We start from the raw sequence: 62,274 nt of genomic DNA, 5'->3' as shown, positions 1-62,274 counted from the left end.
AAGAAATGACATTTCATAGAATCATAGAATGGTTAGGGCTGGAAGGGACCTTCAAAGGTCATCTAGTCCAACCCCCCTGCAACAAACAGGGATATCTCCAACTAGATCAGGTTGCTCAGGGCCTCGTCCAACCTGGCCTTGAATGTCTCCAGGGATGGAGCATCCACCACCTCTCTGGGCAACCTGTTCCAGTGTTCTACCACTTGACATGTCCTCTGTCAATTGCTGTCCTCCTTTACATAGCAGACCTGACTGGTTTTTGTTATTCTTACTCCTAATGTGTTTATATAGCCTGGTCTTACCTTTTGTGTCTCCTGGTAGCCTATCAAGTCAACTTTCCAACTGGAAAATTAGTTGCTGCTAGATAATCCTTGTTAAGCATCTCTGTTTGTAAGGGAAAAGAGGTGATCTGGAGTATTCCCATTCACTTATAAAAAGCTGGGCTTTCCCTTGTGGAAATGAAGGTCTGGAGTGTATAGGAAAAAGAATTGTTCAGCATTTCTAAAAATTTGGCTTGATTTAGGTTTAGAGTCTCCTGTTTTTCTGTCAGAGAAATTGAATTAATTTTAAGGAGCTATGTTCATGTAGCACAACAGGGGAGTGGACAACTACACCCAGCTCAGTGCGGCACAAGAAATGAGGTTCCTATGTTCCCAAATCAATTGGCAGAGGAAGAAAAAAAGCACAAATGTGAAATAAGAGTGAGAAGGGAATAAATCAGTAATATGAAAACAGCTAAGAGGCAGGCTGGATGGCATTTCTAGCTGGAATATCTGCAGTTCAACCTAAGTAACTATGTCAGAGGTTATTTTTCTTGAAATACCTATGTAACTTAGGATGCAGTGTGAGCTTTAGCTCAGAGGAATCCCAGTCTTCCTGAACAACAGGGTTGGCGTTTTTAAGCACTTTTGACTTTTAATAATGAGATTTTAACCTCTCAATTGTGCACTTTAAAAAATGCTTTTCAGGCTTTCTTTTTTCTGAAAATTTTGCATTTGTATTCATCTTCCATTATATTAAAAGGAGATAAAAATATTATCAGTGAATGGCAGAATTCCCTGGGAAAAACCAAAAAGAGCCCCATGTCAGTGATGCACAAGGGAATATTGCCAAGAAAAAGAGGCAGTCTTTTTTTAGAGTGGAGTTTTTACAGGCATATTGCTTTTAGGCTTTGGTGTTTGGAGTTTTTTTGTGTGTGTGTTTTTATCTACTGCAGACAAGAGGTCTCAGACAGCCCCTGTGAAGGAAGACTATTGTAAACTGTAGAAGGCTGTCTTCCTTCCTCTGGAGATTCCACTGGCAAGGCGATTTTGATGAAGTTTCCTCCACTCAACTTCAGAGCTTCTGTCACGAGAAGGCTGAGCACTTACCGGTAGGAAGCTCATAAAAGAATTTGAAAAAGTGAATCTCCAGGAAAAGGTGTAGGATTTTCTGCCTCCTGGCTCCACAGAGGATATAAACTATTCTGGAGTTGTCTGTAATTCTTCTATGTGTACAATGATAACAGCTGATCAATGTTTCAGGGGGAAAAAAAAAAAATCAAAACTCTTTACCCTTAGTTTGTATTAGGATAACGTTTACAGACCGCTGTGAAATTAGGCCCTGCTGCATGTCGTACTCTACAGGTGCATTAAAAGTGCCAGCCTCTGTTAGGAGGGTTTACAATCTGAAGAACTCAGAGAAAGGTTGGCAGACAGAAAATGTTTTCACTCCCAATTTAGAGACGACTAGCTGAGACTAAAGAAATAGCAGTCCTGATCTGACACTACCTGGAAGTCTCTGGAAGTCCGGTTGTTCTGAGCAAGGCTGGCACAGGTCTGGGCTTGCAGAATGCATCTGTGGAGTAGTCAAGAGTTAACTTCAACTTTCCACAGTTTCTCAATGATTTATTTGTGTTTCTAGCTTTGCCAGTTCACACCTGCCAGAAAGTGTTCTTCTCCCTATGAATATTCAGTATGTTGTTTTTAATCCTCACTCTATTCAGTAACTGACTTTGACATGCTTCCTAGGACTTTGTTGCAATTTCTAGTAAAATCTCGTATTTTGATAGTAACTGAGACTGGTTTAGAACATACTCTTTACTCTATCCTCTTTTCTGTGTTGGACTCCTTTAATGGCAGAGATTTATGAAGGTACAGCTACTTGACAAATACTTTTTTGTGAAATTGGGAATTAATACCAGCTGAGATCTTAGCTTAGGATCCAGAAGCCACCGATTTTTATTCTGTAGAATAGGCTGAGGCTCCAAAATAAGCTCCAATGTGTACTGTATAAACTATAACTATGTTTTACAGATATGAAATGGGTGCTACACTGTGTCCTCCTATCACTGACAACCCTTGTTGAGTCCTTTGAATGTCGAGCCTTGTTAAACCTCACCCATAATGGTGAATACACCTAGAATAACAGTTTGGCAACTGGACTGTCAGGACATAGTAAGTGCCTTAGTGGACATGGAACAAGTCTGTGGGATGGAGTGACATGACTGATCAGAGCGCAAGGAATAATACCACTTTGTGTCAACCAGGGTTGGAAGTGCTGGGGAAGGTGGACTCTGTGACAAGCTTCTTGTGTTGTGTCTTTGCACAGGGTTGAGAACCGAGCTAGCGTGTCTATTACTTGTGTTGCTCGTTCCCTACTTATAGTAGGGAACTTGTACCCAACAGTACTCGTGAGACCTCCTGTAACAGAGGCGAGAAGGATACTGAAGTGAGACTGTCCAAAACTACTTCTGTACGTAGCATGGCAAGTCACTCACCTTATCACTGAAGTGGTGGTTGTGTGAAGGTATGCTTGAGAATCAAGGAATAGAGTGCATCCAGGAGGACTACTGTGCAAGGAGTCGGCAATCCACCTGCTTACTGCCTTCTCCTGTACGCAGATGCACTCTGAGTAGCCTGGAGCTGCTTACCAACCCAAAAGTGTCCATGATTACTCAGGCATGTGTCTCCATACCATGGACACCAAGTGACTGCTCTATGCAGTGGTATAATTAATCAGTGCATACACAATGAATGTGCATGAATGCAGTACGAGACTAGTGTATTGTCTTGTCCACCTGAAATATTGTATGCACCTGTTCAGGAACTGTACCTCTATTGAGGTAAGGATATTGGAGCATATTGTCCAAGGGCCTGTTCAAAGCCAAGTCTGCCTTCCAAGCTTGACTGCTACAAGTGACTGATGAATCTGTATTGTAAGCAAGACTCTAGAAGAGTATTAGCGATCCTGGGGCTGGCAAACCTCACCACAGATGAGAACTCAGCACAGCATGCTGTGATCCACAAGGAAGGGCTTATCCAATGTTGCAGTTTCCATCTTTTACTCAAACTTAGTTAACCGGCTTTGAGTGTTGATGCCTTTCTTAATGAGATCCCAAAAGAAGTGGTATCTCTTTGATGCAAACCATTGTGGTAGGTGGTAAGTTGGAATCTGCTTATTCATGCAACGAACTCAAACTAACCATCTTGCGCCTTCCTGATATCCTGGAATTGTGTGTTTCTGTCAGTAAAACTATGTAATGCTGCACTTGGCAGTTTGTCAGCACAGTGTGTCTTTGCGGGAGAGTTGATTTGGCAAGGGCATGCATCAGGCTTAATGTGTGGGAGGGCCAGATCCTGGGATTTTCCAAGAAGTTTTTTTCCACGTGGAATTTCCTGTCTTGTGGAGGACAGGCCAGTTGAGAGAATAAAAGGCCGTAGTAAAGGCAAGGGATTACACAGTCCAGACACTTGGAGCTGAAGTTAATCTTCAAGTCCTTATTCTGCAACTTAACAACGGAAAGCAGTCACTGAGAAATATCGCAGAGGACTTTTGCCACCTGGCCACCACAACTACAGCCTGTGAGTATAAATGGAGTGTGTTATTCTGTTTTGTTCCTCAGCTAAAAGAAAACTGGACAGATGGAATTCCGTGTTGGTGTTCTTTAAAAGCTGTTTATATTTAAAAGCTGTCTTGATAAAGAACTCTTTTAAAATGAATGATTTCCTAAAAATGGAAATCTTCGTCTTTCGAATAATTGGTAAAAAAGTACGTAGAAAAGACTGCATAGACAGTATTTTATATTGAATTGTAAAAATTCAGCACTTGTTCTTTACAAATGTGTTCCTTTGATCTTTCATAGCCATCTGCTTAAAAGATAGAGAAGAGAAGACTCAGAAATATGATTTGCTTGTGGTTCCTATCTCTTCTTGCTTATGGTAAGTGTGTATGCCTCTGTGGAAAACTAGTTGGATGGTAAGATCAGTGTGACTGTTGTGTTTGAGTTCAGAATTAAACAGAATTTTTGAACCTGACCTAATTAGCTTGAGGCTAGGTTCACATAAGAAAACCTCTAACTGCAATGGCATGTTTCCCTGCTTGCCTGTCAAATACATAATTGGCTCCTAGAGTTTGCTATGAAGTCTGCAGAGCTTTGTGGGATCGGATGTAGTTTCACAGGCTGAAGTCCCTGTACTTGACGCTGACATGCCTGTTTTGAAGCTTATCATTTAATTGTTCATAAAATAATTGCCACTGCTTTTTATGCAGTTTCAGATATTGACAAGTTTGTAAAATTTAGAGCTTTATATATCTTAGAGAGGAGGGGAAAAAGTCAGACACCAACTTTTTGACATCTTTTCATTCTAGGACTTACAATACTGCAGGGGGTGAGTTGTTGGACATACCATTATTCAGACACAAACATGACCTACAGTGAAGCAGAGCTGTGGTGCAGAGAGAGGTATACTAACATGGTTGCCATTCAGAATAAGGAGGAAATCAACTATCTCAATGACTTCTTACCCTTCAATCCGGGTTACTACTGGATTGGAATCAGAAAAATTAATGAGGTATGGACCTGGGTTGGAACTAACAAAGAGCTGACAGAAGAGGCAGAAAACTGGGCTTCAGGTGAGCCAAATGGCAAAGGGAACAACGAAGACTGTGTTGAAATCTACATCAAAAGAGGGAAGGATGACGGCAAGTGGAATGATGAACAGTGTGAGAAAAAGAAGGTCGCCCTGTGCTACACAGGTATGGTGTGATAAAGGTCATTCTAGTGTGCCTGTGCGGAGCTGAGATGGTGGGTGGGATGAGTTGTTTAACCCAGTCTTGTGTATTAACTACCTGATCCTGTAAGCACTTGTACACTTATCCTTGCTTGCAGGGCTGAGGTGGTTCTTTTCCTAAGAGCTGGATTGATCTCACTTACCTTTTAGCTCCCAGAATATTGTACACCTTTTATGAGCAAATCACCAGACCTTCTCTATAATCAGTGAAGAGAAACAGGCTCTTCCAAGTGGTGACTTTTATTTCACTCTCAAGTGGATGTCTCAGCTCGATAAGAATTGCCCTTTTGAAGGCATCTGCCTGCTGACTATAGACCACTGGATTAGATTAGACACTTTGTGTAGAGGTGGCTAAAGCTAGGTAAAAAAAAAAAAAAATCCAAGTCAAGTATCAGCCAAATTAGAGCTGTGGTGAGTTAATGAAGAATATACCTGTTAAGGATTTCTACCTACCCCATAGTATATTGTTCCCTTTGCATTTTAAATATTGCTCATATCTACCTGAGAGCAAGTGGTCATTGAGTTTCCAGCCAGTAGAATCCTTTCACTGTGAGCTAGTCTGTCAAAGGTGTTGATTTCTGAAATGCTTCCGTGAAATGACAGGGTACTCTTACGTACCAAACCGCCTGCTTCTACTATACAAAGTGCTTGTGTAGTCCTAGAAAGATAAACAAAGAGTTAGTCAGGTTTCATTAACAGCCATTGCTGACTTTTTTTATAATTTGCTGTATTTCTTTTTTTTTTTTTCAGCTTCTTGCAACCCATCTCTCTGCAGTGGCTGTGGAGAATGCATAGAGACTATTAACAATCACACCTGCCGTTGTAACCCTGGCTTCTATGGACCTGAATGCGAGTTTGGTAAGATTACTCCATCCTACTTTTCAGCCAGGGGTGATGTTCATGCTAACTAACTAGTGTTCAGTTTGTCTGTCTGGTTGATTTACCTGCTCAGTCAGTGAAACTGACTGTGTACCTTCTTGTGTTTCTTTGAAGTTGAGACTTGTGATCTGCTAAAGAAACCTGATCATGGGAGCCTCAAATGTGACCATCCATTAGAGAACTTTGGCTACAACTCATCCTGCACAGTTCAGTGTGAGGAAGGCTATGAACTGACTGCATTGGAATCTGTACACTGTACCTCTTCTGGGGTCTGGTCTGCACCCCTTGCAGCATGCAAAGGTGAGCTTCTCAAGCAGTGATAGATGAGCTTTCCACGTTGTGCATAGCTCCATAAACTTGAGTGTTGCTATTAGTAGGTACAAATTGAAGTTCTGGCCTGTTCCTTTGTAATTAATTACGTGGCGAAGGTGTTGTTTTATTGCGACACGCAGTTCTCTTTTCCTGAAGAGATGAAATGGACAGGATGAATGTTATGGCCCTGGTCTAGATTTCCTTGTAGGGAAAGACTTTTCCACCTGCTAGTGGGGAACAGAGAATGGAGATGATCTAGCTTTGAGACTGTTCACAACACACTGATTACTCCTGACTGTAGGAATTATTTTTTTGAGGTGTTCAGCTTAGAATAAACTACTGTTTGAAGCAAATAAAAGCATCAAACATCACCAAACAGAGGTCAGAATGAGAAAACTTTGGATTGTAATTAGTTACTGTCAAGAGCTGCAAATGAGTTTGCAACATTGTCTTAAGAGTCTGTCTTTCATTTTGAGATCTTTCCACTCCTATCTACTTTCTGAAATGATAGCATAGTAGCTTTTTCTAAAGCTGCTTCTGTTTAGTAGGCATGTTGCTAAGTTTCAGGAAAGAAAAAATTTATGATTTGTTCCAAGCTAAACCCTGTGTTTTCTCTTATGCTTTTCAGCTGTGACCTGTCCTGCCTTAGAAATGCCTGTTCATGGTGCCGTGAACTGCTCTCATCCCTCTGTAGAGCTCACCTGGGGTACCACCTGTGAGTTCACCTGTGAGGAAGGATTTGCCCTGACAGGACCAGCCACACTGCAGTGTGGGTCTTCTGGGGCCTGGGACAGGCAGCAGCCATCCTGTGCAGGTACCTTTCCTTATCCCTGCTCACCTGAGCACTTGGAGCTGTCAGCATTGCTATGTTGAATTCCTGAGGCATCTGTGCTGATTGCTGTTGTGATCTGTGTTGCAGCTGTGAGGTGTGAGGCTGTAACCTGGCCAGAAGGTGGCTTTGTGACCTGTGACCACGTTCCTGCAGCTCTCACCTATGGCTCACGTTGTGATTTCCACTGCAGCGAGGGCTACGTTCTCGATGGCCCATCCAGCATTGAGTGCACGGCACAGGGACAGTGGTCAGAGCCAGTGCCAAAATGCGAAGGTAAGACTTACTGGGTTGGAAATCATCTCTTAAAGATTAGAGTAGCTCAAATAGTCTGAAAAGACTTCCTCATTCACATGTAGTCAAGGAGTAACAGCACGTTTATGGCACTTTTCATAAGCGGATCTCAAGACGAGGATCCTTTAGCCTCTTGTATTAAAGAGGAAACAGCAGTGCAGGATGACAAGCAGCACAGGAACTGTGTCCTCAACACATATGATAACAGGCTTTTCAAGCAGAGTGTTCTGACATAAACTCTTTATTCCCTACGCTCCAAATGACAACCAGCGTCTGTTTATGCAGCTCTTTTTTGTGGAGTATAATCTGGAGTCAGGATAGCTTGCATGCTTTAGGTGCATGTTTAAGGGTTCTGGCTCTGCAACATGCTGAAATCCCTGTTTTCCAAGACACTGCTAGGTCTGAAGGGAAGTACTATGGCTATGTAGGGGATAGGTCCAGGCAGGGCATGCCCTCTTGTCAGCTCAAAGAGGAGTGTTTATCTTAACCTGCTCTAAGCTAAGCTCTGTGTTTTATGCTTTTCAGCTGTGACCTGTCCTGCCTTAGAAATGCCTGCTCATGGTGCTGTGAACTGCTCCCATCCCTCTGTAGAGCTCACCTGGGGTACCACCTGTGAGTTCACCTGTGAGGAAGGATTTGCCCTGACAGGACCAGCCACACTGCAGTGTGGGTCTTCTGGGGCCTGGGACAGGCAGCAGCCATCCTGTGCAGGTACCTTTCCTTATCCCTGCTCACCTGAGCACTTGGAGCTGTCAGCATTGCTACGTTGAATTCCTGAGGCATCTGTGCTGATTGCTGTTGTGATCTGTGTGTTGCAGCTGTGAGGTGTGAGGCTGTAACCTGGCCAGAAGGTGGCTTTGTGACCTGTGACCACGTTCCTGCAGCTCTCACCTATGGCTCACGTTGTGATTTCCACTGCAGCGAGGGCTACGTTCTCGATGGCCCATCCAGCATTGAGTGCATGGCACAGGGACAGTGGTCAGAGCCAGTGCCAAAATGCGAAGGTAGGACTTACTGGGTTGGAAAACAGAGTTTTCTTGTCACCGGAGAGCACACTGAAATCCATATTTCTCTAGGGTCTTGGCTCCCTACTAAGCTCTGTACTCTCTCATGTTTTCAGCTGTGACTTGCCTTGCCTTAGAAACGCCTGCTCATGGCTGTGTGAACTGCTCCTATCCCAAAGTCAAATGAATTTGAAAATACAGCGTATAAATGTACTAGTGCAAAAAACAGCCAAAGACAGGAAAGCCCTTAATGACTCTTAACCATTTCTTTCTGTATTTCAGTTGTACAGTGTGAACCACTCACCTCTCCTGAGAAAGGCTCTATGGATTGCTCACATGGTGCTGGGAACTTCACGTACAACACAGCCTGCCACTTCAGCTGTCTGGAAGGATGGAGGCTCAATGGTTCTCATGTTCTTGAGTGCAGTCATTCAGGAAACTGGAGTGCTAGTCCACCCACATGTGAAGGTATTTGACCTGTGACCAGGCACTAATAGGTGGCACTGGGTTAATAGTGAAAGGAGGGATGGAAGGGTGGAGGAGGTAACACCAGCCGGTGAACTAGAATTTCTAGTGAAGTCCGTGAATTAAAAAGCCCAATAAAAATCTCTCAGTATTTTTTTTTAAATAGGAGGAGGCAAAATTCCTAAAAGGTCTTGGTGAAAAATGTTGATTTCTTATCTAAAAACACAAACTACAACCTGATTTTGGATTGTTTTGTTTGATTTTGTTTAAAATATTTCTCATGTTGAGCTGCTTCTATATGAATAAAAAAAAACTTTTCTAGAGTAACAGAACCTTGTGAGGAAATCTGCATTCATAAGTCTGTTTCTCAGCGGAAAAGTTGATATGTTAGTTTCTTGGATGAACTCCTCAGTCAAAAGACCTCAGAGCTTTTCAGCTTTTCAAAGCCTGTAATTTTACAGGACAGAAGTCTCACCCTCTCATTCAATGCAGTAAGAGCTCTGTCCCTGTCCTTAGTGGGAACATACTTGGTCTGCCTAGCATGCTTTTGCTTGAGGTCCTAAAAGCTCAACTCCACTTTACTTGCTTGAGCAGAATTTAGATCCTTGAATAATTTCATTCAGTATGAATTAAAATATGAACTGAAACATGAAAAATAAAAGATGAGTGTAAACTGTCATGTGAGGCTGGAGGTTGGACAGACCCTGGTGTACCTACCTTGTAGCCTTGCCATTGCTTTGGCAACGGGTGGGATAATTTTTAGTATGTAGCTTTTTACCTTGTGTGCAGGATGTGTCCTGCCTCAGAGAGAAAAAACTTAAGGGTTACAAGCTGCAATTCTGGTTCCTCTTGAAGAGCACAAGGAAAAGACAGAAGTAGAGGGGGCTTTGAAGACCTCACATGCTACTCGATCTCACTGAAACTTTTTCATCCTTTCAGCTTCTGAACAAGTCAGCTATGTCTCTGTGGGCATAGCAGCCACAAGTGCCTCTCTGTTGTCCACGGCATCGTTCCTCCTTTGGCTTGCAAGACGTTTCCAAAGAAAAGGTGAGCAATTGGACTGGGTCTGCTGATTTTATTTACTTTCCTGAAAATTTTTCAGTGGAGAAAAAAAGAAAACCACCTCCAAATCCCAATACCTTGCTTTTTGAAAAAGTGAAAAATCCCATAGTTAAACAAATTCAAAAATTATTTTCAAGAAGCCTGCATGCATGCCATGTTTGGCCTTTGGATGAACATTGGAAAATCAAAAATAGTAAAAATCAAATGCTTAGAAAGCAAGAATTAGAAGAAAAAAACAACATTCTATTTATCGGTAATTAGTGCCAGAGAAAGTGAATGGCAATTTGAGAAGAGGCTAATGCCAACACAGTCATGACTGCCTTGAGATTTGTTGCTAGATAATGGCTTTTTATCAGATACTCAGAAATGAGAGGTTATTTAGTAGAAGAAACAGTTTTCATGAGGGGGCTTCCATCTTGAAACGCTAATACCTTTTCTTTTTCTTTTTGCAGCAAAGAAATTTACTCCTTCCAGGTAAGTTGTATCTCAAAAAGCAGCAGGAAAAACACTTTAATTACTTTGCTGAAATCCATTTGATATAAACCAGTCGTCATTAAAGTACTTTTCATTTCTGTTTTTTTATAGTAGCTGCCAGAGCCTAACCATCGAAGGTAGCTTCCAAAGTGCTGGCCAGAATGTCTAACTCTGGGTGTTTCAGGTGAGCACATGAGATAGTTGCACTCACAAACTGTCTTCCTTTAATCACGCAAGCAATCAGAGCTGTTGATTGCTATACAATTGCTGAAATATCAATATGTGCTTTGGGGGACCTAATATGCTTCTTGGCCTTGCATGGAAGTTCCTAACAAGGCTGATGGATTTATTGCTTTAGAAATGGTTATTCAGCTCCTTAAGGATGATTGTGCTTAGCATTCTGTCCAGCCGCATACAGTATCAGGAGCACTTTTGTGTGATTTTGCTACCTGCTACATGCAAAATTCCTCTGAAATGAGAGCAAATACAAATCTCTGCCAGTTTTCCAATTTATAGAGGAATTTTGTTCTCTCTGCAGGAATTGAAGCCATCTTTACTTATGTCTCGGAGATTTCCGGGGAATGAAACTGCATGCAGATCAGCAACTGTCCAGATGTTTTTACCTCCTGCTGACAAGATGATTGACCTTGTGTATTGCTCAGAAATTTTGAACTCAAGCTGTCTCCTGTTTCCATTGAAGACAAGCAGAGAGTAAAACTCTGGCCTTCTGGCAAAATACTGTCTACATTCAGTCATGTAGTTATCATAACTGGGAGCTTGCCATCTCTTGTCCAGATGGTGAGCAAATAGTAAGCTGCTGCCTAAAGAGGAGGCTGGTTTCTCCTCTGGTCTACTCAAAGGTACCTAGGTGAGGTGAAGACATGCATTATTTCACATCACTTACTACACTGCTGGAAATGCCTTCTCTGGAGATACATGGGTTGCATATGCAGAAAGAGAATAATTGGGATGAAAAAATATTCACTGAACAGCTTTGAAACCATTGATCTGGTTTATTGTTGAAGTCAGTTTGTTTTAAGAGGATATTCCAGTCAATAAATATGGCTGTAGTGATATGGACAATTACTTGGGTTTCTGCTGCATGTCCCAGAAAACTTGGGGACTTTACGCTTTTTTCTTTTTTTTTGGTAATAGCACTAGGAATTGTAGTGTATGTACTAGGTACTCTGGTTTCTGAATGCAGCAAGTAGATCTGAAATTCTCATCCCTGTGGGATTATGCACTGTAATACAGGTGTATACATAAATATGTAATTGTGCAATTTTTACTGTGGATATTCCTGTGCTGTTAACTGTAAATGTATTGTGAAACACCTGTTCCTGAGTAGGTCTGTGGCCATTGATCTGGGCCCAGGTAATTTTAAAATAATTGAGGTGTTTGTAAGGATTTGGTGCCTGCATATTACTTAGAAATAAAATGGAAGCCTGAGATTTGTGTATATATATTGCAAATATGATTTTTTTTAAGCTGTTAAAAGACTTTAAATGAAAAGGTCTGTCTTAGTAAGTTATGTTTAAGTTATAATCATAAATTAAGAATCTCTGACTTCGAATCTGATATGTATTGTCCTATTTGTAACAGTATTAAATAAAATGTTTCGATGTAATGCTCCCTTTTTGGAAGTGATGTATATCATTTAGATGATTTAGGTCAGCCCTATGGGATATGGCTTTAGCAGCAGCATGTGAGGGCTTGGGGGAAGACTGGCTAAATAGTAAGGCTGTCCCTTATTTAGCTTTCCATGTTTTTATAGCAGCCAAGGAAAGAGCAGCCAGCAGATGGCACTGACTGCCTGAGAGCCTAGCACAGCCAGATCTGGACCTCAAACCAGCATCCCCAGTCCTGAAAGGAAGGAAGAAGGCTCAGCGGTGTGTCCTGTAAAGCAGATGCCGGGAGCAGCAGTAAGCTTTGCGAGAGGCGTGCTCAGGAGGGACAGAAGAGCAGAAAGAAGCAGGTAGGTGATCTTGGTGTGTAGTTAACAACACAAACACCTCAGCCTATGCAGGTCTTTTGCAGCTTCTTCTACTGGGAGGTTAGCTGAGTGCAGGAGACCGTGGGCTAACAGGTGAAAGCACAGCTCTAGGAATTAGTGGTGACTGCTGCCTAGGGACTTCCACTCCCACCCTGGCTTGGGCTACAGCCAAAGGGGGTGCCATGGGCTAGTGCTGGCTAGGTACCAGTGATGGCCAAATGCTCCTGTGACCACCCTTCCCCAACCCCTGACACAGCTGAGCAAACTGCACTGTGGCTCTCCATAGCTGCTGTCAGGAGCCAGGCCTCAATGATAAGCCATGAGACGCGTTCCTGCCTTAGGCAAAGTTCAAGAGAAGCCATCAGGCCTGTGAGCAAGGGAGTCAATTGAGAGATGCTGCACCACAGTGGACAGAGCCTGTTGCTGTTTATCCCAAACCGATTAATGAATGAGAGCGGCTGTCAGCACTTCCCCCGCCTTGACAAGGTGGGGCCCAACCATGTGAGCAGATGCAGAGCAGTAATCCTTCAGGTTCCCTGAGGGGACGTAGAGATTAGCCCGAAACGCCCTGCTCTGAATCCCTGCAGGAGCTGTTTCGAGAGCTAAAACCCACCACATGGGTCCCCTAGCCTGTCCTTGTTGTTGTCCTCTACATTCATGGCTGTGCAGCATCCTCTGGAGACAGCTGCTTGGGCCAGCATGGCTCCTACCTTGCTGCAGTCAGGGCAGCCCAGCTTCTCCTTTCCCAGGAGATGACCAGAGCTGGTGCTTCTGGCAGCTTTCCTTGGGATCTTACAGAGGCTTTATTGCTAGAAGAGAGGCTATAAAACTATCCATTCCTTTGTCCAACCCTTCATCCCTTGTGACTTACGGAGGCAGCAGGAGTGAGACCATGTTTGAGTGGGATTAGTCCTCTCTCTCCCAGGTATCCCTATGGCCAGATGAAGACTCCCTGAAGGGCTCTCCTTCCTTCTAGTGACTTACAAAACTTATGAAACCTTACGAAACCTTAGCCCGTGCTTGTCCGGGTCCTTTGATTCTTGATCCTTTCCTGCCACTGTTTAATCCTGCCTCAGGATATGAATTACCAGCTGTGATGGCGTGGTGTGTCCAGGCCTAAAGGCTCTTCAGGAAGTCATTTTGTTTGCGGTGGATGTGTCTCTGTTGCAGTGCCTGTGAACACAGCTCTGCTGTTTGCTATCTGTATAGTTCCCGAGCTGGCAAGAATGGCCATGGGAACACTTGCTGCCAGGCAGTCATTTAGTAACTCCATTGTCACTCCTCTGTATGGTGCAGTGCTGTTTAACCACTGAAGGGCCACAGAGTCTTTGCTGTAGGGACTTTCCTTATTTCCCATTGTCCCATTTCCATTAAATTCCTCTGCTCTCCCTGGGCCTGTGGCACTGTTCAGAATGGGGTCCGTGTTTTGCCTGGCATCTTATTTTGGAGCGGATGTCTGCTTGTGCTGTGACCTATGGAAGCTGTGAAGGTGACATTAACTGGGAGGCACGCATGTCCTTTCGCAGCTCTGCGTATTTGCTGCTTGGCAAGAGGATGGTTTTTGTGGCATAACTTAACACATTCCTGATGAACCGAGCTACCCTGGTGGCTTTAGATTTTTACATCTGCAGTCCAACAGAACAGGACTTGGAAACAAAATTTCACTTAAAGTCTTAGACAGGTAGTGTTTGATTTGGGGTGGGTGTCTCTGTGGCCCTTGGTGATACGGACAGTGTAAGCCCTGCCCAGGCTGGGTTTGTGCCTTCTGTTTTCATAAGCAATTAGCCATCAAAAAAGCAGTCATTTACTGGGCCCTGGCTGAAGTTGCATTCCAGAGCTCTGGTTCTCAAGGGCTGGACTGAACCCAGCATTTGGCCAGCAGTTCTTCACTCACAAAGATAGGTCACTGCTACAGGCTCTGGAGACTGGAGGTCTTTGCAGCTCCTTGCGTGCTTTGCTGAGGACTGGCAGCAAGGACTTTGAAGCAGCAGCTCCCGCAGGAGTTGGTGTCGTGATCAAATCACTAACCTGCTCAGCTCTTGCTCTGGGAGCTGTCAGAGGATATTAGGGCTAAGAGACCAGACTGCAACATACTCAAGCCTCTGTGAGTCTGGTTTCTGTCCCGAGTCTTGCTCCTGTTTGAATTCCTTTGATTCTTGCAGATGGCTGGCTCCTTCCTCTTGGCTTGCGCATGCTGCTAACATGTGGCTGGTGGTGGGTATTTGGTGAGGGTCTTCAGCCTATAGTCCTGGAGGAGAAAGTTTCCAAGATGAGCTCTTGGTCAAGGACAGAGAGGACCACAAGATCGCTGTTCCCTGAGCCATAACTCACATCAAATGAAAAATACAGCATAGGCTTGCCCATGGACAGGCAGGCCATCCTCCTGTTGGTAATGGGCAGCAGAAGCTTGGTGGAGGGTAGAAGGGCAGGTATCAGAGCCCAGCCTGTCATAGCATTTGCACAGTTGTACTATGGAGCTCCCCCTAGCCTGGTTTATGGCCTCTGTTGGGCATCCCTTTAGGGTGAAACAAGTAAAATCGCAGATTAGATGTGACCAGTGTAGTCAAAACCTGCTGGATGGTTATTGCTGCTCACCTGGCACTATTAAATCTCACCTGGAAGGGAGGTGGATTTGGCCAACACGGTTCAACTGTGGCTCCAGTGATGAGGAAAAAAATCCTCAGCCCAGAAAGTATTTCCACAGCTGATGATGGCCTATGCTTTTTCCAGCTCGGGAAAGCTGCTGCCAAGAACTGGACAGTGTGCAAAAAGCACAAATGCCTCCTCAGCAAGGCAGCAGATGCACCCAGGCAGCTGCCAGCAGGTTTTCTACCTGCCTTCCCACTTCAGGGAAGGACATTCCCTGAAAAGCCCAACAGTTGCTTTGACTTTCAGCCTGGGCCAAGTGGGACTTTCATCAACTTCTCGCCTTGCCAGCTGCCATGAAAGCAGCGATGGCAGGTGTGAAATTGCAGGTGACTTGCTTGCTTCTGGCACTCCAGTGCTGTCATTTCGGGGTTTTGACAGCCTCTGAGTGGTCAGGAAGAGGGAATCACATTGAATCCATGCCTTATGGAGCAGGCCTTGGGTCATGGAGTGCTTGAGTGGAAGGAAAAGGGTTAAAGGGGAGAAACAGAGACAGGAAACGCTTTGTTCAGGGCTTATTCCACAGGATGGTTTCTGGGAAAGGAGGAGCTGCAATTAGACAGGATGTGTTCACTTTGGGATCTTGGGAAATCAAGCCCAGCCTGGCCTAAACTGAGAGGAAAATATAGCACAGCCCACACGGCACGAAACAGCGATGTCCCTGCTTCATCTTATGTCAGCGCAAAAAATCTGGATATAATATAAAAATGAGACATGGTGAAATGCTGGCTTCACGTGAACAACCAAGATATCCTATGGGGAAATGATACGGTGTGAGCAAAAAGGCAGTAGGGGTTAGTCCAAGAAAGCCCTGTCCTAAGGTACAGAGAAAGGGCCCTCTCCAATCCTCACTGTATTTCCTCCTCCTCCCTGGCCTCTGTTGGTACTGAGGACCCCAGGTTGGTCCCTGGATGGAGAGCAGGGGATGCTGTCTGTGTTGCGGGGGTGTTCCCAGACTGCACACTGATCTGGGTGGCCCTCAAAGGCGGCAGAGGAGAGCTCTGCAGGTGAGTTAGGAACTGCTGGGTCATTGTCAGAGAACAGAGATGATCTTTTCTACTTTACAGCAAACCACTTTTGACCAACATGACCCCTGCAAGCAACCAGGGGTAGCAAAGGTTCTTTTACTCTGTCAATGGCACTTGTGGAGAAAAACTCACCTGTGTCAATAACCTCTTGCAACTAAACGCAGAGGATTTGAGTGAAGCGCTTGACGGTGATGAAGTAGTCATCATGGAGTCATACAGGAGGGAGAAGGGAGACAGCCCATTTTCTCCACTGCCGCTCTTCCTTTCCTCGAGGGAAGAACAGCTCCATCTCTATTTTGCAAGACCCTTCTTGCCTGCCACTTGTGCTCTTCTCCTTGGCTTTTTTGGTGGGGACAGGGCTTGGGGTAGATGTGAGAGACCCTTGCCATGTGCCCTTGGAGGGAAGAGTGGCAGTTTGTAGTGTGCAGGCAATTGGCAAAGCCACAGCAACTTTTGCATGCACTACTCAGACATGTAGAGTTTGCTCAGGCTGGTGGTTTATTTGCACTAAAGACAGACCAGCCATTCACCTGAATGCATTTGTCACACTGATCTTTTGAACTGGTACAGCTGGATATTACTGTGGAGGTCAGTACAGATTGATCTGGTTCATTTTCTTTTCCCACTATTAGCTTTTTCTTCAGGAACATTCTGTGCACTCTTCAACTTGTCCTGCTTGCGTAGATAGTTTAGCTTCTACTTAGAGTGGTCTAAAATCCCAGCTGATGTGCCAGAAGGAGAGCACTCAGGACATTAAAAAATCCATGCCTTTCCTGACATTGAGTTTAAAATCCAGATTTTAAAAACATACCAGACATGAAAACCTTCTTGTAAAGTAACTGTAAGTACTTGCAAACAAGCATCTGGCTCACTGAAGTCATGTAAGTGCTGAAAAGAAGTCAGACACAAATCACCCTCTTCTCCAGAATGCAATTCATTCACTTTGGCTGTGTTAAATTCAGAAGCAGTTCCTTTAGGTGCTGACAAAAGTGTTTCAGATGCTGCCAGATGAAGCTAATACGCAAGTGTCCGCGCACACAGGCGCAATGGGTCAGTCAATGTTTTTGTTTTGTCGCGTTTGCTTCCTGTTTCTTTGCACACAGACAGGGCAGATTTTGGTTCTCAGTCCTTTAAATGGTGAATGACCCTTTGCAACATCCTTCCCGCCTGCTAAGTGGGAGCAAGTCTTCCAGGTCAGACTTTTGGTGACAGAAATTGGTGATGGAGATTCCATGGACTCTTAAAGCACTTTATTCATGTTCCAGCATGAGCAGGGGAAATGGAGATAGTTGCAAATAGAAAACAAATACCCTTTGCTTTCCTGTCGTTATTGAAGTGTAGCTCCAGAAAGCGATTCTGCCTGAGAAATGCACGTGCAAGGATGAACCATCTGTCTTGGAGGAGTTTTGGGAACATGGACTGTCCCAGACTTTGCAATGAGCAAAGCTAACTCTGAAGATCAGGTTTCTCCCTGAGCTTGCACTTGAAGAAAGAACTTGTCAGAGGATCCTAGGAAATGGGATTTGAGGAGCCCTGAGAAACTCCTGTCCCTCACTGTGAGTGATGGCACTGCAGGTGGAAGTTGGTGCTGCGCATCCCATGCAAAAAGCTGGGGCTCTCTGTGAGGAACCTGGGTGGCTCCCAGTGCAGTGGCACCTCACATTTGCAGGGATGCTCCAAGCAACCCCAGGGATTTGGGTGCACAGGTCCTGGACAGTGAGGTTGATTTGGTGTCTGAATCAATTTGGCTATTTTGGAAACCCCAAGCTGGGGCTGTTAGCTCTTCTAACACTGAGGTTGTGGCCTGGAAAAATGAGCACTAGGTTTAATTTCCCAGCGCTGCTGATGGCTAAGTCTGGAAACAGACGTAGACACCCTACCTTGTGTCTAAACAGAATGATACTGAAGTCCTTAGAGAAGAGCTTTGGGAGCTTCCCAGGAAGAGCAGAGGACCTGTACCAGGAGAATGACAATATATCCCGTTGATATCCTGCCCTCTCTATCTGCTGCCAGATACGAGGCCAAACAGGCCTTTGCTCTGATCTGGGACAGCTGTCCTTCTGTTCCCATGTCTAGAGCAGGAAAATCTAAGCCTTCAGAGTGTTCAAATGCTGTGGGAACAGGTGCAACAGGGGACCTAAAAAATGACAGATCAGAAAACATATGGGACCACCCCAGCTCTTAATTAACCTAATTGCTGTAGCTTCCACCAAGGTCTGCCTGTTTGCCTAGCGTATTGTTTCCGGTGCAGGCAAGCACCGGTCCTTGTGACAGAGTGCAGACACGGTAATGCTACCAGCAGCCCCTTCCTTCCCAGAAGGGGCTCAGCAGACCAGACCACCTTCATAAAATCCAGCTGGTGGGCCCAGGGTGCAGGTTCCTTGTGCCTAGATGTACAGCCCACCCCTCCAAAGAGGTGCTGTAGGCTTCTCTGCCGAGAGAGTGGGGGTGAGGAAAGGGTTTTGAAACCAAACAAGGGTTATTACAGCCCAGCGGTTTGACTTGTCTGCCTGTCCTCCCTCAGAGCTGATTGCTGCTGCAGGAGCAATGAGTCATGCAGGCTGCAGGTGGTCGGCTGATAAATGTATTGAGCCAGCTCACCTGCATGTGTGACGGCACAGTAAAACCACTAGATATTTATAGAAAGAAATTGCACCCTGACTGGAGAAAAGAGGACACTCGAAACGCTCGTTGGTTAAAGAGAACAACTAGGTTGTAGTGCTTTCTTCAGGACTTCAGACCAAGAGAAAGAGTAGTCAGGAGTCTTTACTAACCTCTTTTGAGGCTCAGACAACAGCAAGTTTTTTTTCACTCCAGAGCCACTCTTTCTCACTGAAAGAATTTGGAGAACAAAGTCACTCCCAGTTTAGCTAAACATTTGTCTTTTCTTGGCACTGAATTGTAAGTAAAGCTGCTGTCCTAAAAATACTACAGATACCTCAAAGTTTCCTGAGGTTGAAAGATGTCCTCTAACAACAATCCTTGTGTTGTGCTGCAAACTGAAATTTGAAATCAATTGTCCAGATGTCCGGTATAGAGCAGCCCAGCCAGCCAGCGTGCTCTTTGTAAGCAAGCAGTTATTCCCACATATGTGTTTCACTCCAGCAGCTCCCGGATCCTCTCTGAAGCTCAGGGGCCGGAGACTTGAAGCACAGCAGAAGGAGCTGCCTCAAGAGGTGTAGAGAGGAGGGAGAGTGCAGGATCTGATGTGGGCACATCTTTCTTGTCTGGATGGTCAAGCCAAATGTTTATCACCTTTGGATTCACCGTGCTGCCCAAAAAGCAAAACAGACGTGTAGTAGTGTTGGCAATCTCTGTAGGAACCTCCTGTCTGCCAGATTCTCTCTCCCTGCCCTCCCAGCAGGTGCCAGCTGGGTTTTTGCTTTCTTTCATCCTATGATCATGTTTCATCAAAGCAAGCACAGTCAGGGGATGCAGAGCCCAAAGGCTTACTAAAATTAGGCCTGATCTTTGGTCCTGTTTGTAAGTCGTTTCTAGACATGGTGACGTCTGACACACAAACTGGCTGGAATCGGGGTTTGCAAGTCCTAAGTGCAGCTATGTTTGTATTATTGTTTGCAAAGTCCTTTGGAGCAGCTGTGTGCCTGTTAGAACAAACCAGCAGCACGCAGGCACAGATCAAAGAGCCCCTGTGAAATAGATTGCAATGTAGACAAGCAGCCTACGCTATCAAACTAGCTGACAAAGGAGCATCGCGGGAGAAGCACCGCAGCTGCAATTTTGACACAATTCAAACCATGTTCCGTGTCCATGACTCAGTACTGAAGTCACACAGGTTCACTGTGGAGATCTCTGGGTCTTCTGCAAAAACAACAAGTGAGCAAGATGTTAAGTCCCAATTAAGTTAATGGGGCTTAAACAAATCTTTCAAGGTGAATGTAGTGGTTTGTGTTTTAGTGGATCTGGATCTTGCTAAAGCTTCCCTTCCCCCTTCTTCCCATCAGAGCTACTTAAATAACAGTGGTTAATAAGGAGGAATTCTGAACAGCAGTTCAAAGCCCAAAGCATGACCAGAATAGGTGTTTGGAATGTCTGTATGAAATACCTTCAAAGAGGTGATGAATAAGCAGCAGAGGGAGAGTGAAACATATGCTTTGTGCCTGTTCTGTAAACTTTGCTCATATGGGTTTCGAATGAAGAGGAAGCATTGATGTTAGGTCTTCTGGTTTGGCTGATTGCTGAACATGCTGTAGAAATTGGTGCCCATTGGTAGTGCTGTCCCCATACCTCAGCTGGAAAAACATATGTTCAGAGCTGGATCTGATATAACAAATCATCCCAACTCTGGTCTGCTCTTTGCGCAACAAATTTGGACTACTTCAGGTCTTTATGAAGACCTGGATGGTCAGCAGCACTCCACCACATCTGTGCTCAACCCACCTGCTGCAAAACGGGCTTCTAAATGGCATGAACCAAGGTGAAGCTGATCTCATTTCTGCAGTCTGTGTGCACCACGATACAGCTCTAGTGCAGAGCTCTCTGTTTTCCTTGCTAAGTGATGTCCCCATATCCTGCAGCTTGTGAGAAGGAAGGGCATGCATGGGATCCATTGTGCCCCAGGATGGGGATTGAGCTCTGGTCTAGGATATCCTTGTGGGAGCTGAAAGATGCAAGTTCAAAATAAAAGGAAGTGGTTCTCTACTCTTCATTCACCTGTCCTGGAGATTGCCCTCCGAGCAGCTCCCTCTCTGCCCCAGGGAGACACAGGGGAAATCCTGATAGCAGCTCTGGCTTGGGGTAAGGGGTGGCTTCTGAAATGGGCTGCTCCTAGACTGTTAGGAGCTTTATAGGCCAAAACCAACATCTTAAACTTCACCTGAAACCAAATTAGCAATCAGGCCTAATCAGCAAGCTCCCAGGAAGCTTTGCAAGGCATGCTTTTTATTGTGACTCTGATTATAAAGGTCTACAGCCTCTCATTTGATGAACAGACAACAGCATTTTTTTTCCTCCTAACAAGGTTTCCTTAGAAATGGATCCACTGCTGAATCCCGAGTCTGCCTGGCATATTCTGGGGGACATCTGGCGTAAATTCTTCATTATTAGATTACATTAGTTGCAGCAATAATCATTCACATGGGATTATTACATCCAAGCTTGTCTCATTGCCTTTATCCTTTCACACATTGTCTTTCCTGGTTCCCCTTCAAAGGGCTGTTGTGAGTCTGTGTCCGAGCAAGAAATTAACTCGTTAGTAATTTATGCATCATTTCCTCCAGCCACATGTATTTAGGGCAAGATCAATAAAATATAATAAGGAAGTGGGTGGGTATTGTCACTGCGGGGCTGAAATAATTCCTTTGGTATCACTGTAAATCCTTCCCTCACATATGAAAACCTGCCCTCCTGTCCATCACTAGCTGATTTTGCTGATTTTTGTACCAACAGGACATTGATTCGGCTCCTTTGTGTGCTTGCGGAGTTCATGTCCTGCTACTTCTGCTTGCAGCCCGCGCAAAGTGCTCTGAGTGGAGGTTTAAGATTTTGAAAGAACCTTTCTTCTAGCTTCTGTCATGTAATTAAAGCTGTGCTACCTAACACTCCAGATTCGTTTCTGGAGTAGCTCCATGCTCTGGCATCTGCTGCGATATGTTAGGTCTGAGAAAGGGAAAGGGATAGCAAGAGGGATCCAAGCACCACAGCTCAGGGCACAGAAATCTTGCTGGCTGCGTGAACTGGGAAGGCAAACCTGAGTGGATCTGAAAGGGCAGTGGCAGGTTTGAGAGGATCTGGAGTCCCTGACTAGTGATCTGACTGCTGGGCAGCCTTCCTGGGTAAAAACAAAAAAAAAAACACAAACAAACAAAAAAGGAAGAGTCTGGATCCATCTTACCCATGGCAGAGTAAGGACATAAAAGGGACAACGCTTATGGGGGGAAGAGACAGCAGACAGAGCACACTGGATTTCTGTGGCTCCTAAGGATGCCCAGAGCTGATGCCACAGTGTGTCTTTTCTTGTCTCTTCTCTCATCTCCTGGCTCCAATCCAGACTACCCCGTGGGATTTCAGCTCTATGAGAACTTGAATTTGGGGAATTTGTTGCAATTTCAGATTAAGAATGTCCTGAAAATGCAAGCAAAGTCAAACCAGCAATTCAGTAGCCTTGCTAGCTCTGCCTACCTGGACTTCCTGTGGCTGTTTCTCCTGCGGGAGATGTCCCAGCAGTTGGCACTGATGTGGAATGGGCTGTGTGGCCCACCTTGGCTTTAGCGATGCTTTGTCTGCTGATCTGAGAGGATTAGAGCAACGCAGAGACTCCAATTTCTGAAAGTCTCTGCAAAGAGAGGTCTTGAGATCATTCTGCATTCTGGGACCTGCATGTCTTGTTGCTGTAAATGTGGAGAAATCTAGGAGAGGGAGGTGGTTAAAACCCCCTAGCAGGTCTGACTCACATCCCAGAGGAGTATTCTTTGTGCGGTTGTTCTGGGCCGGACAGCACACAGTGTACGGGACGGGGCAGCGAAGTCAGAGAAATCCTGCCCTCCACAACCCCAGCGATGTTGACACAGCCTAGAGGGGAGCACAGAGGAGATGAGATCCTGAGATTATCAGCACAGACAGGGCAGAGGAATGTTGTTTGCTTGTAGCTCTTCTTCATCAGGACTGGCAAAATCCAAACACAGGAGTAAAGATGCAGGCAGACGCCCACGCAGGGTTTGAGAGTGTAACAGAGATAAGCAGGCTCAGGGACAAAGCCAGGGGCTTTAACTTCAGCACAAGAAAAACTGGTCACAGCACAGGCCAATTGTCTTCTGAAAGCCTTCTGGAGACAAGGGTCTGTCTAGGTCACCTGCGAGAAGCTAGTGACACTGCCCAGGAATGCACACAGGACGTTTCTCCCTTGTCACCCTCCATGGTCCTCAGACAGCTTCAGTGAGGCAAAAGCCATCTATGCCTGGTCTCCACTGGAGTCCGGTGGTGATGTGGCTAACACTACCGCCTTCTCAACGGCAGTTTGTTATCAGACAGAGTGGGTAGACTTGCAGATGAGAGAAAAAAGGCCAACTAGCAGGGAGAAGGAGGAAAGCAGAACTGAGATGGATGCTCAGATGGGATGGCAGTTGTTTGCTTGGTTTTGTTCCATCAGGAGCCAGGGTTAGAAAAGAAATCACTTTCACGAGACACTCTCAGCAGAGCCTTTTCTGACCAACTCTTTTGCATTGCAGGGCCTTTCCCAGGCAGCCTGTGCAGCCAGCCTTCCCCCCAGCATTGCAACATCTCCTGCTTTCCAAAGAGACAGGAGCCCAAAGAGCAAACACAGGAAACCCCAGCCCCGGTCAAGGTCTGGGAAGTAAATTTGTAACTTGGGACAGATCGTGAGGATGCTGCTCTGTAATGTGTAAACACTAATTTATTTCTCCAACAGCCCAGCGCAGCTGAGAAAGCTAATCCCAAACCTCCCTTCATGGTTGAGTCCGCTGAAGAGACAGGACGCAGGTTGGAAATGCAGCCGGGCACGCAGGCTCCTTATTCCCTGGAGACGGGCTCCTTCCCTCACTTCTGTAAGTCCTTGCCCAGACCCCACGGGAATCAGCTGTGCTGAACTGTGGGATGGGCAGCTGCATGGAGGGGTGGTGGGACAACACTGTGGCCATCACCAAGAGCAGTGGGGGTTTCCCAGCCTCTTCCCAGCCAGAGGTGCTGACTGAACGGGAGTTTATGGGAGTTTAATTCAGGCACAGGTTTTGGAAAGAAACCGTCACAACGCTGTGCTGCACTCTCAATTGCAGAGGGAAGTCTCAAGTTTAGACATGAGGAAGAGCTATTTAACAGGAGTGGTGCAGATGTGGTGGGACAGATGGGCTGGGGAGGAGTTGGCAGCTCTGTCCATCCCTGAAGGTCTCTGGTTTGATTTGGGGCAGGAAGATGGGTGAGAAGAGCTTGCCAGCTCTCTTCCAGACATGTTTTCTGTAAGTCTGTGCTTTCCTTCTGCAAAGGAGAGGAAGAAAAGTGTTGAGGATGTGAAAGGGGATTCTGTATTTACCAGTGAGGGCAGCGATGGCTTATACTAAAGGAATTCTGGGGATCAGCTCATAAAGGTTAACAAAGGACAGGTGGAAGTTACATGTAAAGGTAGTCAGGAATTTTCCATGAGAATAATACTTTTAACAAAGTGATGTTTCTCCAAAAACTGAAACTCTCTCTGGATTAATATTGATTTTGTCAAATATATTAAATATGTGTGTGTGTGTGTATGTACAGAGAGAGAGAGAGAAGAGAATTCCACTGGGAAAATGCTGTAATGGTCTAATTCATTTCAGATCCCTTTGAACCTGGTTTGTGTTTCGAACTGACCCAATATGTTTCACTACCTCTGCTGTGTATGAGCTCTTTGCAATGTGTGTTTAATATATTCTGACCAAAAGGAATATATTTACTTGACTTTATGTATTTCCAAGTCACATCAAATTTAAAACAACTTCTCTTGCTGCTTTTGTAGTAAATATGTCATATATCCATATCAGTATCAAGTTTAATTTTAAACATCAGCAGGTAACACTATCTGTCTGATTCCTGTATATGAGGTAAACCAGTGGCACAACACTGGAATTCAGTTGGATGCAAAGTCACCTTTGCACCAAGGGCCAAACCCTGGGAATCAAAACCCACCTGTCTTGGGCAGATCAGAGGGCTGGAGGAACTGCAGAGAGGGCAGGGATTGCTCCCAGAAGGCCAGGAGATGTTAACTGAATGCCAACAGGCAGGCAGCATGCTGAGATGACAAGGCAGCAGGCAGTGGATAGGTGTCCAGGACTCACTGAGCTGGTCCCAGCTCTGAGCGTGGCAAGAGGCTGGCAAATCCCTCCAGCAGTCCGGGCTCAGACCACCCGTGAGGCACACAAAGATCCTCTGGGTTTAAATCCTTTCCCTGAGCCGGACTAAAGGGAAGGGGACTTTGGCAAAAGACAGGGCTGAGAGCTAGGCAGGAACTTGAATTTGGAAGAGCCACCTAGGTTCGTGCCTGATGATAGCGCTGATGTACAGCTCCTTACATGAACCCTGTGTGATTCTAGTGGGGTTTCTGTAGTGCCACAAATATGGGGAGGTGACACACGGCTGTAAAACATCCTTGGTACATTTCCATGTTGGCAAAACCCATGTTACAACTGAGGCATTGAGGAACCGTTGTAATTTTTTTAAGTTCTATTTATTTATTTTTACAAATAATCCAAACCCTCAATATACCTGGACTCCAAAGTGTTGCCAGAGTGAGGGGAGTTTGGGTCAAATTCCATTAGTTTTGGAAGATTCTCTGGGTTTTTACTGGCATGATTCACTTTATACATGAGAAGGTGTCAGCACATGCCTGGATGCTCACAGTTCTGTTTCCTACAGAAACCTGGACAAATAGGTATGTGTGTAAGTGAAAGACAGGGACAAAATTATGTTCTGGTCTCCGAGATCTGAAAAACTGATCTGGGTTGTGAGAGCCAGAAAGGCATCCATCCCACCAGCCTGCTCTCATCCCTCAGGATGCACAAGAGGTCTGCCTGTTCCTCAGCCCCATTCGTGGCTTCAGGCTTAGTCCCCAGACTGTTGTCTGGAAGTGATCCACAGAGGATTTGTCAGCAGCTGCAGCCAAGAGAGCCTAGAGTTGAAGTCTAGCGTGTGCTGCCAAAACCAGCTAGCAGGTACTCACAGGTTACCCCCTTCCACTCTGCATCTGTCAATAAAGCGAGCATCCTTCCCATCCTGACTTTTCCCAGCTGACCTTTTTAAGCACGGTTGCAGGTTCTGCCCGATCTTCCCTTTGACAGCTCTGAAGATTCATTCCGAACTTTGCAGAGGCAATTGGTTTACAGGAGAGATCAGCAACCTTTCATGGATATAGGGCCAGCTTGCCTTTCTTTTCCTCAAGGACAGGCTCATGCATGCCTGAAAACACTTGCAGGGAGCTGAGAGATGCTGCCTTATGATGGACACGAGGTGGTCCCCTTCAGACAGCGAGCTCTGAGCTGGCTTTTGCATGAGATGAAAATTTGTGTATTGAAGTCAGGGAGTTGGGAAATCACAGGTGACTGAAACAGCAGGAGCGAATCCTGCTGCAACTTTCATGTAACTCCAGTTATCTTCTAGGCAGAAGACTTTTACTGCTGAGCCTAGTCCTTGCAGCAGAGAGGACAGTAAAAGCCCTTTAGTTAGCTGATGAGAAGGAGGTTACTCCTAGGCTAGACCTAGAGTGTCGTGGCAGGTATCATGGCAGTGATAGCAGAAGAGGAAAGAGTGGGTGGATGGGTGTTTGTTGCAAGTGTTTTGAGTGCTTGATCTACTTCAGCTGAAAACCCAAGGTGGGCTTCCCAAGGCCCTTTTTACTCAGGGGATGAGACTAGAGGGTGGTTTGTATTTAGATTTCTCTTCTCTTGCTGTGATTTTGCTTGGCTTCTCTCCTTGCTCCTGTTGCAGTAGCATGTTGGGGTGATTCAGAAGTTGAGCTGAAAGTCCTTACCATGTGCCTTGTGTGATGCCTGGTTCTGCTTCAATCTTCTCTTAAGAGCCTTGGTTGTGCTGAGCAATATCCTACTGCCAAGCAGCTGCTGCCATCCTGGGAAGGGATGCTGGGCTGCCCTTGGGAAAGGGAGAGGATGGGGCAGCAGGGAATTATCTTGAGGCTCATCTGTGTGTGTGACAATAAGGGCAGAAAGGAAATATCTGGGAAACTGCAATAATGCTATAAACGAGGGCAAAACTGAATGTGCCAGCATGGGGAGGCACAGTGTGGTGTAGCAGTGTGCTGCTGTGCCCTGCAAGCAACAATGGTCTTGTCTGCCTGGGTGACATGAGCTTCCTGGAGTAGGTTTCTCTGTACTCTCTCCTGCGGAGGAGCATCGCTTAGGCGTGAGCCTGAAAAAGCCAAGTAGCAGCGTGGTGGCTCTGACGTGCCAGGATGCTAATGCCGGCTCTGCCCTTCATGTCGGTGCGCCTCAGATGGACTCTGCTTCCCTGTGGGTTTTCTGCAACGCTCCTGTTTGCTTTCTTGTTACAGCTTTTTAACAGGAAGCCTTTGACACGATTCCGGCAGAAATAGCTCTTGCCTTGTCCTGGCTCTTCTGAGCTTTCTCCAGGAACATTGTTGGATCCTGAATGAGACATTCTGGGGCCAGGTCTAGGATGGCCCTTTAGCTGTGAGGGGTGTCGGAGGTGGTGGCTGTGGTGTGGGGAGGCCAGGCTGCCTCTGCACCCAACTGTCAGAAGTCCTACACTGTCTGGAGTTTTACAAGGGCTTTGTCTGTACTTTTTGACATGGTTTATATTGTTGTGGTTACATATATATATATTTGTTACTAGAGTAAAGCCTGTATTTCCAGTGCTTCGATTGAGGAAGAGAAGCATTACATTGCAAACCTAGTCAGAGAAGCTTCGTTCAGAGACTGAGAGAGATTCGGGGGGTGGATTCTCCTCCCGTTGGCACCAACCCCGCTGGGCTGGAGGGCATAAAGTTGAAGTGCACAAGGAATCTGAGTCTCCTTCTAAAAACAAACAAGATCTGAGTTTGCAGTCTCTCAGCACCCTGGGGAGTGTGTGATGCGTCTGCTGCAAATCCAGAGCAAATGCGATCGGCTAGAGAGTTTGGATATTTTGAGGTGCACCCTCACTCCTTCCTCTTGGGTCTGTCTCCTTGGGATCTCCAGCTGAAAAGAAGGCATCAGAGGAAAGATGCCTTGGGCTGAGTGCTGGAGACCATGTTTGCTTGTCCTTGGCATAGGTGCCAGCAAGGTTACAGGAGGATACAGCAGTGTTTCAAGAGGAAGGCTGCCTCAGTGTGTGGCTGGCCTTGGGGGCAGTGAAGGGGTTAAAGCCCAGCCGTTCTGCCCAATCAGTCTGGCTTGCCTGTAATAACCAATTAACAGAGTGTAATTGTGCAAATCCATATGTGGCAGTAATTACCAGGGAGATTAATGGATTCCTTCCTTTCTGAGCGGACCCCACCGCAGCTTGCCAGCGTCCCCCTGCCACCCGAAAGGACTCGCAGAGGGGGCAAAGCAGGAGCTGCTCTTGCCTGGACACTGACTAAGCTGAGGGGATGGGGAGGCCCCGTGGGGACTGCCCAGTGCTTGTTTAAATAATCCTTTTCATCTCCCTGCGTTTCCTTACATACAGCTCGTTGCTCCCTGGCTCTGACCAGGCTTCCAAGGACAGTTCGTGCCCAGCCTGCCGGGGCCTGGGCTGCCTTGTCCATGCCCTCTCCATTGTCCATTCATTCCTCGCTCCCCTTTCCCCTGTTTAGCCCTAATTGCTGCAGAATATCGCGTTTGTTTGCCCTCTTCTTTTGTAGCTTTGTTATTTTAGTTGCAATGGGTAATGCAGCAAACTGTTAAAGGCATACACGAGGTGAGGAGGAGACAGCAGGGCGCTTGGGGCAGGTTTTCAAGCCAGGCAATGGGGTTGCATTTGGGAGATAGTGGCTTGCAGGCAGCCTGGGCCTTGCCACGTCCTTTGGGATGAGTTTTCTTAGGGATACATGGCCCCAGAAGCAAAGAGTGACCCTGGAGCAGGGGAATGCTTCCTCCTCTGAATGCTCTGTGTGGAGAAACAGAGCACTAAACCCTGCTGAGAGAGAAGGGGATGCATCTGGGGACCTGTCCACTGGCAGATTGCCACCTGGGCAGCACGGGCTCCTTCACAGTTGCACCAGCACCTTGGGTGCTCAAGATGCAAAACTGCCTGTCCTACTCTGCAGCCCTGGCCGGCTTTGCCTCTGCATCACATACGTGGATCTGAGACCTGCAGAGCCATGGTGCGGAGGGAGCTGGGAATTGCTCAGCCTTGTTTCTATGCTGGGCGATGATCCCTGCCCCTGACAGATAGCTCTTGCGGAGAGTCAGCCCGTGGGGAGGGCTGATGCGGTGGCCAGGGAGACGTCCGTCTCCGGCTGCACGCACAGGGCTGCAGGTGCCCTGGGGGTGGCGGCGCTTGCTCAGCTGTGGATAGGGCAGGTGGGTGGGGAGCCAAGTGCCCTTTAGAGCCTGGGATGGCAGGGAGTGATCACATCACATCTTGCATCAAGCATCCTTGCATCTTCGCTGCTTTCCTCATCAGGCCAAAAAAAGTGATGCTGGGGTCTGAACCTGGGTCTGTGATTTTATATTTATTTTATTTTCTTTTTTTACTCCCTGTGTGTAGGCTGGGACTTGAGTCAGGATAGGACAGAGCTGTGTGGGAGCTCCCCATGGGTGTAAAAAACAGCCAGATGGAGACAGGCCAAAAGTCCATCATGTAAATGGTAGATGCTTACAGGGGGAGGTAGAAAGCTTGAGTGTTCTTCCTCTAGCAGGTACCTCCCAGCAGCCTCTGCCCTGAACTGTTTGGCGTCTTCCATTAGTGATAACCATGTAGATCCAGAACTAGTTGCCCCCAAAATCTGTACTGATATCTGCACAGACATCCCTGCAGAGCACTGGCTGGCTGTTCACCAGCAGCCCTGGCCCCCGTTCACTGCCACATACACAGTGATGGATGTAAATGACCTTTTTCTTATTGCTGACTTGTTACAAAGGCCAGGAACGTGGCTGCTCCGAGGGAATGGCTGTGCAAGGTCCTCAGCAGAGACATAAGCAAGGATCTTCTCCAAGGAGGGTTACAGATGATGAGGGAGGTTTTGGGAGATTCTTGCCTGGAGGTGATGGGAATGCACAGAAAGGTCCATCATCCTAGAGGAGCAGGAGAGTTGGAGAGCCCTGACAGAGATGCTGCTTCTGGGTCTGCTCGCTCAGGGTCCTTGGAGCCAGCCTACACCAATAGCTTGATTTCCAACCAGAAAGAGGCACTGGGGCAGCTCTTGGGTGTTGCAGATAGGATGGATTTGTTTGTCAGAGCGCAGTCTCCATTGGTGTCAGCTGAGGCCTTCGACTGTTTTAGCTCTTGTTTCACCTGACCAAGGGTTCATCAATACTCATCTTCCCTTGCTGCTGTGTCATCCTAGGTTAGAGGTTATGTGTGCCAAACATGGCATGTAAATATGTCTCCTGGGTCTGCTCTGCTTGTGGGAGCTTGAAGTAGCTCGTGTCTGGGGGTAACAGCCTTCCTGGAAAGCTTCCCACCTGGCTCAGGTGCCCAGCGGGATTCAGAGAAGTACTTGGAGCACTGAGAGATGTGTCTTGCACAGTTCTGGGGCGCCTGAAGTGTTGGGTCTTTGCCCTGGATTTTAGGCTCCAGGGCTGCAGGATTTAGTGGATAGGTGTGATTTAAAAGCCTTATTAATGAAATGAGCCAAGAGAGACTGATTTGTGTGGGTATGGCTTGGCTCTTACATGTCCCATGTGGGGGCAACCCTTGGCCTGACTCCCAAACTGCCCTTGGGAACCATCTGATGGAAAGTGCCGGTGACTGTGTTTACAACCAGCAGGACAGACCCTGGGACCATGCCCTGGGTTTGGTGAATTTACCTGTATAGATTAGCCTTTGGGGCTGTGCTGCTGGTCTGGAAAGCTTAAGACGTGAAAAGGGACTGGACTCCAGATTGTGCAACTGGGATATGTCTGGCTAGCAGAGGAGATAGCTCAGTACTGGAGAAGCTGCTCTGGGATCTTCAGGGCTTGCTTTGATAGCTGACTTAAGTCAGTGCACATCAGCTTTAGAGCACATGTTGCTGTGCCCACATCATCCCAGGTCCTTTCTCTGCTTCTGCTGTGCAGAGGCTGCTCCTTCTGCTCAGAGGCTCGAAAGGACAGGACCAAAACCTGTGGCCATGGGCAGGTGATCTTCTTTCTTTCTACTGGGAAGAGGTTGAGAAGCAGAGAACAGATATTTGACAGCGCCGGCAAATGTCATTCTACATCCCTGCAAATTCTTCCTGTGAACACTCTTCGCTGCTGTGTTGTCTTGGCTTGGTGTGGTGTGGTCTGTGCTTGTCTTGATCTAGGCTTGTTCCTTTCTCTGGGACACAGGGAATTCTGTTATGCTCCCATGGCTTTAAAAACCAGTGGATTTTCTATTGGGACAGGGGAGCAGCTGGCTTTTGAGAGGAGAATATGTTTGAAAGGCAATGGAGGGCATTGATGAGGAAAGGGATGCTCACTGTAGCTGGCTCCTTACCTGCCCCTTGGCTGCACAGGGAGGCGAAGGGTTTTAAACAGTTTCTGCAGGGAAGCATTGAGAGGAACCTGTCTCGTGGGAGAATGTTTTGGCTGAGTTTCATGTTGTGTTTGTCTCCCTTTAGCTGCCACTGGAAGGTGAGACCCAGGGGAAGGACAGCAGCTAGAACTGATGGGAGATGTGTGTATCTGTCCAGGCAAGGCAAAGAGATGGCTCAGTCCCCTGAATGTCAAACAGACCGGCCTGGCAGAGTCTTGGACTGGTGTTGGTTGTATCCATAAAGAGGTGATTGCAAAATGAACCTGTTGGTTTTCTGTGAAGCAGAAGCCTGCATGGCTCAGAGATCAGACCCAGACTATCAAGAGTGGAGCTTTCTGAGCCACCAGTGTAGGCAGTGAGGGCTAAATATCCCCCTTCTCCTGTCTTTTTTTACTGCTGATTTATGAAGGTTATCTTTGGGCTTTAGCTCATTTTAAATGCATGTGTGCCTCGTGTGCTTGGGCAGCAAGACTTGGCTTGTGCTTCTTTTCTTCCAATTGCCATGCCTAGGCTGTGTCTCTGGATCCGTATTTGTGGAGAGGCTGCATAGGCATGTCTCTGCAGCACAGCATCGAACAGAGTGTGTCTCTGAACAAAGATGTGGTTTGGTTTATTGTTTGGAGTTTTGTGTGTGTGTGTGTGCTTTTTTCCCCTGGTGACCTGGAGGCATTATAGGTGTGAGCTGGGGGCTTGCAGCATGCAGGGTTGCTGTGCTAATAGTGCTAGGCCAGGCTTGCTGAGTTAGAGTATTTGGAGCAATGGAAACTTGTTTCAAGACTTGCCTGAAACTCAGTGGAGCTCAGTAGAGCCATCCCCAGGAAGACAATGTCATTACAGAGACAGATGAGATCTTCGTTCATTAGAAGAGGCAGCAAAGCATTGAGAAACTTGCCTCTTTCTCTTTCATGCAGACACACTTGTGTTTTAGTGGTATTTGATTTCCTTCCTTGCTCTCAGGGGACCCATTGGACAGGCTGAAATCTACTGAAAAAGGGTTAATGGGCCAGTGGCATCTGCAGAAGTGGAGTGGAAGGGAGATCTAGGTGAGCTGCAAACGTCCTATGAAAGAGGCAGCAGCCCCACCATCCAGCTTACAGAAGATGTCTCGCTGACTGGAGCAAGGACTAAACTACGAAGACAGCTGGCTGAGAAGTGCTGACTGAAGCTGCTCCTTGTCGATACGATAGATGTGGCTTTTGGGCCCTTGGTCCAGATCAAAAGCTCTGTGGCCATGTGACGTAAAGTGCTAATCTGGTGTAAACACCTCCTTTTTCAGATCTTTTAAAATTATAGTAATGGGCCAACTTAATAAGGCAGGCGTTACCCTGGGTCAGGTACACTGGCTGCCAGAAGCAGGTTGTATTGTACACAGAAAAGCGCAGGAGAGACCGGAGCGACTCAGTGGAAGCTGGAGCCCGCACTGTGGCATTAATGTGAGAGTGTGCAGTCAGATGCTTGCACCTGATCCAGGCAGGGCTCAGCGGAGAAACCCAGTGTGAGCAAGCTTGAAGCTGTGGCTTTGCTTGCTTGGAGAGAGCATGGGTTAGAAATCCAAAGGTACATGCTGATTTCCTTCTCGCATGGCAGGATGCAGAGGGGCCTGGGATGGGGTGTCTTAGGATAGATAACAACCTTCTGGGCTTCCAGGGCTGGTTACTGTGGCTGAGACCTTGGGGACTGGACCGGGCTGTGGCTGATGGTGACTACTGTGCCATCAGCCATGAAAGTATTGGTGCTAGCCTCTGATATGAAGCTGTTCCTCTTGGATGCAAGCAAGCCTTCCTCCCCTGAGAAAGGAGCTACTCAGAGCAGAAATAACCCGTTACCTTGAACTCCAAGATGTCCATGTTTGCCTGTCTGGTATAAATAGACCATCTGAGGAAGCTGGATGTGATGGAGATTGACAGGATGTCTCTGGAGTTTTGCACTTGCTGAAGCAGGAGGAAATGTAAAAGCATGAACGTGGGGATGCACAGAGTGAGAGTGGCAAGCAAAGCCCTCAGCTGGAGGAACGGGAATTCCTGCCAAGGGGAATGCAGGTGGGAGCCCTTTGTGGCCTTGTGCAGGGCAGTGCTGTGACAAGACCTTCACCACCCTGTGCTGAGCTGCGGTGGCCATCAGCACATGCAAGGTCCAGTAGATACCTTGTGAGGCTGGGCTGTACCCGTCAGCTGCGTGCCACCCAGCTCAGGCCCTTGCCAAGGAAGGGAACGTAGTCTGCTCACAGAAATCCAGGTTTCCCAGCAAAAAAGAACGAAGAATGGAGCAGGATCCAGGAAAAAAAAAAGGCCTTTTGAAAGTTTTCCATGAGTTCTGCAGAGATAGGTGGAGGGACCAAGATTCATTTAGGTAGTTTATTTCTGAGTAGTCAAGAGAAGCTCTGAAATAATTTTTTTTGTTGGTGGTGAGGGGTTTTTGGTGTTCCTGTCCCTACAAGCAATAATGCAGGGTTAACCTGGTCAAGGAATCATCTTCTGTTGAAAACTTTCCTCAGAGAAATTATTCCTGAGGGAAAACAGCAGAATCGCAGGGGCCGTGTCTTCTAAGGTTTCTCTGAGAACTTGTTTTCAGGAGATGAGGAAATCTAGTTCTTCAGGGTGTAAGTTTCCCTTGGAGGAAGGGAATCTAGCAGTCTTCGGGCATTTTGCAGAAATCCCAGATTCCAAAGGTGTGTAGAGTAGGGTTAAAGAGGGGCTTGCGTTTAAACGGCAGCCTGTAGATCCTCTGGCACTCAGATTGAAAAGTTTGCTTGCAGGGAGGTATCAAATGAACCTCTTCTTCACCTGTCCTTTGAAAGCCCCTTGCTGAACACCAAGTGATACATCAAAATGGACTTTGGTAAGAGCTGAGTGTTTATTTCCCACCAGAGAAATAAAATTTCTCTCTCTCTGGACGTGAGAGCCTTTTGGTCAGAGACCTGCCTATGGATCTGGGTGAATTTAGCACTTGCCCATAAAAATCCTGGCTTCATTTGGTCCTCATCCAGCCTGGAGCCCTGGTGTTATAGCCCAGTTTGCTGCCATACACCACTAAGAAGAGAAGTCAGGTGCTTACCTTGGAGTGCAGAGGGATGTGTGACTCTCCCAGTTGTGGTATCACAGCACCTTTTTGTCTCCATGTTCTTTATGGCAGCAAAGCTAAAAAGGTGGAGTGACTTGTCTGAAAGCAGACAGGGAGCTACGAGCTTCCAAACTCTGTTGACCCAACCGTTGCTCCTCAGTGCAATGCGTGCCCAAACCTCTATCTGGTGTAGCACAAACCTCCTGTATTACAGGCTTGCTTATTCCCTTGCGAATCCAACCCAAAGCAATGGATGTTTTTGACAAAGAAATATTTTCCAAATGGCTATTTTTTTGGATCCACCTTCCCAGGAACACTTTGCTGCATGCTTTTCCATGACGCTACTGCTGCTGACCTTTCTGCTCTGGCAAGGGGGAGTCGCTGGGAAGCACATAGGCAGTGATTCTTCGCTGTTACAAAGGCTGGGATTGTTGGCAGCTTGACGCCCCAGAAAGTGTCTAATTGACTTGACTCTCTCTAGCTGGGCTCCGCATGGATTTTCTGCCTCAGGATATCTCGGCGTTATAGTGGACCTGTTGTTTTTGCTCCTCGCATGATATTAAAAAGTGCATTGTTGGAGCAGAAAGCGTGAGTCAGAACGGATGTGCGGAGGGAGCTGCCTGTCGCCCCGCGAACGAGTGCCAGCGCAGAGGAGCGGAGCAGGACAGGGTCACCTGCCATCTGCAGTTAGGGGCTGAAAAGTTTCTTGGAGCATCCCACAGAATGAGCTTGGCTTGATGGCATAGATGACACTTCATATGCTGAAATGGACAGATGTAAACCTGCCCTTTGCATCTCACATAGGGAGCGTTAGCGCTAGAAAATCTCCTCTAGTAATTTTGTGTGTTCATCCTCTCCAGTGCGGGCTTGGTCCCAGGTGCTCTCTGGACTGGGGAGAGGCCTCGCTCCATCACCCTGTCATCTGGTACAGGTGCCTGGGAGTGTCTCACCTGCATCTGTGTCAAAATGTGCTCGTGCCACCACTGGTGCCTGCCTGGGGAGGTGATTCCCCGGCGGAGTGGGCAGCTGGGCCCTGCAACCAGCAAAGCTGCTGGAGGTGCTTAGGCAGGCATAAGAGGATTCAGTGACACCGCTGATTAGTGTTGAGGGCCTCATTACGGTGCTGGTAATTGAAGGTCTCCCAAGGTTTAAACAGACTGGGAATTATCTGCCCTCAGAGGCTGCTCTTTGGCTGCATGGGACAGTGCTTTCTACAAGGTAGGCAGTGCCCTCCCTGGAGCAGCCTGGTGCTGGGGATGGTGGCCCATGTCCTCCAGACCCTGGGGAGGGGACCCACAGCGGGTGGCAGCCGTGGGGCTCAGGGGGAGATGGGGAAGGCCTGGGGAGAAGGAGAGGGCAGGCTGTGTTACTGCAGGTGTGTTCGTGGTGCTGCTGTTTGAATATGCTGCTGCTGGTAATTGCATTATCCCGGTGGGGCTCTGGGGCTAATTTCATTAGCTTGGTGTCTGTGGTTATTGCTTTACGAGAGACAGCGATGGGGAAGGGCTGATGCAGTAGCTCCCTTCTTCTCCATCTCCAGGGAATCATAGGGGGCACCTTGCTTTTGGTCACTTTCGCATGTCCCAGGCCAGTGCCAACCAGTACAGCAGATAGATGAGGTAGGGTCAGTCCATGAGTGAGCCTGGAGAAACCCAGTTTTGAGTCCCTGCTCTGCCACTGACTTCCTCTTTGGCCCTGAGCGTGTCACCTGGTGTCTGTGTGTTCTCCCTTGGAGGCAAGCAGGGAGAGGAATGCACATTTTGGCTCCTGGGGCACTTGGTCTGGTAGCCCCTGTTGCACCTCATGAGCCATGTGAAGGGAGCATCAGCCCTAACACCAACACCCCATGGGCAGTGGGTTTTCTCTGAGACTCTAAAGCAGTGTGTCAGGAGGAAGATGCATGTGCAGCTGTAAGGTTATGAGGGCTGCAACCTTTTTATTTGCATATGCTGTTGCTACATGCATGATCATAGAATTCCTCTACCTTTAAACAAAGATGACATGGGGGACTGATGGGATTCTCGGTCATGTTTGGGGTTTTCCTGGTTCAAGCCAATGTTCAAGGAAAAGGGACCACATTTACTTTCTAGCTTTCCTGATTCTGGGGCAGGGTGGGATAAGATTATTCCACTTTAGGCCTTCACATGTTTAGAGTCTGGCTCTAGAGACCAGCATCTCTAAAGGCTTGGTGGAACAGTACTGGAAGTAGCATTTTGAAGACCTCCAACAGAGTGCTGAAATGTTGGCTGCAGTACAATGGCCTGGACAAGTTAATTGGGAGGTGAGTGAGTCAGGGACCCCAACACAATGTTAGCGTCTCAGTTGGCTTGAATCAGCACTGCTTTGTCAGGAGTCCTGCTCTGACAGATGCCCCCCAAGGTGTGGCTGCACCGAGTCTCATCTGTGTGCGGCATGGCAATGGTTTTCCTTCCTAAAATAACAGTGGCAGTCATAATGGCTTCTCCTTTTACTAACAAGGGAGGGGGAAGTAATGAGCATCCAATAATTTGAAGCAGTGACTTTGTGCTGTTTCTAGGAGAAATTGAGGGGCTGCCTCTGTACGGTCCTGCAGTACTTCTTAAGAGAGACTGGGCTAATTCCTGGAGTCTGTCACAGACTGGTTTGGGTACAGGGGCTGGAGCTTCTGCTTACCACAAAATCTGTGGTAGTCCCATAAATGAATTGCCTGATGCTTGCTTTGCCTGAAGAAAGGGCCTGGAGGGGTTTCCTTGGAGTTGCTCAGTGTGTGCATGTGTTCTGCAGCACTAAGCACTCACTAACCCAGATCTGCTAAAAATCAATAAAGTAATCCACTTACTGCTTGGGACTGCCAACCTTTTTAAGGAGCTCAGAGCTGTTTTGTCTTCTTTCCTCTCCCCTTTCTTCTAAGCTGGAAGAAAGAAAAGAGGGATGGGGAAGAGGGTGCTGGCAGAGCTGGACTAAAATCAGGGTCTTTGCTCTGGGCAGATCAATACAAATAATTCCCCACTAAAACTTCATTAGCATGGAATTAAAGCTGCTGAGATCCTGTGTGGTCAGTAATGGTACTACTAAATCACAGCATGGTTGGTGCTTAAAATGCAAAGCTGCTTCATTGCTCACACCTCCCTGTCCTGGTGCTGCTGGGGCTGAACTGACCATGCAGCCATCTCTGCCCCATGGCTGCTCAGTGAGGGCACAGCCCTCTTGTCCAGCGTGAGGGCAAGGGACAAGCCAGGCTGAGATGGTAGTGAGGTGCAACTCAAGCAAGTGGAAGCAAAACTGTTGTGCAAGAGTGGATTTGTCTCAAAACAGTGGCTCAATTCTGAGTGCTGGTGGGCACTTGGGGACTCAGGGCAGGCGGCCTTGGTACATCTCTGCAGGGTGATGGACAGATGATGGGAAAGGTCTCTGGGTGGGTGCTGGACAGGCAGGCATCCCACCATGCCAGAGCTTTCCCCTGACACTGGATCAGAGAAACATCCCTTTGGCAGGCTGTGCCTGGGGCTGCACAAAGTCCCTCTCTTCTGTGAAAGTCTTAGATCTTATTGAGAGATTGTGTGTGAAAACCACTTGTTTTGGAAGCAGATAGTTTGTTGGGCTTTTTAATTGAAAAATATTTCTTTCGGTCTTGTCACAAAGGAAAAAAAAGTACTCTGCTGAGATATCCAATTTTCTATCCTTGAAAAGATTGAAATAAGCCACCTTGCAGCTGGCTCTTTCACAGCACTCTGGGTCTCTGCCTGGCTCTTGCCTCCCACTCCTAACAAGCAGCCCCCCCAGTATGGCTGTTAAAGGACAGCACCAGAGGCAAAGGCAGCATTATCCTAAAACAGCAAACTTTGCCTACAGGTTAGAAATCCCTGTGGTTGCCAGTGACCTGATGCCACTTGGATTAGTGAAGGGTGGAGAGGATTTTGGGGTGACCCAGAAGTGTGTGAGAGCATGGCCAGGTGAGTGTGGGGCAGTACCCACTGAAACAGGAGCTGCACCTGTGGCTTCTGCACCTGGATGTAGCTGTGAACACTTGGAGGACTGGCCCTTGCTGAGAACGTTTGCTGGGAATGTCCTCGTTGTATGTTGGGGTGGTGGCAGGGGAGGACACGAGCTTAGCTGAACAGGGAGAGGGACAGGACATGGCACCACACAGTCAGATTCTGCTGTGTTATGCTCTTGTGCTGGTTATCAAACCCTCTGGTCTCCCTTCCCTGGAGCTCGAAACCTGTGGCCTGTGAGCAGGGCGTGTAAGCATGCTGCTCGGCTGCCTCTGCGTCTCTGAAACAGTTCTGCAGTGCCACTTGTGTTTGTGCAATAAAGCAAATGAGATGTGAAAGGTGGCCAGATAGAAAATATGGGAGTGATCTCTTCTGTGTGTATTCTTCCCGCAGGACTGAAATTACTTGTGTGGGGTTTTTTGTCTCAGCAGAATCTACTCTGAATACTGATCCTTTTTTTTTTTTTTTATTGTGAGAAAAAACAGTGCATATATACCTGGACTACAGCTAATGGACTATGCAGAATGCTGGTAATGTTACCTGCAAACCTTCTTGTGTCTGACAGTGGTCTCGTTGTCTGTTTGTTCTGCTACATGGAGATACACTCCCAAATGTTAGCTTCCCATTCCCAGTTAAACTCCAAGTCCTGGAGTTGGTCTGATGTACCTGTGACCCATAAAGAGCTGTGTACCTGTGTCATGGTATCCTCCTGATACTACACATTACCAGGTCCTCACACACAGATGCAGAGCAGAAATGGGAGGAAGCCAAATCACCTTTTAAAAATAATTAAAAAATTATTAATACGAGGGAGGAGAAAACCTCTTCCCTTCCATAAACTCTCTGGCTAGAGAGAAATGGGTATGGCAATGCCTGAAAGCAAAGTAAGAAACGGAGCTAGGAAGGGTAACCTTTCTTTCTCCTGCATGCGCAATAATATCTTGGGGCTGACAGCTCCTCAGTCAGCATCCACCTGAGCTGCAGCTGGATGCTGTGAACAGCTCTGTGCTGGCATATTGCATGCCTTCCCCTTGTAGCATGCTTAGTGCCAAAGGGCTGCATGGGCCCTCCGGTGACCTGGAGGGGGCCAAGAGCCAGCAGGCCCTTGAAGGATGCCAAACATCCTAATCTACTGTTCTTCCCTCTATTTTTTTTTTTTTGTCTCACTGCTTGCATGGCATGCTGTCCTGTACATGTAGGTATTTCGTGGTCTCCCTGGGAAGGCAGAGCCCCTTGCTAGCCCTGAGCCCCCTTTCTCTGCCATATGGCCAGTGCCAACGGCCAGGCTGCAACCCACCTGTTCCTCCAACACACATATAAGTCAGTATGGACCTCTGCTTGCTTTACAACCTCAGGCAGAATTCCTCCCTCTTCCATTCCTTTGAGATTACTTCATCTGAGGTCACCCAGATCAGAAAACAGAAACAGTGAGCTGTGCTATTGCCTGCATCCCTGCCTCTCCCCAGAATCGCAGCAGTTGGGTAGAGGTCTTGTCAGGCGGGGAACTGGGACTACTCTCCCTTCGGAGTATGGGTCACAGGAGGAAGCAGTGCTGGAGACTCCATGTGGCTTTGTCCCGATATGCCAACTGGCCGCTTGTTTCTGCTTATTTCTACCTATTTCCTGAAGTACTTCATTGTCAGGGTGGGTGGGCATTGAATTGAAGTTGCAGATGTACTTATGGGACTGTCTGTATTCTGCTGCCATGGCTGGGAACGCTTTACTGACTGTAGGTAGCACGGGTTGAGCCCCCTGAGCTCTCTCCCATGTCCTCATCTCTTCTTATCACATATAGCTATTGCAATAGGCTAATGATGCTTTTTTTGGGGGTGGTTTGGGTGTTTTTTGGACTCCTTTGGGTGAGATCGGGGAGGGGAGTCGAGCTCCCAGCTCCACTGGCCCCAGGAAGGTCCTGGTCCTCATCAGCCCTGGTTCCATTTCCTAGGGGTAATTGCAATCCAGCACCGCAGGGGCCGTGACTTGATGCCAGAAGTGCAGCTGAGACAAAGCTTGTTATGGGACAGGAGTGTGGAGGTCCCTGCCCCGCACAGCCCTAGCCCCGAAACACTGGGATGGTTGCACATGTGCCCCTGCCCTGTCTATCAGCCATCCCGTCATCGGGGCACCAGCCCCTCTGGGTGAGGGCTGGTCCTTTGTGTGTCTGGAAAACACCTCCACATGGCTGGGGCTAGTAGAACTAAGAAACTGCATCGAGCCTTCACTGGTGGAAAAGCACAGCACCCCCCTCCTTCCCCACGATGCTCCTCCCCTAAACAACTTAACCTTCCCCCCCTCCTCCCAATTTCTGATCTATACCGGAGCCGTCATGCATTGATCGGTGTCTTATCCGGGCGATTATGCTACCCGGACGGTCCGCCGTGAGTTTGCAGGGAGCCGAGACAGCTGAGCACGGGAGCCAGCGCTGAACGGCGGAGAACAAGAGCATGTCTCATCCCGGCGAGCAGCTGCTGCCGGCGTGAAGCGAGGATGAGGCCACGGGAGGAGGCAGCTGCCCTGGCACCCTCCGAGAGCCCCTACTCCTGCAGAGCCATGTCCCGACCCCAGCGGGCTGCGCTGCGCTCCGGGCAGCTTTGAAGTTAGAGGAGGCAGTTGTGTTTGAAAGGGCAAGAGATGAACTGAAGATTAAACATGTATGGGAATTATCCTCACTTCATTAAGTTTCCTGCGGGCTTTGGCAGTAAGTATTCTCCTTGCGTTTGCAATCTGTGCCTTCTGGGTTAGATGGAGGAACTGATCCCACAGTAGGAGTATGGGGAAGGGTAAAGGGAATTTAAAAACATGTTTAACCTAGCTCGTGTGTGGCTGTAACCTGCGGTGCCTGTGTGCTTGTGATTGAAGCCGTCCTGTGATTGTATGTGCTGTGAACTTCAGCGCAGCCAAACCAAGCTGCCTGAAATTGTGCAGGCGGGAGTCAAACCGTGACTTTCTGCTCTGAAGTTTAGTATTTGGCATTTGAGAGATGCATGTATGTGTTTGCGTGCGACGCACTGAGTCTATTCATTCAAAGAATAGGATCAAACCAAGTAAGTGTCTTTCTGATTGCATTTTTATTAAGTTGTTGGAGGAAAAAAATTACTTTTAAAACATGAAACGGCCCCGAAGAAAACCGAGAGAGAGTTCTTTCCTTGCCCAGTGGCTGTCTCCTGCCCTTGTGACACAGATACCACCCTGCTGGTGAGAAGCTGTGTCAGATTAGCCAAACGAGGCTGCACAGTGAGACAGCGGTCTGCGAAGGGCTGCGCCTGCATGGCTGCGGGCTGCAATACCCCCGCGCACGCCAGCTGTGAGCAAGCCCCAGTTGCAGAAGCCAGAACTACTCTTGAGAAAGGGGCTTTGCAATTAGTGGGGCTCATTATTTTTAGATAAAGTTATTCCTCTTGTCCAAACATGGGGGATGTGTAAGGGGAATGGGTTGAGGAGCTGTAGGGTGCTCCCCAACTGAGGCAGGGAGCGAGCAGGTTGGAGTGCTTGGCTGCAAGGGACTGGGAGCACCCACCTATTGGCTGCTGACAAAATATTGATGTTGCTCCAGGGAAGTTAAAGTGCATTGTTGATGAATGTGCAAAGTCTTAGTATCTCTGGAGAACACTTCGAGTAGTTTCCAGCCCTTCAGGGTGGGTAAATGCCTCCAGGACTTGCTCTGAAGGCCCCCAGGCTGTATACGTCAACCTGTTATTTCTCTGCTACAGGAGAGGTCTGTGCAGACATTAGATTGCACATGGGATGTTCCCGCTACGTGCGTGGGTTTTTTTCCTCCCTTTTGCACCAGATGCTCAACTCTGGTAATTCTCCAACTCCAGAAAAGTCACTGGTATTGCATCAAGTCATCCCCAAGTTTCACAAGCGCTTGACTTTCCAAAATACCTTTTTAGGCAGTTTCTGCAGAAAAGAGATGACTCTCTGGAAGAATCTGTTGCTCACTGGTGTTCTTAAGGAGCAAGCAAAGACAAGCCAAACTCTCTCCTATTGCTGCAATAAGAGTGAAACAATGGAAGTGTTATTTGTGTTTAATCTGTTGAGTATTACAAATTTACAAGTAAGCAAAAGAAAAGTGACATTCAGACTGATCCTTATAGGAACCAGGCACAGATCCCTGTAGAGACAGGGGTCACAGCACTCAGCAGAGCCTTTGGGAGGTTTTTAGGAGAGAAAATTGGTAGTAGGAGCAGAGGTATAAAGGCGAAAAGACTGTTCTCCAGCCATGAATGATTCAGTATATTGGGACTTTAACTTTCATTTAGAAGTGTATTTAATTGGTGTTTTAACCCGCTTCTAATTTGGTTTAGAAAAAGCAGAGGTGTTTTCTGCAGATGAGCTGCTGACAGAAATGCAAAAGCATTGGCCAAGTTTTGTTCGGGCTGCTTTAAAACAGTCACTCTGGCCTGTCCTATGCTCCCTGAATGCTATGGACCACTCAATCTACAGTCCCCTCAAAGCCGGAGAGCTTCCATGCCCCTGAGGCAGCTTGGTGGGGCTGGGCACCTGCGAGTGGTGTGAGGGCTGCCTCTCCTTGGGTTGTGGGGTCTGCAGAGGGGGATTTCTGGCTGGTTGAGAAGGCAATTGCTGCTCTGGCCAGACAACTTTAGGGCTCATGGGCGCTGTGAGAGAACAGTCAGGCTTTGAGAGGGATGAAGCAGTACAGATCATGCTGACCGTCCACGGAGGGAGTGTGTGGCAGCTTCCCAATGCCTTGGGGTCCTCACCACAAAGCCCATGCAGGCAACCTGCATCTCCATCAGGCCTGCAATATGTTCATGGTCTTTGCTGTTCCCCCCTTCTTTAAAATAGATAAGAAACTGTTCCTGGTCCTGTCTGTGCTGGCATCATGAAGAGGGACACCAGGATGGTGGAAAAGGGCAGTGTCCGCACTAGGCTGTCAGCTTGTTACATTCATTGTTCTTGAACCACGTTGCTGGAGGGCAGAGTTAAGGTGATGTGGCTGCTGCTGTTCGGCATGTCTAGATCTCATTGTATTCAGATTTTCTTTAGCTCTGAAATTAACAGAAAAAAAAAAAAAACAACAAAAAACACACACAAAAAAACAAACAAACAAAAAAAACCCCATGTCTTAGGTTTTTTCTCTATTTTTGCATTCAAGTAACTGTTACATGTGCTTTAACTTAATTTTATCTGCGTTCAGGTTAGAAATAAGGTGCACGTTTTCGATGGTGTGTGTAACTGTCACTTTGATCTCGAATGTCTGAATTACACCATCGAATTTCTCTGGGGATGTACATACACAAATTAGTAATAGGCACATGATTGATGGTGAGAAAAGGACAGTCCGACTCTCAAGTGTTACAGACAAGTTTGTGGAGTAGCAGGGAAAGTGTTCGGGTGGTCACCCTTACACATTTAAAGCAGGAGATGTGCACTAAGGCAGATGGATTTTCCTTCACTGGGCTGTAGGAGCAAGGAAAGGGCTTCAAAATGTGGTTTTATTCTCCAGAAGGATGTGTTTCACCCGGAGCCCAGCTCCCAGGGCAAGGAAAGATGCTGTGCTGGCTGTCCTCTCTCCCTGAGCACTCGCACTCTCTGGCACCGTTGGTTGGGGACAAGAACTAACTTGGCTCCTCCACAAAGTCTCTTTTATTAGTACTCTTGTAACTTGGCCTGTGGCCACACCACCTCCGGCTGCAACCTTGTCAGCACTCCCAAGCAAAGTGGGGTTAGGCCAGGTCATTTGGGGGATAGGGAGAGGAAAACCCGGGTTGTGCCTGCAGTGGGGCTGCTGCCTGGCTGGCTGACACCTTTTTTGCCTGTGATCGGCCCAGGTTTTGTGACCTGCAGGATGCTTTTCCCCTGGGTGTCACAGCTTGCCGTGTCTGTACCTGTAACTGCATATGTGAAGATCAAAGAGGGCTCTTTAACCCAGCAAAGGTGTGTGAAAATCCAGTGACTGGGCCACTCCTGCAGCTAGGGAAATACAGATTTATTTTTTATTTATTTTTTTTTTTTAGCAGGAGATACCTGCCTTCAATTGCCTGAGGCAGCCACAGACCCTGCAGCCTGTGAGATCCTTCCTGATGGGGACCTGTATCCTCTCCAGGAGTTTAAAGACCACTGTAGGAATTTGTACATGTTTTTTCCCAGTGGGTGCTGTGTGGGAAATCCTGCTGGCCAGGTGGGAAGTCTGATCAGACAATCACGAAAAGCCCTTCAGGGCCTTGAATTTAACAACTTTTTATTTCTTTGGAGATGAGAAACTTTATCCAGCTCTTGTGTGTTACTGTGGTCACCAAGGGGATGTGATACCTTGTTAGCAGGAGTAAATTTGGCTTGTAGTCCTTATTTTAACCACCTGACAAGCAGTTGCTAAAGGAGTCTTTGGTTGGCAAGATCACCACAGCCGTAGAGTTGCCCTGTAATGCGTGGTGGTTCCTGTAAAAGTCATGGCAAAGCCTGTGTAGCTTCTGTGGATTTTGCTCCTTCCTTTCCTCCTCCTTAGCTTGGCTTCCTGGAGAGGAGAATATGTTTATTCTGCAGGCTTGTCTTGTCCAAATGTCCTTGGACATATTAAGCTATTGACCCACTGTCCAGTTTCAGTCAAATCAGACCAAGACTCCAAAATAACATCTGATGCTGAGCCTGCACCAGGGTAGGTAAAGTCTCATGTGCTTCCAGATCACTGCCTTTTTTGGACCAGGTTTTGCATGGCCTCTGTTTGCAAGGGCAGCATAGGAACGTTACCTGAGAGGAGAGGGAGCAGCTCTTCCAACCGCTCGGAGAGCTGAGGGAAATTTTCTCCTTCTTGGTCTCCTGCCCTACGCAGATCCCCATTGCAACAGCCCCTTCTCGCATACGTGCCAGCACACCTCCAAAAATTTTTGCTCCTCCGTGATGTTAGCTGTTAGGGGAAGGCTGCATTATTTATTGACTCAGGAAAGATGGAAACACAAAGGTTACTGGACCTTAAAAGTGAGGTGAAAACAATAACCTTTCTGTAGGATATTAGCATGGCAATCCGTATTGCCTGTGGAAATCTGCTTGGACAGTCTAAAATATCACCAGAAAGGGAATAGTTTTCCAGTTTAGCTTCCATGTATTGAATAAAAAATACTTCTGCAGTCATAGCAGCAAAACTTTGTTTGATTCCAGTTAACATGGGTTCCCTGCTACACAACTGCATCCCATTTCAGGAGTCTTTCTCGCAGGTATTTCCCCTTGAAGGTCGTCCCCAAGGACAAGCTGCCTGCCAAGCTGCACCTCCCACGCACGCCCGTGCTCCTCTGCTGAAATCAGCCCTGCTTGGCGTGTCTCTTCCCACTTCTTGGTGCTCTCTGATCTGCGGAGGATGAAGTATCTGCAAAGTTTTGCTGGTCGTGTGTCAGGCAGGGCACCTTGCACCTTTAATTGTTCATGCCAATGAAATGAACCCTTTCCGTGTATATCTGAGGCCTCAGAAGCACGAGCATGTTTTTCATTATTTGAAGAGTTTGTAACAGCTTTTGATTCTCTCTGACACTAAAACCAAAACTGTGAAGATTGAAAGTGTCATCATCTCTAGGCTTGCCAGGGATCTGCGCGTCTCGGGAGGTAGGGTTGCTTCGGGCCTTAGTTGAAGACGGATCCCAGTGTTTAACACCAATACCTTTCCTCTCACAGCTTCGCTAGGTGTTGGAGCCGAAGAGGCATTGACCAAAACAAACTTGCAACCCATGTTGGTTCAATAGGTAGTGTATGTAGGGCTTGGATGTTTCTAGTCTTCTGCATGTTGTCATTCTGCTCTCTGCTCAAATGTAATTGCTGAGACTAGTGTTTCCTGCCATTATTTGGGTGAAAATCAAGGTGGCTTTATTGGTTGCAGCCTGGATGCTTCTCTTCCTACTGCCTTTGCTGAGGCATTTGGGGTCACAGCTGTACTCGTGTGGATAGTCTTTGCTTCCACACTTACCTCAGCTTTACCTGTGAAGTGCTCGCAGCACAGAGGTATCCAAGATGGCTTTATCAAGGTAGTATTGGTCCTGGACCAGGTTAGCTGTGTTAGCCCAGACCTGGCTGTTTAACGGTGGTGTGGTGGATCTGGAGTTTTGCGCTCTGCAGGTGCATGTGTCGGACACCTATGCATCTGCTGTGATGTAGACTGTGTTCTTCTATTCCTGATTTTTTGGGGGCTATTCATGAAAGTTTCCCATCCTTGAACTAGGATTTTACAAAGGTGGAGGTGAAACACAGGTGGAAGTGAAGTATCAAAGCTTTGCGTCCTTGCTTGGCTTCAGTGGCTGGTGGGTAAATGCAACGCTGTTGCTGATGTTCTCAAGGGCACTGTTTTCAAAATGCAGAGAACCAAGTTGTTCTTAGGGTCTTCTCTCATTATTTTTTCAAATGTCAGCAGAGTTGTCTATGCTGACATTAGATATGATCCTTATTCTGAATGCTAAAGCAACAGGATGGACATTGTGCCTGTGTGCACACTTCCAACTCACGGCTGCTCTCTGCACTAAGTGATGGGATATGTTTGCAGAGGCACTTTGAAACAGTGAAGCACCCAGAAGCAAGTTCCTTCTTTTTAAACTTTGCTTCCTACAAAGAGAAGGCTGGAGTGTGTGTGTTTCTGCGCAAAAGAGCTTGCGAAGGCTTCATTGAGGCATTGGGTTCGCTGGACACCACATGTTTGCAGTGGAGATGGCAAAGGATCCACACAAGGCAGTTCCCTCCTGTCCTTCTCCTGCTCCTCCAGGAGAGAAATAAATACAGTATCAGGCTTCCCTGAACCTCACTTCAGGAAACTACCTGTCCAAGCATTAATGTGGAGGAGGAAGACGGGAGAAAGACATAAACAGCCCTATTTGCAGGTCAGAAATAAGCTGGTCTTGAATCTGAAGTAGGTGGTTCAAAGCAGCAGCAAGCCCTGATGCTCGATGCAGGGTCTCAGCTGGGCTTCCCCAGCAGATGTGGGGGACCCGGCCAGTCCAGGAGCTGCATTCAGTGCTGGTGGGCAGGGGCCATGCCAGCTGCAGCCTCTTGATGCAGGGCTGCCCTCCGCTCCGCGGGGCCCCGCCGCAGCTGGCCGAATCCCCAGCATTGCTTGTCACCTCGCATTACCTGACGGACAGACTCCGGGCCCTCTTTGGCCTGTGTAAATGTCACCTGTGCCAAATGCCGCTGGAGAGGCGGAGGCGGCCGGCTGCGGCTGGCACGCAGGACTGAGTCCCGTCTCCCCAGTCCCCCTGGCTCTGTCCCAGAGCTGCTTCCCCTCTGCAGAGCAGCTCCTTGCTGGTCTCTCTCTGCTGCCACGCTGATGTTTCTCTTCATCCCCTAAATGATGGGAGAAAATACCTTGAGGAAAGCCATGCCATCCCTGTAAGCCCATGGCCTTTCTGGTTGCTTTCTGTTGGGAGGTGCGTGATGCTGTTTTCAACCAAAATGAATCAGACTTGCCATCTCTGCTCTTTGCACTGTCCAAACCAGCCTGACTCCCTTAGAGTGAAACAACTTCGAGGGTACTCAGCTCAGGGAATAAGTAACCCCAGTGTCAAGGATGCTTTGGCATGGCTTTCCAGCACACCTTCTGCCAGCTGTGCAAATTGTTCCTCGCACAAGCTGGTGGCAGCTAACCTGGTAGCAGTCACATCTTACATCCCTCTCAAAGCACTCCAGCCTGAAAATGAGAAGCTGAGAGAAATATTTTCCCTAGGTGTTGGAGGGTGCATTTCTGCTCCCTCAGGGACTGACTTGGCAAACTTATCCCAGGAAAGGACTGGAAGTCAAAGTTTTGGACCGCCTTGCAGAAGTGTTTTGCTTTGATTTGATTAGATCTGTTTTGGTTTGGTTTGTTTCTGCATTTCTGAATGAGGTGTGCATTACAGTTTATAACAGATGGATCAAATTGTTCATTGGTAAATGTAAAGTTAATACTGATTGTTTTGACCAATGGGCTTGTCACAGCCTTGGCAGGACAGCGTGGCCAGGCGCTGCGGATACAAGCATGTTAGCTCTGGTTTGTGCCATCAGGCCCTGGCAGAGCCTGGCTTTACACCTGTGTGCTCTTCAGTAGATATTTTCATTTATCCATCCATCTCCACCAGCAAACGCTTCTTCATGCATTCATGCATCCCCTTTGGTGTTTCATTGCTGAGAGATGACAGAGGTAGGCACAAGCCCTCCAGGTTTCCTGGCTTCAACCCTTGATGCCATCCTGGGGACTAGGGGATTCATCTGGCCATAGCCCTTGTCCTGTTGGCATGGACACAAGCACACCATGGGGCTTGCCCTTGTAAGCAGTCTGCTTGGGTGAAAGCCTTGCTCTAGGTCCTTATGGAACTTGGAGCCTGTCTAACGGAAAAACTTAGTGGTGACAGCATTTCTGTAAGGTCTGCTGTAAATGCAAACAGTTAAATAACTCTCCTGAGAGTCTTTTCTTATTGGTTTAAATCTTCTGCATGATATCTTCAAATATGCCCTTTTCTGTGTTAATGGAAAAGGATGAAGAATTATTCTTCTCCATAGCTGTCGTAATGTGATAGATTTCTGCCCTATCTCCCTTTCGGTGGCTTATTTTCCAAGCTGAAGAATCCTCAAAGGCAATGTTGTTTATCTAGTTGTTTAAAGAGGCATAAAACAATTTCTTTATGAGTCTGTGCTACAGATGCTGGGAAAGACTTCATGCTATGGTACCAGGCTACTCACAGGTGATGAAAAATGCATTTGCTTTTCTCTGAAGCTGATAATGGCACAAGTCAAGATGCTCCTTTTAAGTCCCAGGAAACCACTGAGGTGCCTCTGTGAGCTGAGCGTTTAGGTAAGGCAGGGGCCAGGCAGACAGCACATCTTCTGCCCACTGCTAAAGGCTCTCTGGCAGTTGTCTCTGGGGTTGGAAGGCTTTTGCGCTTGGAAGCCATTACAAGGTAGGGATTTTGCTGTCTGCTAACAGAAAACAAGCTGCGTGTCTCCACGATGGTGGCAGGGGGATGTGGGGTAAGTTTCTCCAGTGGCAGGCAGGAGCCTTGGCTCTGCCTCCAGACCGCCTCGCTGCCTCCAAGGCTTCTGCTGTTGTCATTGAGCCGACTTCCTCTTGCTGCACATTGCTTTCCCACTGGGAGAATTGATCCAAAAAGCCAAAGCAAGAATTGACAAAGACCTTTTCTCCCCCTCCCTCTGCAGAATTAAGTCTGAAGTGGGTTGATAACGGTGGATCGAGTCCTCCTTGACTCTGACAAATGTCTTTAATGTTATTCAGCAAGCTGACCTTTTCCCGTCTTTATTGTGCATCTTCCCTTTGAATCAGATTTGATTGTTACTTCAGGTAAAATAACAAACACTGTCACGTAAATAACTTTGCAATAATGCTATAAGGAGGAAAAAAACAACCAAACAAAACGCCAAAGTGCTGCCTTACTTGCAAATGCAATGGGAATGAGCATCCTCTGTGCCGTGCCAGCAATGGAAAACCAACTGTGTGACCTTCCCAGGCAACATCTTTGCCTTACTACACCAGGGAATGGTCTCCTGTGTTGAAAAACCAACAGAGAAACAATGGTTCATTGAAATGTTAACAACAGCTAATACTAACTGGGGTTAGTAAATTCTAGGGAAGGGAGAAAACGTCATATAAATCCGAAAAGTACAGCTAGATACATAATCCATCAGGACTAGTGCGCATTTAATGCCCAGATACCCTCTGAATATTTGAGATTGGTCTTGTAGAAGATGTTGTTTAGGTCTTGGGTGAGATGTTCAGCCTCAGAGACTTCCCTGAAGTGGCAATAATCAAGGTTATATTGCTTTTCTATTGCACCTCTTCCTCAGTGGGGTTCAGGGGCAGATTGATCTCCTGGGGCTACTGTGTGGCTCAGTTTGGCAACGTGCACTGGAGCTCTTTAGCATGGAAGGAGGAAACCCTCTTTCCTTATGGCTGTGAGACTGTCTGCCCAGGCATGTCTGTGTGGCCACAGTCTCTGCTCTGTCTCGTACTAAGTGAAAAAAAGTAATGGACAAGATATTTTGTTGAGTGCCTTGTCCTGTCATCTGTGTTGTTAGCATGTCATGGGCAGTTTCTGTCCTGCATTCCTCCAGTTCCTTCTGAAGATGCTGACATCAAGTTTTGAGAGCTGGAACACGTGAGATAGCATGGTGGAGACGTAAGTGGGCGGGAAGGGCAAGAGCTGAGCCATGGAAGAGGAAGAGGAGCGTGCTGGGCATAATGCCTGAGCCGTTGCAGGGGGCAAAAGGGCTTGATGAGACATGGGGAGCATTTAGGGTTTCCAGCCTAGTCAGTGGGGATTTCGTGGTTTCAGATGTGCTCTGCCTCTAGAGCTGGCTTGGATAAAATAAAGGGGTCCTTAGGGAATAGTTCAGAGAAAACTAGCCTGAGGCAGACAGGCAGCGGTGCCTTCTTCCAAGTCAGCTGAGGCACTGAAGCAGTGAAGGAAGATTTGATTATGAAGTATTATCTTCATAATATGTTTTGTTGTTGTATGTAACTATTTCCTGTGCCATAACCAATGTTTTGCTCTTTCTCTTTATGGAATAAGGCACGTTTGCTGGCTGGCCTAGAGCCTTAGCCAACATCTGAGCTGACAACCAAGGCTGGGCAGCTGATCACTGTACAGCCAGGCTCACTCATAGTGTATTTAATCTTTCTGCCTCTCCCTGTAGATTCCCCTGTTCATGCCAGCTCCACATCTGTGAGCCCATCGTCAAGCCTTTCCACAGGAAATTCGGTGGACGGGCACCACAACTACCTCGAGGCCCCTGCGAACGCCTCCCGGGCGCTGCCATCCCCCATGAACGCGATCGGGTCTCCGGTGAACGCGTTGGGCTCGCCATACAGAGTCATCGCGTCCTCCGTCAGCTCACACCCTGTTGCTCTGTCCTCAGCCCCAGGCATGAATTTTGTGACACATGCCAGTCCACAGGTAGGTTAATGTGCACACTTGCTTCATGACGATTCATGGTGCTCAGAGACTGGGGTACAGTCCAAAAACTGGAAGGAATGGGTTGACTGGTAGAATCTGGTGTCTTTTGGCCACTTAAGGAGATCTGCTGCTAAGAACAATTTCCGGCATGTGAATCTTTCGGCATAAATCCCCATGGCACAGATGCAGAGAAGACACCTGTGTATGTTTCAAGATACCCTGCACGGTGAGGGGAGAAAGCTAATTCCCAGGTCTGTTCTCACCATGGGTGCAGTCCACTTCCCCTCCACTGCACCTATTGCGATGTGTACGATTACTGTATGTGGAAATAATCGGGATAGCCACGGGCTGCAGCATGTGAAGCAGTCCCCTTCCTCCTGCAAAAGGATATCTGCTTTGTTTCAGTATTTGGAAAGGAAACAGACCTTCTAGAGAGAGACAAATGTTAATGCTAAATGCCAGCCACATACTCTGAGTTGCATATAAACTTTGCCTGAAGAAAAATGAAGCGCTGCTGTCCTTACTGCCTGAGTCACTCAGTTGCTGAGGTTTCCCCTCCAGACAGGGAGGAGAGCCAAGGGTTGGTGCCTCTGCAGAGCCATGGATGGTCTGGGAGCCTCCTGGGCCGGCTCTGTGGGGCAGGAACAGGGACGCGCTACCCTAAGAGCCTGGCACCACCTCTGGCATGGCTGGGACCAAGGTAACAGTGTAGGATTTTGGTTGTGTGCTGAAATGCACTGGGAGTGCAGATCTAAGTGGAAATTCTGCCTTTTATTAACAAGACTTTGCATTTTATCAGTGGAACCTGCAGATAGGGAGTACTTGAGAGCCTCATGGCTCCAGCTGAAGAAGCAGCAAGGAGATGATCACTGAGCCCTCTCTGCCCCAGACTCTGCTGCCCAGTCTCCACAGTCTATCTGAAGCTCTTCCTAGTGCCTGCCACTGACGCTAGGAGAGGATGGTGTGGGGAGGCCCCTGAAGAGCTCTGAGGGATGAGTATAAGGGTGATGTGGCAGATTTGGCTTACCTTTCACCAGCAACCTCAACTCCTGCGTGGGTCTGGGCTGCCTTTAGTGGGTGTGCTGGGCATCCTCCCTCCCCTCGCACCACTCGACTGTTCACCATCAACCTGACAATATTTGTGCCCACAGCATCCAGGCCAGGTACTTTGTGGTGATAGAGCTGGTAGCAGCATTGGCTGGGTGGAAACCTTTCCTTTGGGGCCAGGAATGCTCTGGGAAGCGGTTTCCCTGATCCGGGCACTGCGCCAAGTTCCCAGCTCAGAGGAGTGGGTTTCATTTGTGTTACCTCTAATGCAAGGAGACAGCTGGGCCTTGGGGATTCAGCAGGGAAGCAGCTAATGGATTTGGGTTCAAGCAGTTGTCCCAGATATCATACATGATTGCACTTAACCTGCAGGAGTTAAGCTCTAAGGACACTGATGGCTAAAACTGCCCCATTTCTTCCCCCCACATACACCCTCTCTCCCTGTTATTGTCTCAAAGTGCAGCCAGAGAGAAAGAAAAGGTGATGCCTGAGCTCTGAGTAACATTTTAAACCATAAAAAGTTCCTTCTGGCTCAGCATCTTGTCAAGAAGTTTCCAGGGTAAAAAAGGTGGCTGGTCACTTGTGGGGAGGAAGGGGTTATTTCTCCTTTCCTTGGGCCAAGTTTCGGTGTTGAAGCATAAGGATTTACCACTGCTCGGTACCTGGGCTGAGTTTCTGCTGAGGAAAACAAACTTCTGGGTAATTTGTCCCTATACACTTTTATTTTCCAGTGCAGCAAGACAAGCTGGCTCCTAACATGGTAACTTTTGCTGGGTGATTTGTATTTTCAGTGTCGTCAGACCATTGAAGCTTTGAAAATGAAGGGACAGGGGTGAGAGAAGATGAAAACAGGCTTCATCTTTTTGTTTTTCTAATGACAGGTCCAATGAACTCTTCTTGGTTTTTGCTGAAATTCCCTGTGGAAATTATTATACTTTTTCATGGGAAACAGGCAGTTTCTTGGAGCGAATGGAGAACTTGCAACAACGTGCATGAAATCTAGTGGTTTAGATATTATGGAGGCGGTAACACAGGCTGTAGCTGGATTTTCATCCAAAGCCTTGTTTTCTGTCCTTAATTCTGCCTTCTTGCTGGGAGGATGAAATTTAGTGGTTAAAGTGGGGCAGCTGTTAAAAACAAGCTTAATGATGAAGAAACCATCCCCAGCTCTCAAAGCATGGCAATGAGAAAGATGATTTGGTGGTGGTTTTGGAGGGACGTTGCTCTGCCCAGACAGCTTTTGACGAGACGTGCTCAATGGCCCTTAATCCTCACTGCCCTGCCGACAGCAGCTTGAAAGCAAATAGCAATAAAACGAAGCCCTGGGCAACACCAGGCTCTCGTCTCTAATCGATGTCGGTTTGTAACCTTTAACTTGCAGCAGCCGTGAGCAGCTCCTGAGGATCTCAGCTGGGGGCTCTGGGCCATTTGCCTGTTTTTCACTACAGCTGATTTTAGATACTCAGGCTGCTCCCTTTTTAAAAAAAAATAAAAAATAAATAAATCTGGCAACCCAGAATCTGCTTCATTCTCCAGACTGTGATAGTGTTTGGGAACCTGAGTCCCAGGGAGGGACCAAGATGGCCATGTTTTCATGCATTTATGCAGGTTTTCGTATCATGAGGCAGGGAAGCTAACCCACTTAACACTTTTGTAAAATTTTTACAGCTTCCCCAGCCGTGCAGCAGTACAGGTTTAATTGCAACAAATCGCCTGGCTGCAAAGCTCTTCCTTACTAAGCTGTTAGTGCTCGAGGCGGCAAGCAGCCGGTGATCAGCATCCTCTAATGAAGCAGGCAGGATCCCACCAGTCCTGTCGCTTGGAGGCTGTAACTGAGCAGCTGAGGGTTGCTGCCTGCCCTTTTCCAGCTCTGCTTAGTCCTGGCTTTAGTTACAGCATCAGGGCAGGATGAGAGGCAGTATCTGCTACTAGACATCTGCTTAAACCCCTCCAGCTGGATTCACGGGAGGATGTCTGTCTGCCATGGCAGCCCCATGGAGTTGCTGGGAATAAGCTTGTGGGACAAGCCCAGCAGGGGCAGCAGGGGAGGGATCAGCTCAATTTGAGGGTGGTTTCTTTGAGGTATGAGTCTCGACCCTCTAACCTGTTTTGTGTCTTCTGCTTCTGCAGCTCAACGTCCTGAACAATGTCAGCAGCTCGGAGGATGTCAAGCCCTTGCCAGGTCTCCCAGGGATTGGGAATATGAATTATCCATCTACAAGCCCAGGATCCTTAGCCAAACACATCTGTGCCATTTGTGGGGACAGGTCCTCAGGTAGGAGGTTTTCTTTCTTGGGGAAGGCTGTGTGCAGTGAAAGCTCCCCTGATGCTTTGAAGCAAGGCTCGTGCAGGAGCGAACCCTGCGGAGGCTCGCTGAGGCCATACTGGCGTTGCAGGATTCGTAGCTGGGTCTGGCTTACCCAAGGGCAGGATGTCTGTTTTGCAGATTAGTTGCACTGTGTCCAAAAGAGAGCAAACCTATAAGACACACTCTTCTCCCTTATGTGTACAGTCTCATTTTACATTTCGTCCCTGTTTATCAAAGGTAAATACATCAAAATCGTGTTCTTATTTACCTATGCTTTGTGTTAGCTGGGCTTTGGCTGTGCCTGGGTTTTGTCTCCTGCCCCAGAGACCTGCAGCCTGGCCATGCTTTGCAGACCCCTTCACATCAGTGCACCCCATTTGCCACCTATGGCTCTTCTGCACTTGCACTGCAGCCAAGATGTGGCTCCGCATCCTTCCCCTGGGATGCAGTCCCTCCTTACCGCAGGAAAGCGGTGGTCCTATAATTTGGCTGCTGCTGGTCACTATTCTTGCTAAGAACCACTAAAGCCAAGTCAGGCCTGCTAAGGTGATACCCTGCAGCTGTTTTTTTCACTTTTGGGATTGGTTTGAGCTCCTCCACACTGGAGGGAAGGCAGATGCCTGCCTGCCTGCTGATGGCCTCCCCTTGCCTGCCCAGGGAAGCACTATGGGGTGTACAGCTGCGAGGGCTGCAAAGGCTTCTTTAAGAGGACGATCCGGAAGGACCTGATCTACACCTGCCGTGACAACAAGGACTGTCTCATAGACAAGCGCCAACGCAACCGCTGCCAGTACTGCCGCTATCAGAAGTGCCTCGCGATGGGGATGAAGAGGGAAGGTACGTGCAGGCTGGTGGGAGGAATGGCCTTATAGAAATTTTCCTTACATTCATTAGGGTACATCTGGCTCTTGGTGGCCCTCTGAGGCTGGGGCATTCCAAAACCCACACTGATGGTTTCAGGGCATTTTTTTACCCCATTTTATAAAGGAAATGAGGCTGATGGGGAAGCCATTACATGATATTTTTCTTCCCATTCCACCTGAATACACATACCGGTTATTATTGAACCTATTAACTGAATTTGACCCAAATTTGCTTTCAGTTAGTGGCCCTTAATGGCCTGGACCCCTTGGACTTCTATAAACCTCAGCTGTGGGCAGCACCTGGCAGTGAGGAGTCTTGCAGAGTGCAAAGGTCTTTTTGTAAAAGCCACCACCGAGTGAATCTCTGATGCAGGGAAAGGCAAGCTCAGTGGCATGGGTGTTTATCTGTCCACCTCAGCCCCTGGCAGCTAGCTGCTTCCTCCTTGGTGGAGCGAGGACCTCTGAGCCAGATTGTCTCCCAAATTATACTGACAGATGTAAGGTCAGGTCGTGACAACTAGCACAGCTTTTAAGATGCTTTTTTCCAAGATAAAATAACTGTGCCCCCTCCGGGGTGGAATGCTAGCAGGCAGTGTAGCCCTCCCTTTTGGAGGCCACACTGTCACCCTGTGGAACACGCAAGCCTCTCCCTGTGCAGGGCAGAGCCTGGGGAAGTCGCTGTTACACTGGGCACAGGCTGAGCCTCGTCTTGTTCCCGGTAGCATCATCAATGCTGTGCTGCCCCAGCCGCCCAGGGCAGTGGGGGACCGCAAAGTGCCAAGCTTGAATCAAAAACCTAATCCCAGGCACCGCTCTCCCTTCCAGCTGGGTGCAAAGTGGTTCAGAGGGCCAGGGTGTCAATGCAACTTCTCTTTGCAGAGCATGAAAATTTAAACCCCAGGATCCTGGTGGATTCTGCAGGGGTTTGGCTGCAATAATCACAGAGGCTTTCCAGGAGCTGCAGGAACTGGGGTCAGATTGCAGCTTGAACAAGGAATCCTGGATGAATTTGGAGACCGAGTGATGGGACTGGTATTTCCTCAGCAAGGTCTTTCTTCCACTAAGACTTTGATGACTTTAGAAACACTTGTCTGACTTTTTCCTGTCCATTACCCTAAAGAGGACAAATGCTTCCCCAGCTGGAAAGGGGGAATGCTTTCCCTCAGCACCTATGTACATCCTGCGTTGCCCTCCCTCACCAGTGCCAGACTGGGTGCCCTGCTGAGCCACCTCCTTGGGTGCTGCCAGTTCCTGAGCAGCTAGGCCATGCTGGGAAGCACATCCTCCCAGCTAGGAGAAATTCAGGGAAGTGCTGAGCATTGTGAAGTGGTCCTGAGTCTCAGTACTGAGGAACCTGCCACCCAGGTGGGTCACTGCGAAGATTTGGCCTTTCCCCTGAAAGCACTCTAATGTAAGCCAGGGGAAGGCAAAAGTGATGCAAGGGCTTATTTTCTGACACCACTGCAAACAGCAGAGCTGTAAAGACAAATGGGAAAGAAATCTGATCCAAGTATCTGACCTAAAATCTTGTCACACCCTTCTTCTTCAATCAGCACTTAACCTCATTGAGAAAATGGGGATCAGATTGTCCCTCAGGCTTGCTGTGGGCTGCGAGCTTGCTGAGCTGGTCCCTTCCTTGCTGTCTCTTGGTCCTTATGCAGGTCCCCTCTCCTCTTAAAGGACTTCTTATCCCTTGGCTTTTGATTTTCCCATTCCTTTGGATACTGACTGCCTGGTCCTTAGCTGATGGTAGGGAAGCCATGAAGCTGTTGAACAACGAAGTATCAATGTCTACATGACAGGGGTCAGCTTTGCAGCCATCTAATCCCCCACTGAACCTTTAATTTCAGGTGTATAAATGCCAACAGCTCAGGTACAGGCCGTTCTTTGAGACCAAGCCACCTGCCTACCTGTCCCTTAGGGGCTATGGGGTACTTTGGGCCTCTGCTTGTGCTCCTACAGGGAAGTGATGGTGTCTTGGGACGTTCCTCCCCAGCAATGAGCTAAACTGATACATCACCTGCTGATCACTTGCCTTTTTTTTTTTTTTTTTTTAGTAGAATTTCCTTATTTCCCTTTGGGATTTCTCCAACAAAAATGTGCACCCAGGACTTCTTTGAGCACAAGGCTTGGCATAGTGTACATGTGTCCTACACTGACCTGTCCTCCACACACCCAGCAGCCCTGGGAATTAATAGCTGAGATCTGGAGAGAATTTCAGTGACTCTGTTCCTCTAGTCAGTAGATATTTTGGAAAACATACAGAAATGGGAGAAGAGGGTGAAGGTGTTGGGGCATTCAGAGGTGCTGGAAACTGCGTTGTAGCAAGGGTGGGTTGAGAAGAGAGCTGGTGGAGGGACAGGTGACGCCAGAGCTGGGCCAGGCTGGGTGAGCATTTGCTCAGGAATGAGGCAGGCAGCATGTGGATTCAGCTGGGGGTGAGGGACTGTCCAGCCCTGCTGCGGGATGTTTTGGCTGCTGTGGGACTGTTCGAAGGACGCAGGGAGCACAGCAAACCTCAGTGTCTGGCTGCTGAGATCCCTCCTCCCTTCTCCAGCACCTAGTGACAGCCGAGGCCAGGCTGCCACCTGGAGGCATCAACTCCTCTTTCCTCTATTCTGGAGCTTCATACCTTGGAAATCATAACCTTTTGTCAAATTTGGAGGCTGCTGGTCTACAGCAACCCCAAAGTTATTGAGGAGGCGGAGGGCAGCCATTTTAATGGATGTACCTCTGAAATATCAATTTATTTTCTGTTCTCCCCCTCTTGAGGGGGTTTCTTATTCCTCCTCCCAGAGGGAAGGGGACCCACTGTGAGCAGGTAAGTGTTGCCATGGATTGTCAAGAGTCACTTTTCTGTCCTGCAGCTGTGCAGGAGGAGAGGCAGAGGAGCAGGGAGCGGAGCGAGAACGAGGCTGAGTCCACAAGCAGTGGCAGTGAGGACATGCCCGTGGAGAGGATCCTGGAAGCTGAGCTGGCAGTCGAACCCAAGACGGAGGCGTACAGCGACATGAACACAGAGAGCTCAGTAAGGGCCACTAAAATCACTTGCAGCTTGAGATGAAAGCCTTTAAGGTGCGATTTGAAAAGGCAAACCCCATGTGAATGGCTAGCATTTTGCAAGGGGTTTTTGCTTCCCACTGGCCAAAAATCACCATCGATTTTTCTTTTGATGCTACTCTGAGTGACAACTAGAAAACAGCCTATTCATTATTTTCCTAGCATTATTTCCCAGCTCCTTTTGGTTTCAATGAGTAGATAGGGCAATAGCTGGATGCCAGTGAGTCTGAGCCCTGTGCTGGCTGCCACAGTTGCACAGCCTTGTGCACCTCTTGTCTGCCCCAGTGACCAAGGCTGGACTGGAGCTGGACACAGCAGGTTTACCACTGTTGTTTTACTGGTTTGTATAAAGCTGCTGTTCATGCCTGTTCAGAGGTTTCTTGATGGCTTTTAGGTGTGCCCTGGGGGTCTGCAGCCTGCCCTGCAGGACTTGCTTTGCGAAGAACAGCAAGCAAATAGAAAAGTCTAGCAACCAGCTGATTGGCTGGTTGGAGGGGATAGTAGTAATAAATATCTTCTCTCTCTAATGGTGCACAGTGGAGATTATTGGCAACTTGATCATTTTACTTATGGTTCTGCGTATCGTTAACTTGATCTGATACAGTGTGCAGTGCAGACAGTGGTTATTAAAGATTTTGCATTGGCAAATTCTTCTCTTTCTCTGCTCTTTTCCTTTTCATATCACTCTTAATTAGACAAATGACCCTGTCACCAACATATGCCACGCAGCTGACAAGCAGCTCTTTACACTCGTGGAGTGGGCCAAGCGAATCCCCCACTTCTCTGACCTGACACTGGAAGACCAAGTTATTCTTCTCCGGGCAGGTAATGTCCTAAACCTGTGGCCTCTGGAGCTATTCCTGGTACCCCCATCCCTTCTCTGGGCTGTGTGCTCTGCCATCCAAGCTGAATGGTGAATGCAAGATCCTGAGCTGGTCCATCCCTGCTGTCATGGGGTAACTAACCCATCCTGAGCCATGATAAACAGTCGGCAGAGGCTGTGGATGGGGCAGTGGAATTTGCTGTTTGTTCCCTTTGTTTCCCTCTTCATGCAAATGCATAGGAGGACTAGGGGAGAGGGAGTAAATGTGTCCTGTTAATGCAACTCCTATAACTGCAGCACTTAGTGTGTATGTGGCACATTAGTGTGTAACGTGGAAAATGATGTAAAGGGGTTGCTGATGCAAGGAATGTGGTTTTTTTAGGAGGAAAAAACAGCAACTTTTCAACTTTTCCTCCTTTTTTTTTTTTTTTTTTTGGCACTCTGAGTCCTCTTCTGCACCTTCCTCGCTGCTCGCCATGGTTTGCCACCTCTTGCAGTATTGGCAAGGATGCAGCTGGTAACTGCAGTCCCATCTCTCCTGTGAGCTGGATCTGAAGCCAGCAGGGAGAAACCAACTCTCTTCCTCCATGTAGATATTTGCTGGACTGCCTCATGTGGTGTCCCACACACCTTCTCTTGCAGGCTGGAATGAGCTGCTCATTGCTTCTTTTTCCCATCGCTCCGTGTCAGTGCAAGATGGCATCCTTCTGGCCACGGGCTTGCATGTGCACCGCAGCAGTGCTCACAGTGCTGGTGTGGGCTCCATCTTTGACAGGTACACGGCCCGTTTCTGTCATCCCCTAGCAGTGGTGGCCAGGCTGGCTCTGTCTGTCCCCTCTGAATGGGAAACATGTCCTTAATGAGAACTAGAGCAAACCCATGGTGATGGAGACGCATTCTAAGCTAGCTTAGACTGAGGAGGGGACACTTGACTGTCTTAAAAACCAAGAATGGGGTGAAAGCACCTTGAAAAGGCATTTGCAGCTGCAGAAGCAGATTCTTGCTTGGGTGTGCAGGGGGAAGAATGCCTTCTCTGCCTTCTCTCCAAGAGTTTGCCATAACTGGATCTAGAGACTGCTCAGCGAGAGCTTTAGCTGGCAAAGCCTTAAACCCCAACTTGCCATATAACAGCTGCAGACGTACTGTCTGTGTCATGCCTGCTCCCTGCCTGGCAGGACACTGCATTGCCACTCTCACCCAACTGGCATGCGTAAGGGTGGTACCCATGTTTTGCACAGGGAAATGTGAAGAAAAACCCATGTGGTTCTCACCCAAGTGAATGCAAATGGTTCTCCGTAGTCCAGACGGAGCACAGAGGGCATGTGCTGAGTAAAGTGAGAACAGGAGAGGATTCGATGCTCAGGTCCATGAATGCTGCTGATGCACGTGTAGAAGAGCAGTCTGTGGCATGGCTGTCCCTAAAAGCTGACTCTTCCTGCACAGAGGAATTGGGGGTATTCCCAGGGCCTGTGCCAGATGCTTTTCAGCCCCCAGCCTTGCAGTCTGTATCTATTTCTCTGATAGTCTGCCCACCCATGTGCCCTACATGCAGGGTTTTGACAGAGCTGGTGTCCAAAATGAAAGACATGCAGATGGATAAGTCGGAGCTGGGGTGCCTGCGAGCCATTGTCCTGTTCAACCCAGGTAAGCCTGAGGCCTGGGCAGTCCCAGGTGACACACACACCATCTGGGCCACAACAGGTCACAGGCAGGAGGGCTGTGGCAGCAATCATCAGGACTGCAGACAGATTTGTCCCAGTCCCTAGGTGCATGATTAAAGAGAGCCCAAGTCCTCTGCTGCCCATCATGCAGTCACTCTGCTGGCAGTGGGAAGCTCCTCTCTGCAGTGATTTCTTCTCTGGCTGTATTCTCTCTCTTGTCCAGATGCCAAGGGTTTATCCAGCCCCTCAGAAGTGGAATCGCTGAGGGAGAAGGTCTATGCCACGCTGGAAGCCTACACGAAGCAGAAGTACCCCGAGCAGCCAGGACGGTGAGTGTCCCCAAGCAACGCAGCCACCTTAGGGCAGCACAATTCCCACCTTAAAGAGGGAATGAGCCTGGCCTGGCCTCACAGTGCCCTAATCCTGGGCCAGAGCCTTTAGGGTGCTGCCAAGAGGCAATTTTCCTGCTTCTCAGTCCAATCCTACCCTCTGCTGGCCAAGCTCTCGAAACGCGGGCAGCCGGAGCCTTCCTCATCACCGTCGGCCAAGTGATGCGCCCGCAGCATCTCCTGCTATTTTGGCTCTGGATGTGAGGGCAGAGCTCTGGAAGCGGGACTTTGGGAGGGGGAGGCAGGCTGCCTGCTGCACCCCTTTGCAGCTGCGCCTGCAAACAGGAGGCAGCGGCTGGCAGAGGCACTGCTGAGGGGTTGTGTGCCCTCGCTGGGGGTCGGGGGTTTTTCTGAAGGCTGGTTCAAGAAGGATTTAAAGGGCACCATGGAGATGCAAAGCACTAGTTCAAGCCTTGGAGAGAGAATCTGGATGTGTCTTCTTTTTCTCTTTGGGAACTTTTAAAAACGATAAACTCTGTTTTGAAAATACATATATTCCCTCCACACATGCAGAAAAAAACCCACTTATTTTGAAAGGCAGTGAAATCTAAGATGGAGAACTCTCCAAGGCATTTTTGGGGATGATTTGGGCTCAGCCCTCCTGAGCCCTTGGTGCAGGCTTGGAAACACCTGAGAGAGGGTGGCCAGTGCCTCCTGCGTGCCTCTGACTCTGCTCCCTTCCAGGTTTGCCAAACTCCTTCTGCGCCTACCAGCGCTGCGGTCCATCGGGCTGAAGTGCCTGGAGCACCTCTTCTTCTTCAAGCTGATTGGAGACACCCCCATCGACACCTTCCTCATGGAGATGCTGGAGACACCCCTGCAGGTCACTTGAGGATCTGACTCCCTTCTGGCCAGACCCTGGCCCCTCCCTGCTCCTGCACAGCCTCCCACCCCTCTGCTTTGGGCCTACAAGAGCTCAAGAGATGTCCTCCATCCTCCGCTCCTTCTCGGTGGGATTGTTGTGGTTTTGTACAGCTGTAAATCACCCCCTCTAACCCTCCCTGGTCTGGCTCTGGTGGGTCACAGATCCTCCAACCAGCTAACCAGTACCCTGCCCTCCCTGTACAGATAATTGCTTTAA

At 48.0% G+C, this 62,274-nt stretch overlaps 2 protein-coding genes across 3 annotated transcripts; both read left to right on the top strand.

Annotated features, from left to right (window-relative positions):
* The first annotated feature begins 4,162 nt into the window (after positions 1-4,162).
* On the top strand, positions 4,163-11,366 carry SELE (selectin E). Its single transcript, XM_086617393.1, has 13 exons — positions 4,163-4,199; positions 4,630-5,016; positions 5,802-5,909; positions 6,045-6,230; positions 6,871-7,056; positions 7,162-7,347; positions 7,891-8,076; positions 8,184-8,369; positions 8,652-8,837; positions 9,774-9,881; positions 10,349-10,370; positions 10,482-10,554; positions 10,909-11,366. The coding sequence occupies exons 1-12, from the start codon at positions 4,163-4,165 to the stop codon at positions 10,537-10,539; spliced, it is 1,836 nt and encodes a 611-aa protein (XP_086473519.1). The 3' UTR covers positions 10,540-10,554; positions 10,909-11,366.
* A 12,073-nt stretch (positions 11,367-23,439) lies between these two features.
* Positions 23,440-62,025, top strand: RXRG (retinoid X receptor gamma). 2 transcript variants are annotated; one of them, XM_086617276.1, is made up of 10 exons: positions 23,440-23,560; positions 50,783-51,042; positions 54,220-54,364; positions 55,055-55,234; positions 58,128-58,288; positions 59,016-59,145; positions 59,786-59,918; positions 60,696-60,787; positions 61,028-61,133; positions 61,878-62,025. In XM_086617276.1, exons 1-10 carry the CDS (start codon positions 23,464-23,466, stop codon positions 62,023-62,025), a joined length of 1,452 nt encoding a protein of 483 aa, XP_086473402.1. In that variant the 5' UTR covers positions 23,440-23,463. The 2 variants fall into 2 exon arrangements, with proteins under 2 accessions (XP_086473402.1, XP_009981778.1); XM_009983476.2 differs by lacking the exon at positions 23,440-23,560 and adding an exon at positions 40,814-40,862.
* The last annotated feature ends 249 nt before the right edge of the window (positions 62,026-62,274 follow it).

The sequence above is a fragment of the Tauraco erythrolophus genome, chromosome 10 (assembly GCF_009769465.1).
Source record: "Tauraco erythrolophus isolate bTauEry1 chromosome 10, bTauEry1.pri, whole genome shotgun sequence".
NCBI lineage: Eukaryota > Metazoa > Chordata > Aves > Musophagiformes > Musophagidae > Tauraco > Tauraco erythrolophus.
The sequence above is the reverse complement of the archived record's forward strand: the minus strand, read 5'-3'. Positions and strand labels throughout refer to the sequence as shown.

Excerpts from the sequence above, each read along its gene's own strand:
- RXRG (XM_086617276.1), top strand. The coding sequence starts at position 23,464 with ATGGTTGAGTCCGCTGAAGAGACAGGACGCAGGTTGGAAATGCAGCCG. Across the intron at positions 58,289-59,015 it reads ACATGAACACAGAGAGCTCA|ACAAATGACCCTGTCACCAA; the intron begins GTAAGGGCCACT and ends ACTCTTAATTAG. Across the intron at positions 61,134-61,877 it reads TACCCCGAGCAGCCAGGACG|GTTTGCCAAACTCCTTCTGC; the intron begins GTGAGTGTCCCC and ends GCTCCCTTCCAG.
- SELE (XM_086617393.1), top strand. The coding sequence starts at position 4,163 with ATGATTTGCTTGTGGTTCCTATCTCTTCTTGCTTATG. Across the intron at positions 5,017-5,801 it reads GGTCGCCCTGTGCTACACAG|CTTCTTGCAACCCATCTCTC; the intron begins GTATGGTGTGAT and ends TTTTTTTTTCAG. Across the intron at positions 7,057-7,161 it reads GCAGCAGCCATCCTGTGCAG|CTGTGAGGTGTGAGGCTGTA; the intron begins GTACCTTTCCTT and ends TCTGTGTTGCAG.